The sequence below is a fragment of the Quercus suber genome, unplaced genomic scaffold (genome assembly GCF_002906115.3).
Source record: "Quercus suber isolate HL8 unplaced genomic scaffold, Cork oak 2.0 scaffold_554, whole genome shotgun sequence".
Classification (NCBI taxonomy): domain Eukaryota; kingdom Viridiplantae; phylum Streptophyta; class Magnoliopsida; order Fagales; family Fagaceae; genus Quercus; species Quercus suber.
In genome coordinates, this window is record NW_027070002.1 from 36,600 (window position 1) to 95,402 (window position 58,803).

General features: G+C 37.2%; 4 protein-coding genes across 4 annotated transcripts; 3 read left to right on the plus strand and 1 right to left on the minus strand.

Annotated features, from left to right (window-relative positions):
- The first annotated feature begins 11,505 nt into the window (after positions 1 to 11,505).
- LOC136063662 (uncharacterized) lies at positions 11,506 to 12,042 on the plus strand. The gene has a single exon (XM_065764354.1). The coding sequence runs from the start codon at positions 11,506 to 11,508 to the stop codon at positions 12,040 to 12,042; it is 537 nt and encodes a 178-aa protein (XP_065620426.1).
- A 123-nt stretch (positions 12,043 to 12,165) lies between these two features.
- On the plus strand, positions 12,166 to 12,714 carry LOC111997331 (uncharacterized). Its single transcript, XM_024029409.2, has one exon. It carries the CDS (start codon positions 12,166 to 12,168, stop codon positions 12,712 to 12,714), a length of 549 nt encoding a protein of 182 aa, XP_023885177.2.
- An 11,809-nt stretch (positions 12,715 to 24,523) lies between these two features.
- Positions 24,524 to 31,453, plus strand: LOC136063665 (AMP deaminase-like). The gene is made up of 9 exons (XM_065764363.1): positions 24,524 to 25,169; positions 25,880 to 26,082; positions 29,492 to 29,660; positions 29,959 to 30,149; positions 30,283 to 30,334; positions 30,472 to 30,599; positions 30,688 to 30,867; positions 31,057 to 31,124; positions 31,243 to 31,453. The coding sequence occupies exons 1-9, from the start codon at positions 24,686 to 24,688 to the stop codon at positions 31,436 to 31,438; spliced, it is 1,671 nt and encodes a 556-aa protein (XP_065620435.1). The 5' UTR covers positions 24,524 to 24,685; the 3' UTR covers positions 31,439 to 31,453.
- A 5,934-nt stretch (positions 31,454 to 37,387) lies between these two features.
- LOC112019760 (uncharacterized) lies at positions 37,388 to 54,639 on the minus strand (the record flags this gene model as incomplete). The annotated part of the gene is given in 11 exon segments (XM_065764370.1): positions 37,388 to 38,201; positions 38,308 to 38,484; positions 38,847 to 38,891; positions 39,375 to 39,445; positions 39,559 to 39,616; positions 39,720 to 39,878; positions 40,521 to 40,619; positions 42,993 to 43,073; positions 43,843 to 43,966; positions 45,566 to 45,660; positions 54,513 to 54,639. Coding segments are annotated over 11 exon segments (1,531 nt in total), but the record flags the coding sequence as incomplete, so codon positions are not given.
- Positions 54,640 to 58,803: the final 4,164 nt, after the last annotated feature.

Here is a 58,803-nt window from a genome sequence, read left to right on the forward strand (position 1 = left end):
AGATGATTTGGGTTAGTTAACACTCCTTATCGGTTCTCTAAGTGTTTAAACTTAAATCAAATCATGCCTGTAGTCCTCGGACCAGATGATTTGGGTTAGTTAACACTCCTTATCGGTTCTCTAAGTGTTTAAACTTAAATCAAATCATGCCTGTAGTCCTCGGACCAGATGATTTGGGTTAGTTAACACCCCTCATCGGTTCCCTAAGTGTTTAAACTTAAATCCAATCATGCCTGTAGTCCTCAGACCAGATGATTTGGGTTAGTTAACACTCCTTTTTGGTTCCCTAAGTGTTTAAACTTAAATCAAATCATGTCTGTAGTTCTCGGACCAGATGATTTGGGTTAGTTAACATTCCTTATCGGTTCCCTAAGTGTTTAAACTTAAACCTAATCATGCCTGTAGTCCTCAGACCAGATGATTTGGGTTAGTTAACACTCCTTATCGATTCTCTAAGTGTTTAAACTTAAATCCAATCATGCCTGTAGTTCTCGGACCAAATGATTTAGGTTAGTTAACAACCCTTAGTAATTCTCCCTAAGTGTTTAAACTTAAATCCAATCATGCCTATAGTCCTCGGACCAGATGATTTGGGTTAGTTAACACCCCTTGGTGATTCTCCCTAAGTATTTAAACTTAAACCCAGTCATGCCTATGACCCTCGGACCAGGTGATTTTTAGTTAATTAATACTCTTATGTTGCTATTAATACTGAAGGTTAACTTTGGAATGAATCTTGCCTGATATTCTTAACTGTGTTTAATATCAACTCTAACCTATTCTAATATTCTTGGTGTACGTGCAAAAAGATCTATCCAACTTTTATAATACTTGTTATGTTCATTACTTAAACAGCAACTTTTATGTACTGTCCTCTTCGGAATCAATTTTAGTTATATATATTATTAGCTAGATCTGATAACTATGTTTGCCTACATTACCATAATTACAAAGTGAAGTTACTTGTAGCAAAAGTAAGTCATATGGTATGCAACAAATACACCAAAAGTAAAAGAGAAACTGTTTCATTGACCAAAAGAGGATAGTTTACAATCCCTTACATAAAAGGAAAACAAGAGTAAGAAAATAGTTTAAAAAAAAAAAAAAAAAAAACCGACAACTAAAATCTAAGTATCTAAGCTTCTGCTAGGGCCTGGTCCTTGGGCTTTGAGGATGTTTTCTTTTTTTCCAAGCCCTCGCCCATATCCTTGGGTGGCTCAGCTGGGGTGCTCTGATCACCTGGCTGGCCAGAATCCTTGGAAGGCTTAAGGGTGGTTGGGGGAGCTTGGCTAACCAAGGGTTGCTCTAAGGCCTCTGGGAGTTGTGTTGGAGGATGGGGATCAGACTCTGGGAGCTCTCGGATGTCTGGGTTGTAATAAATGCTCCTAGGCAGCCTCAGTTTCGAGTCAACAAACACCCCAGCAGCATCCAGTGCCTTACCCCATGTTATATTGCAGTAGTCCCGGCTGACCAAGGCAAACTGCTCAGTAAGACCTTTTTCGTTCACCTCCACTCCCAGTTGGTAAGCAGCTTTCTTTTCGGCCTCGTCGCCTCCTTGGCCAACTGAGCGTCCCTCTGAGCCTGCTTAGTAGCCTCCTTGGCCTTCTGAAGTTCAGCGCGAAGTTCCTTCACAAGAGCTTTCTCAAAGGCCAGATTGTTCTACGTGTCATTTAGCAGCTTGCGTTGGGCTTCGGGCTGGGTCTCAGCATTTTTTAGACCAGCACTGAGGCTATCCCTTTCCTAGGTCACCTCTTTTAGCTGGTCCGAGATCTGAGAGACCTCTACCTTTAAGCTGCTCAATGCTTTTTCCGCCTCGGACCTAGAGTGGGCCTCCGCTTGGGCTTCAACGTAGGTTTTTCGGTTCCACTCTTCTGCCCCCAAAAACTTATTGGGTAATCTGAACAGTAAAGTAAAAGAGTTAGCATAAAATATAGAAAATTAATATGCCAACCGAAGAGCTGGATAAGCACGCTTACCATGGCCAGGTCCCTCTTCAGGGACATGAAAAGTTCATACTGGCTGAAGCGCCTGTATGACTCCATGTCTCGGGGGAGGAGCATTGGTTGCTCCAAAGCTTCAGCTATCAGCCCCGCTCTACCCCCATCGTAGTTCCTAACAGAGGTCTCCCAAGAAAAAGGAACGCCATCTAGTTCCAATCTAGGAGACCACGTGCGTTGCCCTCGGTGCACATCGGCCACAGAAGGCTCCTCCTTACTTTCCACGGATGAGGCCTTCTTACTCCAGTGGTCCCTTACCACCTTCTGTTGCTTTGTGGTCTTTGGTGGTACCACCACCTCCCACTCCTCAGGCTCGAGAGGCCTCTTTTTCTTTAGGTCTGGTATTGATTTCAAGGCCGGATCAGGATCCTGAGGTGGGGGTGGAGGTGGAGGTAAATTCACCACTGGTCGGGAAGTCCCCGTCCCTTTGGACTCAGCCTTCTTACCCTTTGTCTTCAGCAGAAGCTTTAAGTCAGACATCTCTTCTTCCTCCGAAGAGTCCTCAGGGAGAGTAGTTAGCAGAAGTGGTTGGCGGACACTGGATTGCCTGTCGGCCTCCTCCTCAGAATCTGAGGAAGGTATTACCTGCAATCCCCCTGAAGCTTCCCCTTCAAATCTAAACTTATCTATCTGTTCCTCTAGCGAAGAGGATGAAGAGCCGAACCTTTCTCCTACGACCACCGGCTCGATGGGGACTTGTTGAATTGGTCGGATTAGCAATGGAACACCCTGTGGATTGGGGTGTGGAACGGGCTCAAGGTCGTATGGCGCTAAAAAGTGTCGTCAAGCGACGTCTATTCGCCAAAGCCGGTGATCACCTTGTGTAATGGCATTGCCGGCCGGTTGGATATCTGCTTTCTTGGGTGTATAGCCGAGTATAAGTAGGATGGACTGGAGCTGTCCGTCACGAATATCTCCAAACGTAGTAGATAATTAAGGGCGGCGGTGTTGGTAAGGCTGAGCCGAGGAGTAGTATGTGTCTTATCTGTAAACAAAAAAAAAAAAAAAAAAAAAAAAAAAAAAACAAACAAACAAACAAACCTGGTCAGAAGATTGAAATATGACGGCATAAAAAGCAGGTTATGAAGAATGAAGATCCTAAGACTATTGTTAGAAATCCTAAGTCTAGGAAGTCATACCTGGCTCTCCTGGCTCGGTCGGACAGTGTAGACCGTCATGCCATGCGCCCGAGACGATTAAATAGTCGTCTTTCATCCCTTTATTTGATTTGGGAAGGCAGGAGAAAAATCTAACAATATCGGATCAGGATTTAAGGTAGTATCCCGCCCCTTTTTGGCTATGACACTCATACATATATACCAGGTCAGCCCTAATCCTAATTATTGGTTCAAGGCATCGATAGCTCCTAGTATCCTAAAGGTGTTGGGCGCGCACTGCTCAGGAGAGAGCCTATGGTTGCGAAGGTAGTTCAAGATGATGGAACCCATTGGAAGGGTCATTCCCCTTTCGATGAAGAATATCATTGGGATAACGACCTCTCCCTCTCTTCGGGCCGTTAGTATCCGCTCCGGAGGGCAATATCTCAGATTCACCCCCCGCGATATGCCATAATTTCGCTTAAATTCCTCTATCAACGCCGGACTATCGACGAGATGTTGGAATTTACCCATTTTTAGAGAATGATTGAAGCAGTGGCCAAGAAACGGGCTTCGAAGGTAGAAAATACTAGCCGAGAAGAAAATAAAGGACCAAAAGATGCCGAAACTTACACAGACGAGAGTTGAGAAAAATTCCTGAACTCGAAATGGACTCTTGGTAGATCCTAGAAGGAAAGAAGACAGAAAATCGAAGAGGCTTGAAGGGTTTTGAATGAATGAGCTCACTGGGTATTCTGAGGATGCGTAAAGTAAAGAAAAGTAACCTCCTTTGAGGGTTTATATACGGGGACAGGTGAAAGGGTGTAATTCATCTCGTCCAAATCCCGAAGAAGAACCCTGTCTATTAGATCAACAATCCACCGTTGGATGTAAAAGACAAAACGCCGCCTGGAGTTATTAATACAACGTTTTGGGAATATGGAACTGACAGCGGCAATAATGAAGCGCTTGTCTTTATACCCGCGCACGTGTAAGCGGGGGTATTTACGAGTTCTCTCTTTTAAACTTTTTTATTTTTATTTCTTTTTCCTTACGTGGCAGGTCAAAATCTTATTCTTTCTCCTCGGATGCGAGGAAAAAATTAAAATTTTAAGGGGCTATTATGGGGGGAAAAAAGACCCAATCTAACATAGTGGGCCGAGAGCCCATGTGAGGATTACTGTGCGACCGAAGAGAAGGAGATGGTAAGGGCAAGGCCCATCTGGAAGAGGGACTCCCATAAAGAAAAGTGATTACAATCCGAAGAGGTCGCCTTCTGTCTGAAGAGGTTATACTCCTCTGACGCGAATAGTATGGATCAATTGAACGTATAAAAGGTCAAAATGATCTTCCGAGGACTCCTCCTAATCAAGATAAGCTCTGAGTATACTTGGAGACGATAAGGATGAAGAAATATCTAAAGAGAAAGCTGCTACCACCGTATTTAATGCTCTGCAGCAACTTTTCTGGCCGCATTTATGTGGAGAAGACCCCTGAACAGTATATCCTCACCTACCGCCACTCACACAAAGTTAAAGGAGATGCTTGACATGACATATACTCAAGTAGACTCACGGATGAGGTACAAGTGGACGATGGAGATGAGAAGAAAAGAGGTTATATAAAGGAAAGAAGCTCCTGAGGAAGTGGAGATAGAAAAACAAGAGAGAAGAAAAGAATAAGAGCTTTATTGTAACCCTAAGATCTGTATTCATCACATAATCAATAATATAGCTCTTCGGACACCCATTCTTTATGTGTAAATTCGTGTTGGTTTGTGCTTGAGGGTTGTGATTAGTTGTTGTCGATTTCATAATCAATCTAGTTCTTTCACCCATTCTCTACAAATTCATTGTTTTGGACTTGGGCCACAAATCTTAACCCTACAATTTCAATTATAATTTGTTATGTCAACCATTATATATGAAAAAATATTGTAAAAATTGTTTTGTACCTAGCATTATTTTTTTACTTTTTCCTTTTGTTTACTTTACTTCCATTTCAAATCAATATAATTAGTGGTCACCATCTGTGGGTAAAATGGTGAATTGACCACTATTTATTTTTCTTTTGTTTTTAATTGATTAGGTAATAGAAAAAGTTTACTTCCAACCCATAAACATAAATAAATAAAAATAAATAAATAAATATCATTTAATTCTTTTTTTTTTTTTGAGAGTCACATTTAATTCATATTTAAATATAAGAAAAGTCTTCATTTAAAGTTGTTTCCTTATTTAGACCTTCAAATTCATGGAGCCAACTCTTTATTATGTAGATGGCATCTATAGTTTTCAATGTTATTTGTCAAACATTTGAAACACTAAAGAACCTTGCTGTTAAAACTACTTATCGCAAAAGCTCTCTGGTTTAAACTTTTACTTCCTGCAACAATGTCAACAGACACCAAAGCTCAAAATTTCAACTTTAAAACTTAAAAATATCTATTGGTTTTTTTTTTTTTTTTTTTTTTGAGGAGAAAATATCTATTGTTTTGAACTTTCAAAGTGGAGAAAAAAAGTACAAGTTAGTAAAATTGTCAAATGGATATGATGTTGGACTAAAAAATAAAAATTGCCAAGTGGATGATGTCGGACTTAAAAATAACCATTGGTATAGAGCCATGTCACACATTTGACTCAATATTGCGCATGTGCAGGTGTTACGGTTGGATTGTTGGCCGGAGGCCTAATGGGCAAGTCTAACATCCTGCTAGAAGCGGAGGCAGTTGGACCAAGTTTCAGTTAACCTGTTGGCGCTAAGTTGTTATCCTTTAAGGGAGGCGCTAAGTTGTTATCCTTTAAGGGAATAAAGTTGTGCTCTTACCCTTAGCTATAGCTTTTAGTATAGAGAGTAAGCGCTTGATCCTAACAAATAATAATCTTGCTAAAGAATTTAATGAACCTTATGGCCTGTATGGATAAAAGGGGAAGGAAGGAGAGAAGAGGAAAATAGAGTAGAGTTGATTAAAAATAAGCCAATTTTGTGCTAAATTTACTTTACTCCCTCTTCCTCCCCCTCAATCTAAACAGACTATAAAGTTCTTTATTCTTCTCTAAACCCAATGCCAGATCCAAATAGGGCATATCTGAAACGAAAAGACAAATATCAATTGTATGATTTGTATAAACCCATTCATTGTTGAATTGAAATTATCATCATCCCTATTTCTGAACCTCATCATAACACCAAACTCATGTTTTCTTTTTGTATGTTGTTTTCTGGTTTGCGCACGTTTCTTAAAAGCTAATTCTTCTTTATCCAAAGAAAAAAAAAAAAAAAAAAAAACATGAATGCAGTGATGATGAATGTCTTCTTATTATTCACCTCTATCTGAAGGACAACCACTATATTTCATTCTTCTTTATCATAGAAAAACAAAAAACATGAATGTAATGGTGAATATGAATGTCTTCACATAACTCATCTCTATCTGAAGGACAACCACTAGTGCTAAATCTTCTTTATCTCAAAAAAAAAAAAAAAAAGTAATGGTGATTAATGTCTTCTCAATAATTCATCTCTATCTAAAGCTAATTCTTCTTTATCATCATCATTAAAAATTAAAAATTAAAAAAAATTAAATTTTTTTTAAAAAATTAAAAAAAATAAAAATAAAAAATCTCTAGTGGTGATGCATGTCTTCTCATATTCCTCTCTATCTGAATGACAGTCACTACAACTAATTCTTCTTCAATAGTAATATTTATAAAAAATAAATAATAAAAAAAAAACCCATAAATGTAGTGATGATGCATGTCTTCTCAATGTTCTTCTCTATCTAAATGATAACTACTATTGCATGGCTGTGGACATCAATGTCGATATATGACAGGACGAGGAGGTGTTATTTTTATTTTTCTTAACTTCCATATTAGCTTAATGGCTGGTCTCCATCAAATTCTACCAATATTATTGGATGTCTCTATGACATTAGCATTTAGCACAATTCTTTCAATCACAATGTATTAAGTTTTTCGATTAAACTTAATATATAATTGTATTGAATTTAATTGTTCTTAAAAAAAAATGTAATATTGTTTTTGATTTATTAGTTAATGCAACAATGTGTTTGAATTTAATTAAGAAATCTAATTTACAATACCTAAAATTTTCCCATTACTCATTAGTGTGAAGTTAGAATTTTAGTTCAAATTGTAAAATTTTGCACTATATACCTTTAAATAAAAGTGTACAAGTGGTTTGGGTTAAGTAACAATTGGGCAAATACAACAATTTATATCACTTTAGTTTGTTTGTTTAAGATTAGGGTCCAACTAAGAAAACTAGAGTCAACACCTCAAATTTTTTCAGTAGAGATGACTCAACTAAGATTTTTATTTTATTTGTGTGTGTGAAAAATACAAATTACACCCTTTAAATTTGTTCAAAATACTTTAATTCACACTTTTTGTCAAAGGTTATCACTCCGTCCATCCCATTAAAAATTTGTCCATAATGGCCCAACTAAGCAAATTGGAGTACAACTCCTCCGGGCTTTTTAAAGATATGGGCTCAACTAAGAAAATTTGGAGAACCTTATTGGGCCATCATTTCAACATGGCTTCATGGAAAAGAATTATGGGAGGGGAAACAACAATTTGGTTTGCCCAATTCTCATAACTTATTACTCACTTTTTGTGAGGCGTACATGATTTCTTTTTTTTAGAAGCACCTACATCATTTCTACTTGTTTGACTTGATTTTCTCTCAATTTTTGTCACTTATAACTCAAAGAAATTAGTTAAGAGGGAGTGAAAATGAGAACACAAATTGAGAGTTTCTAGATCATAGATTATGAGTTACAGTGGCAATATTGTAATTCTTTAGAGCCAAGTGGGTCCTACCCGTAAGTCAAGTCACATCAATTGTCAAAGCAATAATGAACTCCAACGAGCAGAATTACTATTCACTACTAATGTTTCAATTATAATTTTTAATCTTTCTGTCGTTAGAGAACATTGTTAGTGGTTGTAGTCTCTCTTTGTTGGTCCCATAGCTTGACATAAAATTGAGTTTTTGGTTTGGAATACTCACTAAGAATTTCCAGGCAAACACAACAAAGAGTAGAGTTATGGGAAATTTTGAGTTAGAGACTTAGAGTTATAAGAATTGGATAATGAGTTTGAGTGAGGAGATTTAAGTGATGAATGTTGAGATATGATCCCAACTAAGAAAATTAGATAATATTGCTGGGCAATTGATTCATTGTGATTTTTTTTTTTTCTCTTTAATTGTAAGTCCAGTATGTATTGTTTGTTTTGTTAGGGCCATACCTTTTATCTCTTTCAATCTTTTATTTTTATTTTTTGGGTTAGGGACCTATGGGGAGTTGGGCAAAGAAAGAAGAATGGCTGACTCAGTTGATTTCTCTTACAAATTGAAGCCATATCCCATATGTGATATAGCCCAATTGGTTTACATCATTTATTTACTACTGGTCCAGTTTTAATCATCGCATCCTATCATCATTGACCCTTAAAAAATAAATGAAAACAAGATATAAATGTAATCCACTAAGGTGGCCTTCATGATCTGGGCCACTGTAGGCCCATCCTATCCTTCTTAATTTTACAAAAAAAAAAAAAATCAAATCAAATTATAAGAGTGGATTGGCATATATTATAAGAGTGGTTTTTTTTACTTTTTACAACTATGATGTGACAGAGTGTTATTAGTGAAGAAAAAATAGTAGATATATGTATAAGTGATGATTAATTATTCACAACCTACCATATCATAATTATGGCTAAATAATTTGTGATTTTAAAATTACTCTTAGCATAATATTAAAAAAATTACTTAATTTATCATTCTGTTACACTTCCATCACTTTTATTGGATGAAAAATGACAATATCGGCATCATGTGAGCCAAAACAAGTGTACAAATACAATGACTGATTCTCAACAAACACATGTTCATGTGGTAAAATCAAAGTACGTTGAAGAACTTGGGGGAGTTGGAGAGGTGTAAGGCTTGTTGATGGGAAAAGTCAAGTAAAGTTAGTAAACTAGTTTTTGAGAGAGCCGACAAGGTTTTGAAAAGGTGGCACTTTAAGTGCCGTATATAACCTATAACGTGATATACTAAAATAGTAGATGGAATCATGGGAATATTCAAAAATCCTAAATTTTTGCACCAAAACTTTAATAGAATTCCGACTTTATCCAAGTAAGCATACATATTTAAAAGCATACACATTTCAAGATAGTCAAAAAAAAAAAAAAAAAATCCCACTAAATACAAACACTTACAACATTACAATTCATGCCCCAAAAAAAAAGCAATTCAACATTTTATTGTGATAATGCATGAAAACCACACCAAGTGGCAAGTGAAAGGAAATTTCAAAACTTTCTAGAGAGAAAAAAAAAATTGTTACAAAATGCTAACACATGAAATTGAAAAAGAAAAAAAAAAGGCGCACACACAAATATTAGAGGGTTAAAAAAAAAGTTTGACTTACTTCCAGTGCTTTTTAAACTAGAATCTCCTTTTGTTTTAATAAAAAACTGTTATATCACCCACTAACTAAATAAAATGTGGAGATTAAAGCCCACTACCTCTTACTATGATAATATTAATAAGTCAATAATGATAGTATTTGATTAATTAGGTAAACACGTGACAAGTATTTATTGATAGAGTATAAAGTGGAGCAAAAAAAGTAGGACAGAAAATTTGAATTCACTATTATGTATTTAAAACAAAAAGAGACTTCCAATTAAAAAAGTACTGAAAAAAAAAATTCATTGAGTAAAATTAATCTTACAAGTTGCATTCCCAATCTCAAAATGCCCTTTTTTGTTCAATGCTACCGCCTATGTGACCTTTCGCACATGCCCAAGTATGACAGCTTCGTCTTGCCAAAACGAGGTTGAATTGGATTATTTGGGTTTGGATCTAAATAAACTTGTGATAGGGAGTAGAGATCAAAAATAGGTAGGACTAAAAAAATTTAGTAAGAACTTTTATAAGAAGCTTAAGAAAATATACTCAATGTTGATAGTAAATTCAACATCATAAAATATTTTGTGATTGATAAGTGTACCTCAAGCTAATGGATAGTGTGGGGGGGTAAAAGCCCAGACATACCTATTGGGCCGGGGGCCGTGTCTTGAGGATTATTGTATGTCCGAAGAGAAATAACGGGTTGGGTAGAGTTCATCTGAATGCAACCAACCCAGAAATGTAGGAAGAGTATCATCCGAAGAGGTCACCTTTTGTCCGAAGAGGTTCTACTCCTCGGATACGGATAGTTTTGATCAAGCCAACAAATGGAAGGTCTGAATGACCTTCCTGGCAATCCCAACAACAAAGATAAGCTCTGGGCATACCTGGGGATGATAAGGACGAGGAAATATCTCAAGGACAAGCTGCTACCACCACATTAAATGCACTGCAGTTGCTTTTCTGGCCGCATTAATGTGGAGAAGACCCCTGAACAGTGTAATCTCAGCTATCACCACTCACGGAGGGTTAAAGAAGATACTTGATGGGACATGCACTCAAGTGGATGCTTAGATGAAGAACAAGTGGACGATGAAGATGATGGGGGAGGGTGCTATATAAGGAGAAGAGGTCTCTGATAATGGGGATTGAGGGAAAAAGGGAGAGAAGTGTAGCTCCAAGAGTTGTAATCACCTTTCATTCAATAACACACCTCTTCGGACATACACTTGTCCAGTTAGTTAAGCATGATCCTGTGCTAATGGATCCTTAAATACCATAATTAATCACTGTTTAATTCGCAACCAGCCCAGCTCTTTCGCCCACTCTCTACAAATTCATTGTCTTGGGTTCATTGGGCTCGTAATCCATCCTTCTTGGGCTTAGGCTACAAAAACAGACCCTACAATTGGCGCCGTCTGTGGGGAGAGCTTGTGCAGGGGTGAAAACAACAGCTGATGATGGCAGAACGAAGTCAACAACAAGCAGAATCTAGGGCATCCCAGCACATGGACCCTTTCCTTAATTTGGAGCGGAGACAGGATCGTGAGGGCAATGCGCACACCGTGCACACTGAGCAAAGCCAGTCACGTGACCGAAGTCATGTGTCCCATGCAGAGAAGAACTGGGATTTGCAGTTGGAGGTTGAAAAGCTAAAAAGAGAGTTGCGTCACGCAAAGCGAAAACGGGTTCCTTCATATTACGATGAGGGGTCTGATGACCAACAGGATTCCTCTTACCAACAAAGATAGCGAAAGCTGGTCAGTGAGTCCTTTTCCTACGAGGAGGAGCGTCGTCATGAGAGGCAACCTCGGAGCCCACCATGTGGAGGTGTGAGGAACGATGCCATGAGCAAGGCCTTGAACCAAATCTCTAGATCACCCTTCACACGCAGGATCGAAGAAGCGAGACTCCCTCGGCGTTTTAACCAGCCTACGTTCACCATCTATAATGGTAAAATGGACCCGGTGGAATATGTTAATCATTTTAATCAACGAATGGCAGTCTGCTCCACGGATGAAGCTTTGATGTGCAAGGTCTTCCCCTCCAGTCTTAGACTGGTTGCAATGAGGTGGTTTGACAGCATGAAGGCAGACTCCATCAGTTCCTTCAAAGAGCTCACTCAAGCCTTTGGTTCACGTTTTGTCACCTGCCGAAAAGTGTCCAGGCCTTTGTCCTCTCTGCTATCCTTGAGCATGCAAGAGGGTGAAACTCTGAAGGCGTATTCGAATAGGTACTGGGAAATGTTTAACGATATGGAGGGCAACTTTGGCGCGATGGCCCTCAACACATTCAAGCTCGGCCTCCCTACCGACCACGGCTTAAGGACATCTTTGTCTGGTAAGCTAGTCACTAGTATGCGTCAACTGATGGACCATATTGAAAAGTATAAAAGAGTTGAAGAAGATCAGCAACAAGAGAAGGGTAAGGAAAAGGTTATCCCCCAAGTGAGGAGGGATTTCAGGCCGGATCGATACAACAACAATAAACCGTAGAGAGATTTTTCTGCGCAAACAGGATCAACAAACCCTCAAGCAGTCAACACTGTATTCAAAGAGCCAGTACACAAAGCTTTGGAAAAGATTAAGAGTGAACCATTCTTCCAATGGCCGAATAAGATGGTGGGGAACCCTGAAAGGCGTAATCATAATCTCTTCTGCCAGTATCATCAGGACCATGGATATACCACGGAGGATTGCAGGAGCCTGTGGGACCACTTGGACCAATTGGTCCGGGATGGTAAATTAAGACACCTCCTGCACCACTCTAGTGGCCGAGGAAGTCAGATGAGCTCAGAATCCCAAGGAAACGACCGGTCCAAACCTCCGTTGGGAACTATTAATGTCGTTTTTGCCGCACTGAGAAGAACAAGATCCTTGCCATCGAAGGTGATGTCAGTTGCCCGTTCACCCGCAATGGATTCCTGCCAAGATCCGAAGAGAGCTAAGGTGGCTGCTCAACTGGTTATAGGGTTCTCGGATGAGGATAAGATGGGGACTATCCAACCCCATGACGATGCCTTAGTAATTACCCTCAGAATTTGGGGATATGATGTGAAGAGGGTGATGGTGGACCAGAGCAGTGCTGTGGAGATAATGTACCCCGATCTCTACAAAGGGCTAGGCCTAAAACCTCAAGACTTAATGCCATACAACTCCCCCTTGTGAGTTTTGAAGGAAGGGTTGTCATCCCGAAAGGCCAGATACGCCTACCTATGCATACCGGCTCTGAAGTGGTGGAGGTGGACTTTGTAGTCGTGGATGTGTATTCACCTTATACGGCAATCGTAGCTAGACCTTGGCTTCATACACTAGGGGCTATTTCCTCTACTTTGCATCAGAAAGTCAAATACCCATCTGAAGGACAAGTTTATGAGATCCAAGGGGATCGGTCTGCAGCCTGACAATGCTTAGTGGCCGTCATCCAATATGAGCCCGAAGCCGAGTCCTCGTCCAGGGCCGAAAGGGGTTTATAGCAATTAAAGTCTCGGGAATTTCCCTCCGAGGACCCAGGAGAGAAAGCTAGATGCGAGGATTTGGCAAAAGTCACATCGGAGACAATCCGGAAAAATTCTTTCAAGTTGGATCCTAGCTACCTCTTCGGGAGAGGGAAGAGTTAGTAGAGTTCCTTAAGAAAAACATTGATGTATTTGCCTGGGACACCTATGAAGCCCTAGGGGTGGACCCAGAATTCATTTGTCACCATCTGAGAGTCAGCCCACTGATAACCCCTAAGAAGCAGCCTCATCGGCGCCCATCCAAGGAACACGCTGAGGCAGTAAGGGAAGAAGTAGCGAAGCTCAAACAAGCTGGAGCTATTAAGGAAGTTTTCTACCCTGAGTGGCTAGCGAATACTGTGGTGGTGAAGAAAAAGAATGGGAAATGGCGAGTATGCGTGGACTTCACCGATTTAAATAAGGCTTGCCCTAAAGATCCATTCCCTATGCCAAAAATCAATCAGCTAGTGGATGCCACTATCGGCCACCCTCGAATGAGCTTTCTGGATGCCTTCCAAAGCTACCACTAGATAACCTTGGCCCTGGACGACCAGGAAAATACCGCTTTTGTCATCCCTATTGGTAACTACCACTATAAGGTGATGCCATTTGGCTTAAAAAATGCGTGGTCTACCTATTAAAGAATGATGATGAGGATGTTTGAGCCACAGCTCGGTAGAAATATCGAGATTTATATAGACGATATGGTGGTGAAAAGCAAGGTTGTTGCTGAGCATGTAAAAGACCTTGAAAGTACTTTTGAAGTCCTTAGGGAGTACAAGCTGTGCCTAAATGCTTCCAAGTGCTCATTCGGTGTGGGATTTGGCAAGTTTTTAGGATACATGGTGACTCACAGGGGAATTGAGGTTAACCTCGACCAGATAAAGGCCATCAACAATTTACAAGCTCCTCGAAATCCCAAGGAAGTCCAGAAACTGACTGGAATGACTGCTGCCCTGAATCAATTTATCTCCCGGTCAACGGACAGGTGTCGGCCTTTCTTCTCTCTGCTCAACAAGTGGAAGGGATTCGAGTGGACTGAAGAATGTGGTGTGGCCTTTCAACAACTTAAAGATTATCTAGCTCGGCCACCAATCATGTCCAGTCCTGAGCCAGATGAAGTCTTGTTTGCCTACATTGCGGTGGCTCCCTGTGCTGTGAGCTTGGTACTGATCCGAGCAGATTGCGGTGTGCAAAGACCAGTCTATTACATAAGTAAGTCACTACATGAAGCCGAGATCCGTTACCTGCCACCGAAGAAGGCCATTCTAGCAATAGTGCTTGGTACACGAAAGCTACCTCACTATTTCCAAGCCTATACGGTCATCGTCCTCACTCAGCTCCCACTTAAGGCTATACTCTGAAGCGCTGACTACACCGGACGGATTGCTAAGTGGGGTACGATCTTAGGGGCTTTCGACATTAAATACATACCCCGCACGTCGGTCAAAGGCCAGATCCTTGCGGATTTAGTGGCCGACTTCACGGAACCCCATGTAGAAGAAGCGATACCAACATCGGACATGGATGAAAAATTGGTTGGCATGATCTCTCAACAAAGACCTTCCCATTGGGAAATGTACATAGATGGCGTAGCAAATTAGAAGGGTTCTGATGTAGGACTGGTATTAATATCTCCAGAGAAGATAGTTATCGAAAAATCAATAAGACTGAACTTTATGGCCACAAATAATGAGGCCGAGTACGAAACCTTACTGATAGGAATGGCCATGATTCGGAGAATGGGAGGAAAGTCATTGGAAGTGTTCTCAGACTCGAGATTGGTAGTCGGTAAAGTGCAAGGTGAATCTGAAGCAAAGGATGAGAGAATGCAGGGATACCTGAGTCGAGTTAAGCGTTTGCGGTCGGGTTTTGACTTTTTTAATTTGCTGCACATCCCCAGAAATGGTAATGCACATGCTGATTCTCTAGCCACGCTTGCTACCTCCTCGGCACAGAATTTGCCAAGAGTCATCCTCGTCGAGGACCTACATGGGCCTATAGAAGCAAGAGCAGAGGCAGTGCAGGTTCCCCAGATCAGGGCCGAACCTAGTTGGATGGATCCTATCGTTAACTTTTTACAAGGTGATATTTTGCCCAAAGAAAGGGGAGAGGCTGATAAAGTCCGAAGGAAAGCGATCAGGTTCTGGCTATCTGAGGACCAGAGACTGTACAAACGCTCCTATTCAGGACCGTACCTGTTATGCATTCATCCTGAAGCGGCTGAGTTGCTACTGGAAGAGCTGCATGAAGGGATTTGTGGGAGTCATACTGAGGGTAGATCTTTGGCTCATCGAGTCATTACTCAAGGTTATTGGTGGCCGAACATGCAAAAAGAAGCCCAGGAGTATATTAAGAAGTGCGATCAATGTCAACAATTTGCGCCAAATATACACCAGCCAGGTGGAACCCCCAACCCACTTGTGGCCATTCGCTCAATGGGGCTTAGATATCATGGGGCCATTCCCTAAGGCCGCAAGGAACAGGAAATACCTACTGGTCGACACTGACTACTTCACCAAATAGGTCGAAGCTGAACCTCTTGCCAACATCCGAGATGTAGATGTACAAAAGTTCGTGTGGAAGAATATCATCACTCGTTTTGGGGTTCCTCATACTCTCATCTCAAACAATGGTCTGCAGTTCGATAGCAAAGCATTCAGGAGTTATTGTAGTGAATTAGGAATCACGAACATATACTCTACCCCAGCTTATCCCCAGGGTAATAGCCAAGCAGAAGCTGTTAGTAGGGTCATTGTAAATGGCCTAAAGAAGAGATTGGATGACGCAAAGGGCAAATGGGTAGAAGAATTGCCGCATGTACTTTGGGCCTACAGAACTACGCCTCATAGATCTACCAGGGAGACCCCTTTCTCAATGACCTACGGGGCTGAAGCTGTAATACCTTTGGAGACTAGGTTCCCGACGTTGAAAACTAGTTCATTCAATCCAATTGACAACAATAAGCAGCTAGAGAAGAGTTTGGACCTGATTGAGGAAAGAAGGGAAAATGCAATGGTTCGTCTGGCACATTATCAACAAAAGCTCAGGCAGGGCTATGACGCCAACATAAGGCCAAGACCTTTGGAACCTGGTGATTTAGTGCTGAGGAAAGTTGTCGGCATTGCAAAGAACCCAGCTTGGGGAAAATTAGGGCCTAATTGGGAGGGGCCATATTGTATTACTTCAGGGGCTAGCATTGGGGCGTATTTCCTTGAAGATCTAGATAGCTATGTGATACCCCACCCTTGGAATGTAAATAACCTCAAAAGGTACTATTATTAATCGAATCTTCCCTTTAATCAGCATGCCAACTCATCATTTGAAGCACATTTCTCTAAGTGTTTAAACTTAAATCCATTCATGCTTGTAGTCCTCGGACCAGATGATTTGGGTTAGTTAACACTCCGCTACATTTCTCTAAGTATTTAAACTTAAATCCATTCATGCCTGTAGTCCTCGGACCAGATGATTTGGGTTAGTTAACACTCTGATACATTTTCCTAAGTGTTTAAACTTAAATCCATTCATGCCTTTAGTCCTCGGACCAGATGATTTTGGTTAGTTAACACTCCGCTACATTTCTCTAAGTGTTTAAACTTAAATCCATTCATGCCTGTAGTTCTCGGACCAGATGATTTGGGTTAGTTAACACTCCGATATATTTTTCTAAGTGTTTAAACTTAAATCCATTCATGCTTGTAGTCCTCGGACCAGATGATTTGGGTTAGTTAACACTCCGCTACATTTCTCTAAGTGTTTAAATTTAAATCTAATAATGCATGTAGTCCTTGGACCAGATGATTTAGGTTAGTTAACACTCTGTTACAATTTCGCTAGGTGTTTAAACTTAAATCCATTCATGCCTGTAGTCCTCGGACTAGATGATTTGGGTTAGTTGACACTCCGCTACATTTTCCTAAGTGTTTAAACTTAAATCCATTTATGCCTGTAGTCTTTGGACCAGATGATTTGGGTTAGTTAACACTCCGCTACATTTCTCTAAGTGTTTAAACTTAAATCTAATCATGCCTGTAGTCCTCAGACCAGATGATTTAGGTTAGTTAACACTTTGTTACAATTTCGCTAAGTGTTGAAACTTAAATACATTCATGCCTGTAGTGCTCGGACCAGATGATTTGGGTTAGTTAACACTCCCTTAGAATTCCTCTAACTGTTCCAACTAAAAACCTTTCTCGCCTCTAGCCTTCGGACCGAATGATATGGGTTAGCCAACACCCCCCATACAGTTATTATTAAAATATGACTGTATAATGAGCCACGCTTGAAATTCTCGAATGTAATTAAGTTAATTCAAATTTATGATAGGATTCCTTAGTCATATTTAATTCAAAAACAAGGGGTAATAATGCTCTCTACACATATTTGAAAAGACCTATGAAGCTCCCATAATCACTTCTGCTTTCGTGGCTTGTTAGTAAGCCTTATACTAATTGTTTCTTTTTAGTGCCAATTTTAACTACTTACGTCATCTACATGATATGGTGGATAAATTTATCTATATTGTCACCATAATTACAAGGGACAGTTGCTTGCTACAATAATAAGTCATAAGATATGCAACGAAGAGACAAGAGTTTCATTGATTAAGAGAAAAAGAGTCTACAAAATCCTTGCATAACAGAAGAAACTATTATAAGTACAAAATGGAAACCCCTAAATTTCTAGGCCTTCTTTTGAGAGACTAAGGGATCAGCAGCCTGGTCCTTGGATTCTGGGAGGGTCTTCTTCTCCCCCAAAACTTTGTCCTTGCCCTTGGGAGCCTCAACAGGCTTGTTCGGATCATCAGGCCGACTAGATTCCTTGGAAACCTCAAGGTTGACTGGTGGGAGTTGGCCGACCAAGGATTGCTCCGAAACCTCAGGGAGCTGCGTAGGAGGAGGGGGATCAGACCCTGGGAGCTCTTGGATTTCAGGATCGTAGTATACACTCCCAGGTAATCTTAAGTCAAATTTCGAGGGGACTCCAGCAGCATCCAATGCCTTTTTCCAAGTTATGTCGCAGTAGTCTCGACTAACTGAGGCAAATTGCTCCGAAAGCTGGGTCCCGGTCTCATCCACCCTCAGCTGGTAGGCTGCTTTTCTCTCAGCCTCAATTGCCTCCTAGGCCAGTCGAGCATTCTGCTTGGCTATTCGGGTGCTCTCCTTGGCCTTTTGAAGTTCGGCCTTGAGACCTTTCACCAGCTCCCTCTCGGTCGCTAGGTTGATCTCTGTCATGTGCAACCTTTTACGCTGATCTTCGGCCTGAGCCTCAACGTTTTTGAGTCCAGCGTCAATGCTATTCCTCTAATTGGTCATCTCTTTTAATTGCTCGGAGAGTAGAGAATAATCCTCCTTCAGGCTGCCTAGAGATTTTTCTACCTCTGATTGAGATTGAGCTACAGCTTGGGCTTCGAGGTTGGATTTCTTGTTCCACTCCTCGGCCACATATATTTGCTGAGTAATCTGCTTGACAAGAATTTTCAACATAGAGTAAGGACAGGAGGTAAAGTAAAAAACAGCACTTGAATTAAGAGGATCAGTTCACTCACCATGGCTATATCCCTCTTGAGGGATAGGAAAAGGTCGTTTTGGTTGAAGTGCCGATACGAGTCCATATCCTTTAGGAGGAGAAGTGGCTGCTCTAGAGCCTCGGCAACAACACCTGCCTTCCCCCCATCGTAGTTTCTGAGGGAGGTGTCCCAGGGGATTGAAGCGCCATCTAGCTCCAGCCTTGGGGACCAGGTGCGGGGCCCTCGGCGCACATCGACTACATGGAAGTCCTCTCGGCTCTCAATAGAAGAGGCCTTCTTGCTTTGGTGGTCTTTCGCCACCTTTTGCTGCTTGGCCCCTTTTGCAGGAGCCACCTCCCTCTCCTCAGTGTCAATGATGGGTCTCTTCTTCTTCGGATCTGGCACTTGCTTGATGCCAGGATCTAGAGGAATCTGAGGAGGTGGCGGTGGAAGGTTCGTAGCTGGTTGGGATGTACCAATCCCTTTGGTCTCTGCCTTTTTGTCCCTATTTTTCATTAAACTTTTTAAGTCCACCATATCTTCGTCCGAAGAGTCTTCGGGAAGGGCAGTTATCAAAACAGGATGGATACTGGACTGCCTCTCGACTTCTTCTTTGGCGTCCGAAACCTCTATCACTCGATCCCCTCCTAAAGCTTCTCCCCTGAACTTAAATTTATCTATCTGCTCCTCTAGCAAGGCGGTAGAAGAGCCAACCCTTTTGCCTACAACCGTCGGTTTAAGGGGAATTTGCTGGATCAGCTGGACGAGCGGGGGTACACCCTAAGGGTTTGGATGTGGAACGGGTGCGAGGTCGTACGGTGCCAAGAAGCCTTTCCGAGCAATGTGTATGCGGTTGAGACGATAATCTCCCTGCATTATCGCGTTGCCGATCGACTGATAATCCTTAGGTTTCGCTGTATACCCAAGGATAAGCGGAACTGACTGGAGTTACCCGTCCTCACTTACAAAGATTCCCGATCTTAACAGGTAATTGAGGGCAGCGGTGTTTGTAAGTCTAGGCCGAGGAGTAACGTGGTCTCTATCTGTCAAAAATTAGAGCAGAATTCAGTCAGAGACTTGAAAATAGTAGTGCAAAGAGAAGTAAAAATTGCTAAAAGGCGAATATCCTAAGCCTACTGTTAGTGAACCTAAGTCTAGCATGTCACACCTGGCTTTCCTGGCATGGTTGGGCAATGATGACTGTCATGCCATGCGCCCGAGACGATCACATAATCATCCTTCATCCCTTTGTTGGATTTAGGAAGACAGGAGACAAGCCTAACAATGTCGGACCTAGATTTTAGATAATATCCCGCCCCTTGTTGGCTGTGACACTCGTACATGTGTACCACGTCCAGCTAGGTGAGCCCTAATCCTAAGTGATGGTTAAGATCCTCAACTGCTCCTAAGATCCTAAACATGTTAGGCGCACACTGTTCGAGACTAAGCTTATGGTTTCGAAGGTAGCTAGTGGTAATGGGGCCCATGGGGATTGTCATCCCCCCTTCTAGGAAAGCGATGACGGGGATTACGACTTCGCCCATTCTTTGATCCGTTAGTATTTTTTCCGGAGGGCAATACCTCACACCCACATTTGGGGGTATGCGATATGTGGTCCTAAATTCCTCCAACTAGGCAGGACTATCCACCAGATACTGGAGTTTGCCCATCACACTTAAACGGAAAGATGGAAACACTGAGCGTAGTAACCAGGGAGTGATTGTTCAAAGGTCGAGAAAACTGGCCGAAGAGAAGACTGAAGGATCGAAAAGATGAGAACTTACAGGAACTAAACTGGAGATTGATCTTCGAACTCACACAAGGATTTTCAAAGATTCTGGAGAAGACTAGGATCGATGACTGAAAGAGCGTGATAGAGTCGTGTGCTTGTTCTTGCGGGGTAGCCTGATAGTTTGTAAAGTAAAGAAGGAGTAACTTCTCCTGAGATTTTATACGAGGTCAAAAGAAGGGGCAGGAGTTACCTCGCCCAAATCTCGGGGAAGAACCATGCCCGTTAGATCAACAACCCACCGTTGGATACAAAGGACAAGGCGTCGCCTGAAGTAATTAATGTAGCGCCTTGGAAATACGAAAACAACAGCGGCAATGATGAAGCGCTTATATCTAGGCCTACACACATGCCAGTTCAGATATTTGTCTGTTTTCAAGCTTCTTACCTCGTGACAAGTCAAAATCCCACTTTTTCTCTTCGGATGTGAGGGAAAAATTAGGATTTTGAGGGGTTATTGTGGGGGGGGGGGTAAAAGCCCAGACATACCTATTGGGTCGGGAGCCCTATCTTGAGGATTATTGTATGTCCGAAGAGAAATAACGAGTTGGGGTAGAGTTCATCTGAACGCAACCAACCCAGAAATGTAGGAAGAGTATCATCCGAAGCGGTCACCTTTTGTCCGAAGAGGTTCTACTCCTCAGATACGAATAGTCTTGATTAAGCCAACAAATGGAAGGTCCGAATGACTTTCCTGGCAATCCCAATGACAAAGATAAGCTTTGGGCATACATGAGAATGATAAGGACGAGGAAATATCTCAAGGAAAAGCTGCCACCATCACATTAAATGCACTGCAGCTGCTTTTCTGGCTGCATTAATGTGGAGAAAACTCATGAACAGTGTAATCTCAGCTACCACCACTCACGGAGGGTTAAAGAGGATACCTGATGGGATATGCACTTAAGTGGATGCTTAGATGAAGGACAAGTGGACGATGAAGATGATGGAGAAGGGTGCTATATAAGGAGAAGGGGTCTCTGGTAATGGGAATCGAGGGAAAAAGGGAGAGAAGTAGGAGATAATTTTACTGTAGCTCCAAGAGTTGTAATCACATTTCATTCAATAACACACCTCTTCGGACATACACTTGTTCAGTTAGTTAAGCATGATCTTATGCTAATGGATCCTTAAATACCATAATTAATCACTGTTTAATTCGCAACCAGCCCAGCTATTTCGCCCACTCTCTACAAATTCATTGTCTTTGGTTCATTGGGCTCGTAATCCATCATTCTTGGGCTTGGGCTACAAAAACAGACCCTACAGATAGTATCGTCCAAAATTTTCATGTAATTAAAAGAAATTTAATTTAACTTTAGTATACAATAAAATTGGGATAATAAAAAAATATAATATTAAATTTATAATAACTATGGTTTAATATAAATAGATAAAATGTTGCCACATATGTAAAAATGAAAGAGATTTTTTTTTTCTATAAATAAGAAGAAGAAGAAGAAAACGAATCAATCAAATTGACTCACAATTCAACTTAACCTGACAAATTATTTAACCTAGTATGTAACCCCGTGCTACCACACGAGACTGGTTAATTGTAATAATGCTATTAGCCAATTTTTTTTTGTTTTTGTTTTGTTTTTGTTTTGTTTTTGGGTTTATCACACGGATGATAAAATTAAATCAAACAATGAAAAATATATATTGCATTTTATTATTTAAGTAATGCTATTGGTCTTTTTTTTTTTTTTTTTGTTTATCATACATAGGATAGTATTAGATAAAACAATAAATAAATAAAAAAGAGAATATTGCATTTTATTATTTAAAATATATAAAGGGACATTAAAAAATAAAAACTGATCATTGAGTTTGGAATCTTCTTGGAAGCGCCAATGAAGTGCTAATGTATGAGAGTGTGAAGTAAGGAAGAGTGAGATTGAATATTGTGTTTGAACTCGGCCTTGCTCTGAGAAATCCGTAAGGAGGAGGAGAGGGTAGTGTGTGGATCTAGTTAGTAGAGGTTGAGAGAGGAGGGGACATGAGATGACGATATGGAATTAGGAGGAGATGATGTTTTAGTTTTATAGTCTTTCTCGTTGGACTATTTGATTTTGGTTGTGGGATTAGAAGAGCTCCAGACTCTATTGAGATTACCCATAAAAGTGTGCAGGTGAGATGTTCTTACTTAGGTCAATGAGTATTATCATTGTGGTTTTCTTGGCTTCCATGTTAAATATTAATGCATCATTTATTTGATCACAAAAATTAAAAAATTTAGGTAAGATACATGACACAAAATTGGAGTCCAATTTATAATCTCCATAAAAGTGTACAGGTAAGATGTTATTGCTTAGGCTAATGAGCATTATCATTGTAGTTTTCTTGGCTTCCGTGTTAAATGTTAATGCATCATTTATTTGGGTACAAAAATTAGAAAATTTAGATAAAATACATGACAAAAAATTGGAGTCAAATTTATAATTTAATTAATTTTTTTTTTTAAGTTTTGGTTAGGACAAGTGGCGCAAAATTGAGAATCCAATTGAAATCTAATTAGATTTTCTCTCTGCTTCACCTATTATTATATATATAGATGAGTATTGTAAGGATGATAGGCCTAGTAGTATATATTGGGCCCGAGGCCCGGTTCGAGGACGCTTGGTAGTTTGAGAACGAGTAAACATTGTTAGAGAGATCAACATTAATAAATAAAGAAAGGGGTCTGGTCATGATGGTCCAAGAAGGTGGATCAAGGAGGGATACTTTCTCGACTGAACAAAGCAGAAGTTAGAAGGTGCGGTCTACCATCCAGAAGCAACGTTTCAGGAGGTTCTATTGATAAAAATATACATCATGAAAGCACAAGATAAAGGAAAGTTATGAAATATTTAAGAGAAATCTGCTACCACTGCATTAAATGTTCTGTAGTTAACTCTCTGACCGCATTAATGAGGAAGTGATATATGAACATTAATTTTCAGCCTAACAGTTACTCCAAAAGACTTTTGGAAGGTACTAATGGGATAAGGATCAACATCAACAATCTAATCTACACGTGGAAAGTATAGATGAAAGAAGCAAAATAATATAAATTAGAAAGAAGACCTTGAGGGAAAGGAATCGGAGAATTAAGAGAAAAATACTGTAGCAACAAGAACTGTGCCTGTAATCCAATTCAAGTGATATATGTATATAAGAATTCATATCCTCAGATTGTGCTGAGGACAATTCTCTTTGAATAAAACCAGTCTATATTTACTTTCTTGTCATCTAGATTCATTATAATTGTTATTCAACTCATTAGAGCCTAGTTTTCTAACACACTCTTTACAAATTTATTGTATTGGGCTCTTTGAGCCTAGATCATTTTACCTTTTAGGCTTAGGAACCAAATTGTGACCTTACAAGTATAATAAATAGTTATCCATAGTAGTTTTTATGAGAAAATTAAGTATAATTGTGCGTGTTTGAATTTATTTAGAATGAATAAGAATACAATTGTATCTAAAAAGAAATTATAAATAAATTATACAAACTTAGAAAAAAGAAAGAAAAATCAATATCAAGTCTCAAGCAATATTGTTAATTCTATTTTAGTGCATGTTCTGACGTGTCTATTGGAACATAAATTTTTGGTATTGATTAATTTCGACCTATCATTTTGAAATTATCGTTAGTATATATGGATAGATAAACATAAATACATTTTTAACATCTATATTTAATTATCGTCAATGAAATAATAAGAATAAAATCAAAACAACATAATTTTTGTTTTTATTTATTTTTAGAATCAAATTGAAATTTGACTCGAATGACCGACCAGAGATTGACAAAATTAACCTGAAATGAATCAGAATTTAATCTAAAGTGAAACGATGTAATTTTTTTTCTCAAATTGTTTACCAATATGAAATGCTAAGATTATAACTTTTGCTATAATTTGCTTATGTGGTAAGTTTTGAATGATAAAATTAAAATAATGGGTTCACAATTTAATTATTTATACCTTATCATATAAATAAATTGTAAAAAAAATTGTGTTTTTAACATTACTCAAAATCCACAAAAGTGAAACAATGGGCTCAAGTCCCAATTGGCTCAATCCAAGTCGAGGCACACTTATTCTATTTTTCATTTAAAAACAAATAAATTTGGACTTTTCCCACGCACAAAGCCATGGCTCGAACCTCGAAGTCCAACCCTGATATAAAAAGGCCCCTGAATCATTTCAATGGACAGAAGAAGTACTACTACAAGCCAGACAATTACAGTGACAGTCCCTCACTCCACTCTTCAACTCTCACACTCGCTCATGACATAGGGTTCCCGTTTTCCGAAAATTCTTCAACAAGGTTCAAGAAGAACCACTTTCTCATGGATTCGTCTTCAGCTTCGTCTCTGCAACTAGCCATGGCGGCCTTGGTGGGAGCCTCGCTCATGGCCATCTCCGCCTTCTACTTCCACAAGCGCAGCGTCGACCAGGTCCTCAACCGCCTCATCGAGATCCGCCGTAACCGCCCTCTCAATGCCGTTAACAACCACGAAGACGAAGAAGAAGGCGAAGAAGCAGAGGAGGAGATAGGCGGCGACGGAGGCTCCGGTTCCGACGAGGAAATGGTGATCGATCGGAAAATGTGGTCCCGGGACCTTTCGAAGTCGCTCGACGACAACTCGCTTCGCGGCTATAGAATCTCGTCGTCGCTGCCCAATGCGGCTCCCGGAAACGATTTGTTGGATGAGAACCACAAGTTCGATCAGCCGATGAGACCTCGAGCCAAAAGTTTTGTTGCTCCATCGCTCGATAAACTCAATTTGATTCCCTCGGGGCTTCCGCCTCTTCGATTGGATCAGAGAGATGGTATGAAACTATGAATTTTCTCCGTCAATTTTAAAATTAATTTGATTTTTCAGTGATATATTCTTTGCAAATAGTTTGAGAAAATTCATTTTTTATAGAAGAGAGATCAAGATAATGCTAACTGTCAAATTTGTAACTAGTAAGCAAGATTAGCTTGTCTAACTCGGAAAAAGAAAGCAATGTTTGTGCAATTAAGTTGAATCAATAGTTGCTTAGGGTGTAAATTAATATTCATTATGAAATTGATTAAAGACGTAACAGAGAATATGATATTGGATAGAATACAATTGCAGAAAAGATTACGTGTGGCCAACCCTGACTAGCTTGAAATTTTGGCTTAGTAACATTTGTAGAAATAGTAAAAAGGGCACGTCAATTAAGGAAGTGACAGAAAGTATGAATTTGGACAAAATAGAATGAAGGAAAGGAATACATGTGGTCGACCTTGGCTAATCTGTTGAGTTTCCGTACCTGACCTCAAAAAACATGGTACTAAGGCTTTGTTGTTGTTGTTTTTAACTACTACCCAAAAAATCTAAAAAAGAATGAAAGAAGAGAAAACAAAAAGAAAAAGAAGCTGAATTCTAATTGCCGTGATTAATATAGTTCTAATGTTGCCAACATAAGCCCCTGATTGCTTGATCTTGATGTGTAAATGCTATTTGAATCCTAAAGAGCAGCGCATTTTGTTATGCTTTGGCTGTTTGCAGGACTGGATCGGTTTGTTAATCATTCTGCAAAGTATACGAGGGTGGCATCTGTTGGTAGGCTAGTGACGCCAAGGTCCCCCGGTGGCAATGCTTTTGATGATGATGGGGATTCTGATGATGATGGAACCGAGCTTACAAATGGAGAAGACATGCTTTTCAACTATGGAAACATAGATTCTCCAATTGATTTCACAAATGCACAAGTATGTGTAGTTATATCTACTTATTCATATTTTAATATGCTTTAGCTTGAATTTTAAAAATGTTGTATTTAGTTTTAGAAAGTAAATCAGTCAGTTTACCAAAGCTAGGTTATGTATGCTACTGAATTTATTAAAATTAGCACAATGGCCTTGAAAATAAACTTTAATCTTGTGTCTGTTTTGTTATTCATTACTATACGAGTAATGTCAATGTTGAGATAGTTCTCAGATAAAGAACACCATCCACCTCAATCCTTTTAATTTGATTAGCATTTCTATGAGAATTTGCTAATCTATGAAAAAACCGAGTATTATTATCGCCCTCCTTCACAAGCAAGGCCTGAGACTTTTGCCTCCAGGAAGTCTCCTCAAGAGAAGCCAACCGTTCTATGTCTCCTTTGAGTTGAAGGCGACGAATCTGTTCCTCATTTGAAAGACTCACTCGATGTAGTCAAAGGCGAGCCGGGCGCTTGCCTAAGCGCCCGGGCGAGGTGAGGTGCCACTAAGGCACCTCAAAGGCTCTAAGGCGAGGCGCCTTTAGTGAGGTGCCTTTAGTGAGGCGCTCGCCTTTAGAGCCTAGGCGAGCAAGGCGACTGCCTTAAGCCATGAAAAAGGCGCTAAGGCGAGAGCCTCAAGTTTTTTTTGTTTTAATTATTATTATTATTATTTTTTTATAGAAGTTTGTTGTGAAACCTATTTTTAGACTATTAATTTCAAAAGGCAAGTTATAAAACCTACTGTTAGTAAAATTAATTTACAAATTTGTTTTGTAAGACATTGTTATATAGAAGCTTTTTGTAAAATGTATTGTTAGAACTAACTAATAGAGCCTAAACCATGTTAATCCCATTTTGAAATAATTTGATAGACCTAATTTCTTCTTGCTACACATTGAAAAACACTTCATTATAATACTATAATACACTAGGTACATATGATTTATGTTCTATATGTATAATAAATATATTAAGAATTTGGCGCATCGCTTTACTCAGGCTAGCGCCTTTTTGTCGCCTCACGCCTCGGGTGATACAAGGCCTTGGCGTTTTAAGGTCGCCTTTCACCTTTGACTACCTTGGACCCACTAACTCCTCTCTCGCATCTAAACCCATCAGCTCAGTCAGCATGTTCTTCTTTCTAAAGGCCAAATCACCAAACTCCTCCCTGTTCCACTTTTTTAAGTCTGCTTTCAGAGCCTTCAATTTTTGAACTAAGATGAAACTTGGAGAGCCTGCAAAATTGTATCCATCCCACCATTGCTTAACTCTATCAACAAAACCCTTAGCTTTGAACTACATATTTTCAAATTTAAAGGCGCTATGACCATGTCGAACAACACCAGCTTCCAACAAAAGAGGGCAGTGGTCTGAAAGAACACCAGGAAGCACCCATTGGGATACATTCTCAAAGTGCTCCTCCCAATGAGAAACTAAAGCCCTGTCAATTCTTGACATAGAGGGAAGACCAGAATCTCTAAACCAAGTGAAGGAGGCCCCCTCTAAAGGTAAATCAACTAAAGAATTATTCTCTATAAAATCCGAGAATGTGAACATAGCAGGGCTAAAAGACTTACAGCCAAGCCTTTCACTTGGGTACCTGATAATATGAAAATCACCTACTAGACACCATGCCATGGACCACCTAGCATGCACCTATGATAACTCCTCCCACAAAGTAGGCCGCTGACCATTGTCATTAGGGCCATACACACATGTACAAGCCCAAACAAAGTCATCCACCACCCCTCTCAATAATACACTGACAGAAAAATGTCCAGCAATAACATCCAACTTCTCAAATACCCTCTTATCCCAAATCAGCAAGATCCCTCCCGAAGTCTGCACAACCTCCAAAACAACCCAATCAATGAAAGGATGCTTGTATCTTTGAGGTTTTGTGGATTCCAAAAGGGGGTACTGTTAGAGTGTGGAATTTAAGGTTTTATAGAGCTTTTGAAGATTAGGAGTTGGCTGCATCTTTTTTTCTACTTCAGCTTATCCAAACTCGTATTCCTTGGAGTGATAGGAGAGACACTCTTTATTGGCGGCTAAAAGGTGATGGTAAGTTTGACACTTGGTCTTACTATCATGTGATTCGGGGTGCTTCGAATTCTTTGTTTCCTTGAAAGGGTGTTTGGAAACCAACGATTCCTAAGCGCGTGGCGTTCTTTTTGTGGACATCTGCACATGGTCGGACTCTCACTTTGGATAATCTAATGCTTAAAGGTCGCCATTTGGCTATTAGGTGTTATATGTGTTGTTGTGATGGGGAGTCAGTAGACCACCTTCTTCTTCATTGTCTTGTTACCCATTCCCCATGGACTTTTATGCTTCAGGCCTTTGGTATTCATTGGGTTATGCCAGGATCGGTGGTGAGTTTGTTATCTTGTTGGCATCAGTGGCTTGGGAAGCATAATTCGGACATTTGGAACTTGGTTCCCAGGTTGCTTTATGTGGATTGTGTGGTTGGAACAAAATTATCGATCCTTTGAGGACAAAGAGAAGATGTTGGATGAGTTAAAGGTTTTATGCCATCGTAGTATTTTGGAGTGGTCTCATTGTTGGGGTTTTACTGATTGTTCTTCTCTCTCTGAGTTTTTGTCCTCCCTTAGCTTAGTTTCTTGACTTCCCTCTGTTTGTTGTGCTGTTTGTTTCTTTTATTTCTTGTTGTTCATCATCATGAACTTCTTGTATTTTTCATTTTTCTCTCATTTATAATAGTTTTCTGATTATCTATCAAAAAAAAAAGAAAAAAAAAAGAGAAAAATACCAAACTGTATATGTGTGTGTGTATATATATATATATATAACAACAACAGCAGCCTTAGATTACTTATAAAAAAAAAGGGCCTTTAGACATATATTGCTAAGTTAATAAGCTTTATGGGTTTTGAGATAATATGGTAAGGCTCTTATCAAAAAAAAGAAAAGAAAAGATAATATGTTAAGGCTCAAGTATGTTTTTTTCCCCCTCTCTGTTTACAACAATGGAAAGGGGGGGGGGGGGGGGGTGTGGAATCAAACTTAGGTTCTCAACTGGGTAGTGTTATTGATCCACAAGGCACTTGGTTCCAATCTTTATTAATACCACTATGGTATCAACTGTGAGGATGTATTTATGATTAATTGAGGAACACTATGACCTTACTTGAACAGGATCTGTTCACTTAAAAAAAGAAAAGAAAAAAAAGAGATTAATTAAGGAACAAAATTCATTGGACCAACAGAAATAAGTGGCCAATCTTATGGACAAAAAGCGTCAACGGATTGTAGCAATATATAAGTTTCTCAGTTTTCTATGTCTTTATAGTCATTGTTTATATACAATCTGTGATAACCAAAAAAGAAAAAAGAAAAAAAAGAAGAGAGTATCCAGAATAAATCTGTTTTGCCGGTTGATGGATTTGCAGGATGTAAATTCAAACAACCAAAAAACTTGCAGCATTCAAAAAATAGATGAAGGTGGGAAGTGTATCCAAGATAAAATGTGTATGGCAACTGCAGCTGAAGCTAAAGCTAGTGTAGATCTGCATGGTGATGGAAACGAAGATACACCTTCAGTGCACGCAACACTCCATGGTATTTTTAAATTCCTTTTTCCACCTATTTTGTTGGAGATCTGTCTCTCTTATTGCCTCAAATTTTGTTGAAAATTGAATTTGTTGGCTATATTATTTGTTGACTTACCCATTGGTGGCATTCAAAAATCTAATTTTTTACCCTACTTAATTGCAATTATATGTGGAAGAAGTAATGTTTTTTTAATAGTTACAGAGAATAGGCTTATTCAACCTCTGTAAATGCACGGTTGTTTTAATATTATTATTTGAAGAAGGGACTAATTACATGATGCCTATTTCTCTATTTCCCTTGTAAGAACATGTGGGGTCGGAGTCAAAAAGCAGAGAAGAGGAAGAAGTACTAAAAATGATTCGTGAATGTTTAGATTTGCGTAAAAATTATGTCTATAGAGAAGTGGTTCCATGGAAGAAGGAAACTGAGGGGAAATCTAGTGCATCCAATATGAACAGTGATCCCTTTCACTTTGAACCTGTTGAAGCAACAGCTGTGAGTCATTTTTTGCTTATTCATGGTGTGAAATTTTTAAAGATTTTTTCCCTGATGCGTATGAAAGCTACGTGAATGTTTACATTCAAGTACAGTCATTCATTTGTTTGATGCTTTCTGATTTTCCAAGCAGCACCGTTTCAAAATGGTAGATGGAGTTGTACATGTTTATGCAAGTGAAAATGGTAAGCACTGCAAAGTAATTCATTGTTCAGTAAAATAAACATTCTTTGTCAAATACTTAATTAAATGTATTTTTGTGTTAGCATTTAGTTTTTGGATTATAAGAATATTAAAGCTCCCTCTCTCTATTATAACACAGATACTGTGGATCTTTTCCCTGTTGCAAGTTCAACAAGATTTTTCACTGATCTGCATCAACTCCTAAAAATAACATCTCTTGGAAATGTTCGCTCTTCATGCCATCATAGACTACGATTTCTTGAGGAGGTAGCATCCTGCAATCTCTGTTTTGAACTTCTATTTTGTGTTCTTCATTTTAGCCAATGTATATCACTTATACCTGAACATCATACAGAAATTCCGCCTTCATCTGTTAGTAAATGGAGATAGTGAGTTTCTATCTCAAAAGAGTGCGCCACACCGGGATTTTTACAATATCAGAAAGGTTGATACACATGTGCATCATTCTGCATGCATGAACCAGAAACATCTCCTACGCTTCATCAAGTCAAAGCTAAGAAAAGAACCTGATGAGGTTGAAACTGTTTTTTTTTCGCCCTTCCAAACTGTTTGTTTTAGTGAATTAGGTCTATCTTTAGTTTCAACCAACATTGGTTGCGTCAACTATGGGCAGTGCTGGTTTAATATGTCTTACAAACTTTCTCTCCCTTTTCAATTTATTTTTGTTGATGCTTCTTAATTACACTATAACTACATTGGACAGGTTGTCATATTCAGAGATGGAAAGTATATGACCCTTAGGGAAGTTTTTGAGAGCTTGGACTTGTCAGGGTATGCATTGTTATAGTTATCTTGATTTTTGCTAGAAGAATTCTCTCTCTCCCTCTCTCTGTGTGTGTTTTTGCATGTGTGTCCTTGTTTATCTAAACTGAAGGCAATTGCAATGCAGTAATGATCTTAATGTTGATTTGTTGGATGTCCATGCTGATAAAAGCACATTCCATCGATTTGACAAATTCAACCTTAAGTATAATCCTTGTGGACAGAGCAGACTCCGAGAGATATTCTTAAAGCAGGACAATCTTATCCAAGGTTTGGTTCACAATAACAGTTTTAAAACTACTTGTTGCCTGCATAATCTTTGATGATTGCAATTTGGAATGAGAGTCAATTGCATTTGGAGAAACATTTGGAATTAGAACCAGCCTTTTGTTTTGTTCATTTTTTCTGTTCCTTTGTAATTGATTTATCTTTTTTATTATAAGTTCCTATTTGGAAAATACAAACATGAATACATCATTTAGAACTCTAGATTTTATTATGCCAGAATCTAACAGATACATTTACGACAATCGGATGTGTCATGTGTGCCTAATCTGGTTTTACAATATCGCTAGGTTAGTTAATTCAAATTGGTGAGGCATTTTGAAACTGAAAATATGGTTTAGTAAATTCAATTGTCCAATTGGAGCTCCAACGTTCTTGTTCTTCCTCTGTTCTTCGTCTATGTTCTTTGTTAGATCATTCATCTATTCTTCATTGTTAGATCGTTGTTCTTTGTCTTCAGATCATTCCTTTGTTCTTCTTCAAGTCTGTTGTTCTTCAAGTACCAAAATCAAGTTTTAGAGACTTGGTTTTGCTTTTTAGAACTCAAGTCTATAAGACACGAGATCTATCTGGCATCATATTTCCAACTCACCAAGTTCGAATCGAGTCTTTAATCCTTGAGTTTTAGACTGAAATCGAGTCTATAAAACTTGAGATGCTAGTTTGCAATTTTCTTCCAACCGCATGTTAACTTATGATATTCTTTCTTCTCACTCTGCTAGTTTGCAAATTCCCTCCTTGGTATGCCACTAGTGTCATATAATCTATGAGTAATGAGAGAACAAAAAACCATAATGACCTTTTTCACAACTTACTAAGACAGTATATTGCAATTGAAGTAATATCATTTTCATATGAGTTCACTATTCAAACAATTTTTATTATGTACTAATCACAACCAATAATTTTTTTTAAAAAATATATACATCAAATAATATTCATAAAAGAAGATTATAACCAATCCACAAAACTCCTACTTTTGCAGGGTCTGAGAGAGATCATGGTAGGTAGTCTTACTCCTAATTTATTGAAGAGGTTGATTCCCAAACTTGAACTTGTGACCTTTCGTTTTTAGTGGAAGACACTTGTTATTGCACTAAGGCTTCCTTTCTATCAAGAACAAGACGACGTGGATTAGATGGGATAAAATCTGCACTCCAAAAATTGAAGGAGGCTTGGGTTTTCGTGATTCAAGGCATTCAACTTAGCTCTCTTGGCTAAACAAGGATGGCGCTTGCAAACCCACACTTCCTCACTAGTGCATAGTCTTCAAAGCCAAATATTTTCCTAAAGGTGACTTCCTTACTACCAATCTTGGCTCTTCACCTTCGTATGCTTGGCAGAGCATTATGGCTGCCCAAAAAATTGTCCAACAAGGATACCGCTAGCAGGTTGGAAATGGAACATCCATCTCAGTTTGGATGGACAAATGGCTGCCCACCAGCTCTACTTTTCGCATCACTTCACACCCACCTGCTCTACCTACAGACTTAAGGGTTAGTTCCTTGATTGACTAGGAAACTAGGCAATGGAGGATCGGTTTTATCAAAGAAAATTTCCCGCCACATGAAGCCCAAACCATACTCAGCATACCACTAAGTCACAAACTTTCACCTGATCGCATAGTATGGGCGTACACTCCGAAAGGCCATTTCTCAGTTAGTAGCACCTACAAGGTTGCACTCTCAATGAATGACAACTCTGCTTCTACCCACAGTGGTCCCTCCAACACTCAAAATGCAAGACTATTTTGGAGAACTATTTGGCAACTACACATCACAAGCAAGATTCGATCCTTCGCATGGCGAGCTTGTAAAAATGTCTTGCCGACAAATGCCAATCTTCGTAGCAGAAAAATTATTGCCGACTAAAGGTGACGCTACGTACAGCTCAGGGTGTTCCCAGGAACACCCTGACCTGAAAAAAACCTGGAAAAAAAATTATATAATAAATTAGGAACACCCTTAATCACAAAATTAGGAACACCCTCAAATTAAAAAAAAAAAAAACAAAAAAACAAAAATTTATTTTCTCAATTGCTCTACTTTCAAGTTTCAAGCCAAAAAAAAAACCAATATAGGTAACCGAGCAAATCACTTCTAAATCTATCCATCACTAAAGGCTTTATCAAAGAAAAAGAAATCACTAAACCTCTAAAGGCCTAACCTAAGGCAAACCTATTACCTAAAGACAGCAACGCCGTTATGCCTTAGTCCCTCAGAGCAAAAGCAACGCCGTCGGAGATCGGATCCAGTCCAGATCGTTGTCGAAGATCGGAAGTCTAGATCATCCTTGCTCGTCGCTCGCCCTCATCACCATCGGAGATCACTCGTCGGTCATCGCGACGTTGCCACTGTCACTGAGTCTACCTCAACGGCACCGACCTCAGCCTTTTTCTCTCTGACTCTCTCTCAGTCTCTCACTCTCTTTATTGAATGAAATGAAAATTATAAAATGAATGAAACTCTCTCTCTCTCTCTCTCTCTCTCTCTCTCTCTTTATTCTTTAATAAGGCTAACTCTCTCTTTTACTTTTAGTCTTTTGAAATTTGAATTGTGTTTGTGTCTCTCATTGGCCGAACAACTTGACCTTTATTAATTTTTTTTGTCTGTTTTTGACTTTTGTCTTTTTGAATGTGTTGCTTTTCATGTGTAGTGTGTTTGTCAGTTTATCTTAATATCTTATCCGTTGGGTTGATGTGTGTAGTGTGTTGGTGTTGGTGTGTGTAGTGTGTTGGTGTTGATATTAATTATCTTTTAGACTAGTGTAAAGTAATGTGTGATTGTAAAATTTTCTGATTGGCAAGAGCATCAAGCATCATTAGTCCTGCTTGTCTGTTGAATGGGGTGGGGTGGGATGGGCACATGGGGCTGAATTGCACACTGCTTTAATTATTGTGCTACATATGAGATGTGTAAATAATGTGCACATCAGTGGCTCTTTAGTGTAATGTGCACATCAGCACATGGGACTAAACAATATAATAAATTAAAGCAGTACAATTAATGACAAACAAATTAAAGCAATATAGTTTATTGTTAGGCTAAACAACAATAATCAAAGCAGTATAAGAAACCAATCTATATATTACTAAAAGCTGAAACGTAGCATTTAATGCTGCTGCTCTCACGTTGCGCCACATCAGCTGCCACGTCATTCTTTTTTTTCTTTTCTTTTTTAAAATATAATTTTCCTACAATTTTAAAAAAAATTTTACAATTTTCAGTCCTATAAATACAGCTCACTACTTATTTATTTACTTCCATTACTTATTTACACTTCTCCAACCTTTCTCTCTCCCTTACCATTTCATCTCCCCACTACTTCTTCAATCTTTCTCCCTCCTTTACCTTTTCATCTCCCCACTACCCTCTACATTAATATCATTCTTCCTCTTTCTCTTCATCTTCCTTTATTTTTGTCTCTTCTTATTCACACATTCTTACTATAAATTTGTCACTATCTCTTCTATTCCATGCATAGTTTTCCCTCACAAAAAAAAGGTTCCTTCTCTCTCTCTCTCTATATTTTTTGGTAGATTTTTTTATTTTTCTTGCATCTCTACTTTAGGTTGATAATTTTTTATATTCTTTAAAACTCTATTTTTGGTTAATGCAATTTAGTTTAGTTTTTTAAATTGTGATTTAGTTTAGTTTTTTAAATTGTCGTTGTTGTTGTTGTTGTTGTTGTTGTTGTTTTTTTTTTTTTTTTTTTTTTTTTTTTTTTTTTTTTTTCTCTTTGAATGTTAAATGTTGTCCTATTGCGTTCTAAAGAATTAAATATAGTATATACAAATATAATATTATTCTATTACATAGCATGATTTAGATAATTTGGTATTTATTCTGTTACATAGCATATTTTTTATAGTGCTTAGTTTAGATGTTAAACTGTGAGACTTTACTAATTTTTGTTTATTTTCTAATCCTTTGTAATAGACAAAGTACTCTTAATAGTTGTACTAGAAGTACTTTATAATGCCATTTATTTAAAGAAAAGCAAAGGTTAGCCAAACAAAAATAATCGGATAGGTGACAAATTTTAACTTTTGTAATTTTATTTTAATTATTATTATTTTATAACAATTCATGTATAGAAATTTAATTCTTAGATTTTGCTAATAATTTTTTATTTGATAATATGTTTTAAGTGGCCGAAATTATAATTTCTACAAAGAAAATAACCTTAATAGATTATCAAAAACAAAATTTTATCCTAATATTGGTTCAATTAATCATTGTTAAGTTTTATTAATTTTTTTTTTAGTGTATGTTTTTTTGGTGTTTTGGATTGATCCTATATTATATTTATAATTGTTCTTATAATAAATAAAAATATAATTACAAAATACATTACTCATTATTAGATTAGTTTAAATTGTAAATTTTTTTTTAATAAAACCACCATAAAAATAATTATCACGCGCAACGCGCGGGTTCGCGGCTAGTACATTATAAAAGACAAACAAATTAAATTATGTTAGGCTAAACAACGCCCTGAAAAAATTAAATTAAATTATGATTGTGTAATTTATGCTCGTTGAAGAACACCGTGAAAAAATTTCCTAGAGTCACCACTGTTGCTTATGCAACATGCGAAGCATGCGGATTTGATGTAGAAACAAGTGGCCATGTATTTTGGGAGTGCGAAATAGCTCAAGCTGTTTGGGTCTCGTCAAGCATCCCTATTTAGCTCCATGGGATTTGGTTTCACTCATTTCTTGACCTTCTCTGGCACTTGATGTTGATTCAACCAGTTGGGGATGATCTTTTGTGACTCATCGTGACTATTACGTGGTGCCTTTGGCATGAAAGAAACATTGCTAGAACAGGTGGGACACGGCAGACAAGCAATCGCATCCTCCAGAAAGCAACATTTCTGCTTGAAGAATTTCGGAGTGCGAATCACAAGTTCCAACCACCCACTGTACCACACACCATCACTTGGTCTCCACCGAATAGCCCTGGTACAAGATAAACACAGATGGTGCCGTCTTCAAACAAACGCTAGCAACAGGTGTTGGGGTGGTGGCTCGTGATCACAAAGGGCAAGTCATCGTAGCCAAGAGCAAGAAGCTTTGGGTGCCACTTGGCCCACTAGAAGCAGAAATCAAGGCTATGGAGGAAGGTATTTTATTTGCATGGGACGTGGGACTTCAGGACGTAATATTTGAGTGTGACTCGGAACTTCGCCTTCATGCACTCACGGGTACAGCAACTCCTACTGCTAACATCTCCAACGTCATCATAGCATGCTTGTCTCGGATTCAAGACTTTAGAGCAGCACAGTTTTCTCATGTGTGTCGTTAAGGAAATAGACCAGCCCACATTCTGGCCCAATAAGCCAAAAATCTTGACTCATTTGTAACTTGGATTGAGAAAAACCCACCCATTATTGAGGCCATCACGGCTCAAGATGTATTACATTCTTAATCTTTCCAGTAAAACTGACGTGTTTCTCATCCAAAAAAAAAAGGCTCCCCTTCTATCAAATTTATGGGGCAAAAATTGTACTGTACTTATTGATATTCCAAAGGTAAAAAATTCAAAATATTAATAGAATAAAAGGTTATTAGCATATTATTTGGCACATCTTTGTCAGAGATCAAAGTCTAAGCAAGCTTAGCGCCTTCCTTGTCAGTTAATTGGATTCCGAGACGCGCCAATGGGCTTCCCAAATGTTCTAGCCCGCTAGTCTCTCTTTACTCTCAAAAAGAGAAAACAAAACCTACATAAGCCCCTTCCAAGGGTAAGTTTAACAACCTCAGGAAGGTTATCCAAAACATTTTTACCATCTGAGTAACAAAGAAGGCTGGCAATGATAGAGAATTTACAAAAATAGTTTTCGATTGGTAGATATCATCACATAGATTATCAAGTGTCAATTGTTTTTCAATTGGTAGATAATTCTTACATTGAAGTAACATGCCATCATTAATTTTCTCTCTCTACAAAGATAACATTCACAAGTCTAGGAAGAAAAAAAAATCAAGCACAAATATCATCCCATAGATTACCAAGTGTCAATTGTTTTTGATTGGTATTGACAGACAATTCTAACATTGAAGTAACAAACAATAATTTCTTTTCTGTTTTTCAGTAGTCAATGTAGAGCCTTGTTATCAAATCAGAAGGAAATATACTAGCCTTCTTACACACATTCACAACTTTTGTTTCCCCTTTCTCTGTCTTTCCTTTTCTCATTTTTCTTTTCTTGGAAACAATTTACAAAATACAATCCCTAATGCTTAGGTACAAGACAATACTACGCCATCAGAATATCCATTAAAATGAGCATCTTTTCATCTCATCGATTATGACTGTTTCGGAAAAAGTTGAGATCCCAACGACGCATCAAACCATCCATAATATGGCTCGCTGGGTTACGTTCAACAGTTAATGTGGCTATTGTATTGGCTGACATGTCAGCATCTGTGGAGCTCTGTATGCTTGCTGAAGTATCACTACGAGCAGAAGTCCCTGTGCTTGCAGTTTCTATGCAAGATGAAGTAGCATCAGATGCAGGTCCCAAACCTATATCAGGTGATGGATGCTCAGATGCCAAATTTTGGGCATTGATCACTGAAGTGTTGTTGGATTCTGCTTTTGAAGGTTCACAAAGCTCAACTGAAGTGGAAGTGGGTTCTGTCTTTAAGGGCTCACAACGCTCTATAGGAGAAGCCTCCTGGTCATCTTTATGTACAGGTTTTACAGAACTAGAGCTAACACTAGGCGGTTCTCCTGCTTGGGGACGTCTCATTTCCAAGTCTTTTAATGATTCAATCACTGCTTCCATGAACATCTGAAAATCGTAGGCAAGTCAAAGGTCAATTCAAAGCAACAAGTTCATTGGACGGAAATGAACATTTTTTTTATGTAGATGATGGAAAGCCAATAATTTGACTTACCCTTTCTTCCTCCTCCACATTGCATGGAAAACCTGTCAAGTCATCAAGCGGATATTCTACATACTGATCATCATCCGAAGTAGTTGGAACATGGGGGCCAATAGGATGGCCATTTGATAATTCAAAGCTAATCATTTTAGATGATGTTGAGCTATGATCGTCATCATTCGTTAAATCCTGCAGCAGAGCATGATCATTGAGTATCTTTTATTTTGATTTGCATTTGTTTTATAATTCTTTTTACATTCCTTTTTCTACTAATTTGTCCTTTCTTTTTTCTTTTACGCCATGCAAGGGTTAGTTAGGTACCATGTAAATTGTAAATTAGCAGCTCATTGACTTGCCAGCATGTAACAAAATTTGAGCTATGCTGACAAACACTTTGTCTGTTAGTTTTATTAAGTAGCAAATTATTGGTTAAGGGTGTCCCATACATGAGTGTGGCTCTATATCCATTATAAATATCATGGGATAAAATCAAAGGAAGAAAACTTAAGACCTATGAGATGGTTGAATAAGAGAAAATGTAAAGAAGTTACCGTATCATCAGATTGATCATCTTTAGATGGGAAACTAGAAGGAACCTGAGCAAAGTAAAAGAAACAATGAATAAACATGCCACAAAGAAATAAAACAAACTTCAAGTCAATAAGGCTGAAGCATCAAAAGTGCCATATATTTTGGGGTTAGGCAAGACAATCTCAAAAATCCGACACCCTATTAAGAGAGAAAAAAGAGAAAGAACTAAACCTCATTCCTAAACTACTACTTGGCCATGTAGTTGGGAGAAATTTTACATGATTTAAACTCTTACCTTACCCCTTTTCCTCTTGATTTCCTCTGTGTGCGCATGTGTGTGTGTGTGTGTGTGGAGAGAGAGAGAGAGAGAGTTGGGTGTCAGGGCTCATGAAAATTGTTCCATGCAAACTAGGGGTCCATCATACACTACTCTTAAAATGTGTGAACTTTGATCAAATTGGTTTGGACAGAGTGGTATGTGGCCAACCTTTTGTGTTGCGTGTAATTTAGACATCTAAGCACCAAAAGAAAATCAACCAATTACTAACCTCTGTCCTACTCATAGGTCTTTTAGGTCGGAGTAGTTTAATGGAATCTGATGTGCTGCTTGTTGCCGGTTCTGCAACTAATAAGCAATCAATGAGAAAGAGCAAAATGAACAGTAGATGAAATAAAGATCCTGAAAGAGATCACAGTTTGGGAAGTAAATAAAATGAGACACTTGAGTCATGCCTTTTGATGCAATCGAAGATTCATGCTTGTAAGCTTCTCGCACATTTCTCCAACTACCCTGAAGGTATCACAGTCAACCATTGCAAAGGGTTGTGAATATGCAAGCTGGCAGTTTGAATAAAATTGAAAGCTTCAACCAGATGTATTGGTGTTCAATTTACCTTACCGAAGTAATCATCCACAGAGTCAAAAAACACTCCCCCCACTTCATCCTCTGGAGGTTGCAAAACATTGTGGAAAAATATATTTATAGAATCAAAGTAGAATTGAGGGCGTGGAGAATTATGATCTCCCTCAAATTTGATAATGTTTTTGTCCCCCTGCAAAAAGCATGCATTAAAAGACAAGCCCTACATAACATTCAATGCATGGAATGGCAGACAGCAGACACCAACATACCGAAAGAATGATCAACAGGCATCTCTTGATTAAGAAAATTATAGAAAATAAAAGTAGAGCATATGCAGTGAATAGAACGATGAAAACCAGGGGTAGGAGATCTAAAGGCACTCTTGCACGAGGAAATTCTTGTATATATGGTAGCAGCAACAATTGATAAAATTTAAATGTGAAATCATTAATCAATGAGCTCTGTCCAACAGTGTACAAGGGTCTTTCTAGTTGATCAAGACAAAAAGTCAGGTATTAATCCATAAAGTTTTCTCTCTCTCTCTCTCTCTCTCTCTCTCTCTCTCTATAGCTCTTTGGGGGGAGGGGGGCTTAAAGCTGTGACCTTCCTATTGACTACAATTTTTTTTTCCTTTTTCTTTTTCTTTTTCCAGAAAAAATGGAAACATCAGATGAGAAGCAGAATCAAGATAATGATGCATGCGTGCATGATTTATACAAATAATTTAAACTTTTGCTTTTAGTGCAAACCATAATTAGCTTAAATATGGTGCATGATTACATAACTTTTTACAAATTATTCAAAATTAGGTGTATATATGAGCAATAATTACCATATAAACTTCAAATATACGATCTGAGTGATGGGGGCGTATGAAATCATCATCAATGGCATGTCCTACTAAAACTGGAACGAAGCTAGACTTTGCCACCTGTGAAAAGAAATAGTGGAACACTTTTGCCAATGAGAGTAAACATCAAGAAATAAACACCAATATGGATATGCTTCTATTTCTTTAGCATCATGAATATATATAAACTTCTTCTTTCATTTGTTTCGTAAATACTTTGCATTCCCTACTAGAATTAATTCCCTCCCCAATGACAACATTCATGCATGCCCATAAAGCCCTGGCAACCTGTTGAAACACTAGCACAGGACCATGAAACAATGGTGACTGTCTCTTAGCACTTAATCAAGTCCCACCAATTGACTCTCAATGCATTATGAAAATAAATTAGTTACACAGCCATGAGAGCAATAGCAGGTAGAGTCCAAGAGTTGGTCTGAGACAAACCAAAGAGACACTAATCCATTCTCATTTTCTGGACTCCCAGTCTCTTAAATTTTTCATCTATTACTCTTGTCAAAGCTCATATGTACAAACTGAAAGATTTGGAAAGTAAACTGAGAACATGCGTGGACAGGCTCTAGAAAGTTATCATGAATAAACAAGTTTCTTGTCATCTGGTAACATTGGTGATACCCATCGGCCAGCACATATACGCACTGCTTATGCCTGATATTACTTGCCTATGTACATCCTATGGCCTCCAAAGGAAAAGGTATACACTTCTCACCGGAATGTAGAACCCTGCCTGGTGGCATTGAAAGCAAACAAATAACCACTCCTTATCTAGTCACTAATTTCTGTATAGTCAGATTTGGCTAAATGAGGATGTTTTAAAAAATTTTGAAACCACCTATTCTTTTTTTTCTTCCCCTTATTGGTAAATTACACACGTGCCCACAAGTTTCTTGTCATCTGGTAACATTGGTGATACCCATCAGCCAGCACATATATGCACTGCTTATGCCTGATATTACTTGCCTATGTACATCCTATGGCCTCCAAAGGAAAAAAGTGTACACTTCTCACCGGAATGTAGACCCCCCTGTCTGGTGGCATTGAAAGCAAGCAAATAACCACTCCTTATCAAGTCACTAATTTCTGTATAGTCAGATTTGGCTAAATGAGGATGTTTTAAAAAATTTTGAAACCACCTATTCTTTTTTTTCTTCCCCTTATTGGTAAATTACACACGTGCCCACGTGTCTTGAACCCACTACCTCATTCCAGAAATTCACTCTTACAAGGGCAGGATATGCTGTTCGAGATAAAGCTATTTAGTCAAGTTGGTCGTATAATAAATACAACACAATTTATTTAGTAACAGACTAAATGAATTAGTTCTAATAATTACCAATTCTCCCAAAAACTTAAGTAATTAGGAAATGATGAATTTAATCACTTAGCCATAATTTTAACACCCCATCATGTGTGAACATAAACTTCCCCTTAATAAGTAAGGCCCAACACATAGAATTTTTTTTTTTTTTTTTAACATTTTAAATGGGAGTAAAGTGGAGACATGAATCAAACTCAGGACCTCCTTCTTTGATACTATGATATATTACCGACTCTCCCAAAAGCTTATGCTGTCATAGTTCTAACAAGTTCTACAATTTGATTCAATCAACTTGGTATGTATCATAAACCTGAATTGAATCATATTGTTTCCATTTTGACAAGTTATATTTTTGTAGAAATGAAAAAAAAAAAATTGTTTTAAGTTGAGAAAAATATTGTAGAGCAATTATAGAGAGAGCAGAAGTGATTGGGGGAAAGAGAGAACACACAAGGGTTACGTGGCTCCGCCTAACAGCTTACGTCCATGGGATAAAGCCCTAGCGGCTACATCTTATTGAATTCTCAATTGTGTTACAGAACCAAAAGTAGGGTTTATATACTAGAGAAACCTAAACTAACCATCGATTAACCTAGGGTTAGTATGCTTGTTCTCCAAGTACATGGGTCTACAAAACCCATATCTTTAACATAAATAAGTTGTTTTACTAAGAATTGAAACTATCAAAATGGGTGGACAACAGCATCTACCCATATATATCAGGAAGAAACTTATTGTACATTATTAGCTAAAAAAAGATATAATGATATGAAAGAATCATAAATCCATATCACTTTGTTCAAAGAAATCAGTAATGAATACAACCCAACGGGGAAAAAAAATCATTGATAACCATCGATTAACGCAGAGTTAGTATGCTTGTTCTCCAAGTACATGGGTCTACAAAACCCATATCTTTTACTAAGAATTGAAACTATCAAAATGGGTGGACAACAGCATCTACCCATATATATCAGGAAGAAACTTATTGTACATTATTAGCTTAAAAAAGATATAATGATATGAAAGAATCATAAATCCATAACACTTTGTTCAAAAAAATCAGTAATGAATACAATCCAACAGGGAAAAAAAATCATTGCTAAGATAAAAACCTTAATGGTGTTCAGTTCCGTTATGTCAAACTTTGCCTTTTTCTGGATAGCTCTTCGCATGTATTGAATTGCGAGTTTCACCTAGAATTGTCAAAGAGGATAAGTAAAAGTTATAAAAGTCCTCAGAAATAGAAAAAAGTAAAGTACAGGTGACAGGAGACCAAAAAAAGATTTATGCAATTGTGCCTCAAGCATTAATAAATATGAATGGTCAAAAGAAATTTTACAATTAAGGGTGAACGCATATGTGGACCTTTTAGAGATAAGGTAAATAGCAAATACAGAAATCTGCCTGACAAGAACAAGACTTAGTCATGGCCCGTGGGTCTTGAACAACCCAATATGTTTTTCAGTGGGTATCTGAGGCAAATTTAGAATTTAAATCCATTTAATAAAACATAATTATAAATGTTGATCTCAGAAACTTTTTTTTTTTTAATGAGTATGTTGATCTCAGAAACTTACGGTTTCATTTAACAAATATGTTAATAGTCAAAGCAGAATTCAATAGGACATTTCAAAAAATCTGAGAGGAAAAGCTGACAAGTTATGAAAAAAATTTATGAAGATCATATTGCAAGGAGTTTAAAGGAAATTATGTTCGCTATATGTTAATAATTTTTCTGAATTTAGTGGTACATTTCCCTATTTCTGACTTGCTAAATTTAACAGTATATTTGCACCTTAATATCCTAACATCCAATTTTTTGACAAACTTTTCTGTCTACATGTTTTTTTTTTATAAGTTACACTTGCCCCAAACCAAGTAGAGAATTGGGTTTCCCACAAAAATAAGTCTGTGCCTCAAAATATGAGTATCTAAGAGTTTCATTTGAATGAATTTACTTACGGTGAACTTGGGTAGACGTATTTTGTAGGTATCCACCAGTTCCATCATCAAGTCAACCAAATCAGAGAAGGGACTATCAAGAACCATTCCAGCAATTGAAGGATCCTCAGATCCATACATTAGGCTGTGGGAGAAAAAATAAACTCCATTGTCAATGGCTTATAAATAACCAGAACCACCTAAGCTACAGAGCAAAAGTACTCAAGCTAAAAACCCATAAATAATACTAGGGAATGCTAGAAACATTACCTTTTTACATTAAAAAAAAAATATATACAAGCTAATGGTGGTACACTACAGCTAACATAAATGACCATCTGCCTGATGAACAATAGATAATATTGATCATGATGGTACACTACAGCAACACACAAGCTAATTCCTCCATGGTTACTCAGTTTCTAAGAACATGTTTGCAAGTGAGTAAATGCATTGTATCCAAGGAAACTTCAACAACTTGGTGGAAATAATATAAACTACTCAAGATACATCATGATTTTTTTTTAAATTTCTGGTTGACAGAGCCATACAGAATATTGATCAATCTAAGAGTTGCAACACCCAGTATCAATGGTTTAATCTAAGCTAGTATCCTCCAAACAATTAGACTGTTGAAATTACTCAAATTGCAACAACAAAATTATTCCTTATGAAAGCCATATGAGCAGCATTAACGATGTCTTTATATTATCATGGTAGCATCATTGCCAACTAATCCATATGCCTGACAAATGATAGAGATTTGTGCCTGAAAGTTTGTTCCTTTACAAAAAAATGGTTACTTTATGGTTGGATAGAGAAGGTCCAATGGTGAAATTTTCTGAACCATAGGCTTCATGGACAACATGGTTCTGCAATTTTGCCTTTTGGCATTTAGGGCAAAGACTATATATAAAAGGGCAAATCATGTTGGAGAATTAGAAGAAGAATGTTACGTCAAGTACAGCTTGTTGGTATTATGTGGAAGAGGTGGAGAAATTAATTGGGAACAGAGGAATAAAGGAGATGATAAAAATAAAGGAGAAAATTTGTCCCACCTTGGACGCTAAATAATAGATTCAACATTTCTTTAGGAAAATGTGAAACCATTGATTATGTTTTCACTTAAGCAAATAAGCAAAAGAAAACCTATCAAGTTAGAATCATCTCAAAATATCATTTTTTTTTTTTACACAATGAAATTTATTGATAAAGAAACTACCTTATTTATACAAGGTGTATACACAAGGTAGTCTAGGGAATTACCCAAAAAAAATGTATATTACAATCAAAATGAGAGAATCTATGAAACCTACAATAACTGAATAAAGTATCACCAGAGCACATGTGTCATTAAAACAATGATCTAGTGAAATACATCTTCAGTTGAACCACCAAGGTTTCCACTTCTTCATATTTATGAAGTAATGATAAAAAATCCCATTCTTGAATGCTTTCTCAAAATCTCACAATCATGCAGACACAGGACTCCAAGGTTCTTTGCAATTCATATCTAAGGCTTCAAATAAAACTTAAGATCTTCAAATTTTCTCAAGGCATTGGAACTTATCAAAAAATAAATAAAAAATATTTTAGCATTGGAAACCATTGATCCTCTTATTTCACAGAGAGATGATCAATTGTCTTACTAATAAAAATAAAAATAAAATAAAAGTAAAGAGATGTTCTATGTTCTAATTTTGTAGGCAAGATTAAAGGAAGACAGAAAGTGAATGGAGGAAACCTAGTAACAGCGCCCATCGAACGTCCCCACAAGCCTATCAAAGAGACATTTCCATCTGCCCTCAAATAATCAACCACAGCCCTTAGATCATCCTTCTGAAAAACAGTCAACAATGTCAGAAGGCAATTTTATGATGAAGAATGGTGATCTAGTGCATACACAAAAATATAGTAAATAATACCACTTATTTTGATATTCAGTGCATCTATAAAGAGAGAAAGTATGAATGAGGACATGCGTTTACGAGTTGGGAGGCACTGATTGAAGAAAAGAGAAAGTCATCCTAGAAATTGGCCATGTGTAATAAAGTCCAAAAGATGCACCAATGTACTTAATCATGGTCAAAGTGGCTAAATAAATAAAAGGTGGCCAAAGATAATGTGGGTAAAAGTAGAAAGAACATGGTCATCAAATATATAACCAAGAATATTAGTTAAGATTAGTATACTCTAGTTAAGATTTTATTTTATTTTATTTATTGCTGAGTTATACACTCAGTAGTACAAATATCAAATTTGACTTATTAATGCTAATTGATTTTGTTGGAGCTGATTGATTGTGATTGATGCTAATTGACACTAACTTATGTTATTAGAGAGATTTGATTGCTATTTAAATTTTATTTTCATAAATGATGTGATCTCATTATGAGTTTATTTTCTTTCCGTGTTTGATGTAATTCGGTGACTCTATCTAAAGGGTCCAAAGTTCATTATTGTAGATGATCATAGATATGAAATTTGCATAGGAATTTTTCTTTTAGTGCTTGATGCTAATGGCAAACAAGCCCAGTTACTGATTCTTGGATTACTATCTTTATCCCATGTGTGGTGTTGATTCCATGTAACTGTTGAAACCTAGGCTCTATTAGTCTAATTTCATCTCTTGGTGTTGATTCAAACCAAACCAAACCAAACACCGAAACAAGCCACCTATGACAACCATAAAGAGCCTCAAGACAAACCCCTGTCACCCTTGCCTTCCTTTTATCCTAGCGCATTGAACACCCAAACAAAAACTAGCCACTGTGAAATCAAATCCAATAATCCCTTCAGCTACAAATGACCTAGAACAACCCCATTGTCCCTGCTGAGTCCCTTAGCAGGTCCCATTGTCAATCTCAAGCTCCACATCAACTGGCGATCCATCGAACTTGGGGCCTTGCGACCATGCTTCCACTCTCAACCACAACCCACAGATTCTGACCTCTATTCACCCAATTAACTCCTACTGCCTAAGTGATAAGTCACCATTCATTGACAGCTTCAAACATCACTTGTGAGCCCTCCATGCACTGAATTGAACTTTCTTGATTCCAATGTGCTGCTGTTGTTTCCTCTGTTCCATGTGCACCATGCTGCTGCCAAAACATCATCGGGCTGCTCCACTTACCACTGCCAAACCCTCAACCAGGTTCCAGATGTCTTTAAAACTTAATTCACCACCACTCGATCTTGAAGAAACCCCACAAAGCCTTAAAAAAACCCAAGCTTCTAACCTAACCGGCCAACATATATATGTGAATATATATATATATAATTTAAAAAAAAAAAATTAAAAACCTTCAACAAATTTGAGATACACTCAAACCCTCTCTAGACCCCACCCAATCCAAGGTCTGTGACCCATCTAGAGCCACCATGAGCTATACTTGACAGGATCAAGTTTCTCTCACCCAGAGAGAGTTGGTGTGGAGACCAAATTTGAACCATTAAAGCTAATTGACTTTGTTTGATCTCATTTATCGTGATTGTTCTGCTTGACACAGATTGATGCTATTAGAAAGATTTGCTTCCTATTTGAATTTTATTTTCATATATGATGTAATCTCATTATTAGTTTATTTTCTTTCCATGTTTGATGTATTAAGGGGACCATTTAAAGGGCCCAAAGTTCATTACAGTAGATACTTGATCATAGGTTAATGAAAATTGTGTGGCTGACTTGGGTCTCATGATGAGTGTCCATTCTTATATGACATTACCCTCAAAATATGTGTGACTAAAACACTGAAAACAAATTGGACTTGATAACAATAAGCACTGTTGAATATTTAAAAGACTCTTTAAGTAAACCTGGAATTAATATTTCTGCATATTATTTATTGGTTGCTGCCATATTCCAAATGCATGAGAGATCATTATGAATATCTTCAGGTGGTGCTTTTTTTTTTTTTTAAATTTATTTAATTGGTGAGTTACACAACCAGCTGGTGGGTTTTGTACCCACGACTCATCATCCACCTCGCTCTTACAGGGAGAGAAGATGTCATTTAAGCTAGAGCTCATTGCCAAGTGTTTCTAAATATTAATTTATCTCCAGTTAAATTGTTATTGACTATGGCCATTATGATATAAATCTAATTGGTTTATAAAATTTTAAAAAGAAAAAAAAAATAATTAAATCTAATTAATGGGGGATTTTTTTGGCCCACCTGGGAAGCCAATTATCCAATTGGAGTTTAGCAACGTGGAGATAACTTTCTCTCTCTAATCCTTGTTAACCTTATTATATTCTTTATTTCATCAAAGTTATTCTTTTATTTTTCCCCATAAAATAATTGGTTTTCATTGATATGGCATAATACATCATAAGAGTATCTACATCAATGGAGGTAAAACTTTGCAAAATACAAAAAATAATAAATTTTATACATTTTGCTCTAAAAGCTTTTACATTAATTTTTTAAAATTATGTATATTTACACATTTGCTATTGTACATATATACACAATTATGGTAGCTCTGTATCCTATTATTTTATTAATTTCACATTTCGCTGCTTTTTTATCTCTCTCTTCTCCATCTGCAAATCCAACTTAGACTTCTTCTCTCCCTCATCATCTTCTTCTTTCTCTAATACACACAAACACACCCACACAAACAAACCAACACAGAGACGCACAAAAACATGCGGACCGTTTGATGCTTATGGATCAGTGTTGCAATGGAAATCGATGCTTGCTGGCGGCAAAGATCCGTTAAAACAAAATGCAGAACCCACCATCTCTCACTGTCTTATAGAACCTGCAAGAGCACCACCACCAAAACACAGATCCCACCATCCACCCAACACCGTCCAACCATCACCACCTAACCACCACCACCATCACCCGTTAAAAGAACCACCACCAACAAAACCCGTTAAACAACAGAAACCCAAAATCAACCCAAAATCTATAAAAAATCAACTCAAAATTAACCATTAACTAAAACCCATAACCCAAACCCAAAATCAAAATCAAATACAAACCCAATGGTGGCAGAACACTTGAAATCAAATGAGAGAGATCCAACAATGCAAGCTTCAGTAACAGAGTGAGAGCAAGCTTAGGTGATAGAGTGAGAGCAAGCTCAAAGAAAATCTGTGAGTGTGTGGGCTTTGGATGAGAGAAAACTAAGAAAAGAAAGAGGTGAGAGAGATAGGGGATTTGAGAATTAAGGAGAGAGATGAGGGATTTGAGTTGCAGAGACTTTGAGGGATGAGAGAGAGGCAGTGTTTTGAGGAATGAGTTTGTGGGTTAGGGAAAAGAGACAGGCGGAGAGTTTGAGGGTTAGGGGAAAGTAGAATAAAAAAATATTATTTATATAAAATAGAATGAATGATAAATAAACTAATGTTGGTGTTTTGTAAAAATGAGTGTGTAAAATAGGAAAAAAAAAGTGTGTTTTTTTCTTGCAAAATAGACTGAAATTATGCACCATCTGATGCGGTAGCTCTAAGATGTATGCTTCTAAAATAGGCTAGATTGCTTTTCTATCCATACCCATGTTCTATAGATGAATTGAGCATGTCTTGCTAAACCAAAAAATTGCAAGTAATCATCACTCAACTCTGCCCTTACAAGTAATCCTTCACGTTACCTTCATTAAGTCTTCTGTTCCTTTGGTTCCATATTTGTCATGCCATGATGAGAGAAACAACTCCAATGCAGTCCTAGAATTTTGATCCTCCATTTTCCAATTCCCATGTCATTGTACCCTGTTAAGAATTTGAATTATTGGAAAAGCAATATTCCACACCTTTGATGCATATTCACATTTGCACTTTCCACCAGAGCATGAGCTATGCTTTCATTTGCTTTCTTGCACATGTCACAAAATTTTTCTATGATTCTTCCCATTCCTTTCTAGCTTTCTGTTTATAGCAAGAATTTCCTTGCATGCTCTCCAAGCAAACAATTTAATTTCATTGGGCACTTTCTTATATATTAAGTGATCTCCAAGCAAAAAGAACAAAAAGAGAGCTTGTTTTATGCATAAATCTCCATCCTTATTTAATTATTTTGTTGACAGGATAAGATTAATTAATTGAAAGCTTGGCTGTCTCAAAGCCATTTATCCATGTAGAGTTTGGATTCACATAACTTAACCCAAACTGTCCAATGGATTCTGTCTTTCATATATTTCTCTTTTGTCCCCACCAAAGTTTACTTATCATGAAATTTAATTCCATGCATCTAGAATCTTAAAACATCCAATGCCATATATATATCATTAACTATCAAAAAAAAAAAATATATCGTTATATTGGAATTGCTTAACCAACTGCTTTGATGGGGATCATTCTCAAAAAAAAAAAAAAAAAAAAAAAAACTGCTTTGATGGGGATTTTTCTTCCCCCATTTGAAAGTATCTTTTCTTTCCATCTTTGAAATTCTTTTCCATACCAATTTTTTTTTTTTGTCTTTGAAAAGTCTTATCTTTTTTAGTTTTTACCTTCCCTACAAGCGAAGCCAACCCTAAATACCTTTTCATTGTTGTTTTGCTGGCTTGCACATCTCAATTATCTTGTATGACTTCTTTCATTTATGTTTTGTGTTTTGTTGAAAAATAGGGTAGTCATGTCATGTCTCGCGGTTTATATATATATATATATATTTTTTTTTTTCCTGAAGCTTCTTCATATGCCTTCTATAATTTTTTTGAATTTTCTGACACTCCTTTGATTGTTGCATGGCATGGCTATGCATAAAAGGCTGCCATATACGAATAATACGTGTGTTAATTTTGGCCCTCCTTTGCATATGGCTTGTTGGCTACCCATTTATTCTATATATAATTATATATATATATATATATCCTCCTCTAATTTTCCCAAAAGTACTATGAGTATGAGACCTTTTACAGACAACCAAACAAAAAAAAAGGAAGAAAGAGAGGGTCACTTGTCATAACCTCTTTATGAAAGAATATATCCTCAAGATTTACCATATATATATATATATATATATGTGCGCGCACGCGCTTGGCAAAATATGTATAGATTTACCACTGTTTGCGAATATTTATGAATCTACTACCTTTTTAAAACTCGAGTTCTATGAAATTTTTTTGATATAACCAAGTTTTAGGAACTCAAGTTCCATAATAAATAACACGGCAGATTTGAAAGCTATATTTTCAAAGAACTTGAGTTTCTAGAACTCAAGTTATACGGGCAAATTCAAGTTTCACAAACTCGAGCTTCAAAAAGATGCTAGATTGCTTTTCACAAATAGTGGTATATTGCTAAATATTTTGCCAAACTGTGATATATGGCCATTTTGGCATATATATATATATATAGCCATATAAAATAGAAAAAAAGAAAAAGAAAAATGAGGAGAAGAAAATGGAACATGATATTGAAGTAACAAATTCCATGATCAAAGAAAGTCATTTATTATGAAATTCAGTTTGTTCAACTAGTAAAGTCTCTGATAGTTGAATAAGAGATTTGAGATTCAATCCCCGCCTACACCAAAAACCAATTAGTATTTTGATCTGATGATAAATAGCTATCATCAGAAGCGGATGCCATATGTTGAAACTCTTAAAAAAAAAAAAAAAAAAAAAAACCTATACAAAGGATAGCGAGATCAATGGAGATAGAGGATGGTGTGATCAGTGGTTGATTTGTGTGAGATGGAGGACAGTGATTGATTTGTGTGATTAGCAATGGGGGATGGTACGATTTGGGTCTTTGATTGTTGGTTTGTTGATATTGGGTTATTAATGTTGGATTAGGGTTGACATGGATCTTTGGTTGAAATTGGGGAATGGATGGGGAGAAAAAATTTATTACCATTTGGAGAGATAAAAAAATAAATATTTATATGAATTAGAGGTATAGTGTTGAGGCTAGTGTATATTTATATTAAACAAGGTAAAGGTTTTGCTATATACTTGTACAAATGCAGCAATTGCTGCATATAGGGGTAGTGGCAGCAAAAACAAAGGGACAAGTGTTTAAGGTCCACTTATTCATGTGCATTGCACATGACCCTTGAACACATATCCCTTTCTTTTTGCTGTCACATACCTTTTTATGTAATTGCTGCATATAAGTATGCAGCAAAATCTTTTCCATTAAAAAATGGGTTGGCCAAAATAGAAAATGTGGAGGTTTTTTTATTAATTAATTTGGCTAAAACACTGTTGAGCCTGGTGTGATTGATCTAAAACTTTTAAAATAAATTTGTAAGTTACATTACACAAACCTATTGCACTTAGTGATTTTCATTGGACTCTTTGTTTTTTTTTTATTAGGCTGTGTGGGTAAAATTTATTTTCTATAGCAAATTACCAGAATTTAACATGAGAGAACTACTTCAATAACACTATTTGGAAAGGAGTGGGAATTGGTGGTTGAAATAATTTTTTAAGAATGATTAAAGTTTTATAAATGTTAACCATATTAGTAGGTATAATTGTCAGTGACATGCTTTAAGGACAAGAGAACGGTTTAGAAGAAATTTGTGGGCTCCAAAATGCATCTCAGTCCCTCACTTTGAATCAGAAGTAGAGCAGATAAAGTAAATAATGTGATAATGACTTCATAGCTTTCTCAAAAATTCATGATGTGAATTGTGAAGTATCACCATCCTCACCAAATGGTTTCTCATCAATATCATGCTGTATCAGCAACTAAGATCACTCATGTTGCCCATATATGATATAATAGGAAGCCCACTCTAATCTTAGAACATCACTAGTTCTATGGTAATTGGTAACCACTTTATTGCCTAGTGCCTTGAGGAATCAATGACTTTACCTCCCACAATGGCCCAAATACAATCATCGATTCTCAATGTGAGTGATTACCAGTTCTCAACTCCTAAAATGATCCAACTTTTCAGGTCTCCATTGTGACACTCAACATGAAAAGGGTATGTCTTCTGTATCATTCTTGAATGGTTACATATTGAATTACGAGTCTTGCTCTGCAGAGTACCTGATCCTGTGATCCATAGCAGTGTGCAACCACAATGGATTATATTATTATAAGACTAATAAGAGCTATGGAGAATGAAAGGATTAGCTACAAGGCTCTTAAATGTTACAGATATATCAAGAGGTGTCAACTAGTTGAGTTACGAGGCTCTTGTCAAATGTCAATGATTACTTAATTAGGCTTGTGGCAACTGCTACCATAGTTATAATGACCCTTTAATCTTGAAGTTGAAGCAAAAAACTGCATAGCCCTCATGATCTGAGAGCTCAAAAGAGAATTCGAACTTGTGCATCTCTAAGATTCCTTAGCTGGTGGTCCTGAAAGTGCAAATAAAAAAAAAACAAAGGTCATGGTCACCAACAGCCATACAATTTGTACAAATCAGTTTAGGCAAAAAGAACAAAATTTTAGAACAGTTGTTTTTGGCATTCCTTATGGTACTGGCGGATTTGCATGTTTTACGCATCATACATTAATAAATAATGTAATTTCCCCCACATCACCAACACTATTTTAATTTGTATTGTTGGGTTGGGACAAAGTAGTGCTGGTTGGAATTAGTTTAATCAATGCTAAACCATCATAGTTTGGTGTAATGGCTCATAGGATACTAGTAACATAAATGGGGTGGGACAGGGTTTAGTGTTTTTATTTATATTTTTTAAAAGTATTTTATAATTCTTAAGGTACTAAACAAATAAAAGAGATTCGAATCGTCAAGGAATACCGACCAATGATATAAAGCTGTAAGTATAAATTTAGTTTCTGATTTTTTTTTTAAACCATGTTCCAGTTTTGTTCTTTGTCGTCTCATTGACAGAATTAAAATACACCTCACATTAGTAGGCCACATAAAGTAACAAACTATTTAATTCAGCTCACTATGGAGATATTCATTGCCTTGAGCGCAATCCTCCAAATGACACTTTGTCCCCTTAACAATATTATTCATCATTTTAAGAGTAATGCTATAATTATAAAATCTAAATAACCCGATCCTTTAAAAATTTTTAAACGAAATAATTTTGCTCTTACTAGTAGTGCATGCTAAAAAAAATAAAATAACATAAAATAAAAAATAAAACTCAGCAGTCAATCAATCACAGTCACCCCATAACTTCAAGTCTTGTCTTCATCCTCATAGCTTAACTGACATTTTTGGTATTATTCATTTTTTTTTCTTTCTTTTCTTTTTTTCTCCACTTTCGTCTTCTTTCTCCACCATCTCTCCTTTCTCAATGCTATTCAGTGTCAACCTCAACGACCTGTCATATATTTTTCTTCATTAGTGACGTGAAAATCCCAACTCAATTACAACACTGTCCAAACTTGTCTAAACCACCATTGACTTATGGTAGAATTTCAATCTATGACTTATGGTATTCGTTTCATGATAATTGTTATTTATCATTAGGCAAAATATCAATTAATTTTTTTATGTATGTGGGATTTGAACTATTGATATCTTGTTTGACGACAAAAAAACTTTATCAGTTGAAATATCTGAAACTAAAAAATAAAATAAAATAAATCCACTAGTAAACCTCCNGCTTCTTAAATTTTAATGAACTGGAGAGAACCGTCCAATTTCCCAAAAGCAACCCCACTTGGTGGGCACCTTTTTTTTTTTTTTTTGTGGTGGTGGGGGGGGGGGTGTTGATTTTTTAGGTTGCTTTGTAGTTTGCCTTATTATCTATTTGATTTCCTTCAAATTAGTTTTCTAGCCACTTACTTCGTTCCACCCCAGGGTGACGTGCTCTCCTCCAGACAGTCCAGATCCAGAGAAATCAAGAGTGAAAACTGTAATGTTTGAAGGCAACAAAATTATAGCAGCCTCACTAGCATCGGCCCTGCACCCACTGTGAAGAAAATATGCTGCGAGTCAATGAAGAGAAATTATTGAAACAGTGTAGAACATCATGTAAATGACTACAGGAAAAGACTTAAAGACCTGCATCCAAAGAGATGAAAACATAGCTATAAAATCCAAATTTGATTGGTCATCCAGTGGTTCCAAGAACAGAACGCACAAAAGCTGCACAGATTTTGTTGAATTAAAGTCCAAACTTTTTCTAGGTTGCAGAAAGAAAGCTTTTAGGCGATAGGTGTTCATCACATACAAAGCATTAATCATATTTCTGTGCCAGTAGTTCTGTACAGATGATTCAAAGGAATGTAAGCTGTCATTCATATGTTGAAACTCTTAAAAAAAAAAAAAAAAAAAAAAACCTATACAAAGGATAGCGAGATCAATGGAGATAGAGGATGGTGTGATCAGTGGTTGATTTGTGTGAGATGGAGGACAGTGATTGATTTGTGTGATTAGCAATGGGGGATGGTACGATTTGGGTCTTTGATTGTTGGTTTGTTGATATTGGGTTATTAATGTTGGATTAGGGTTGACATGGATCTTTGGTTGAAATTGGGGAATGGATGGGGAGAAAAAATTTATTACCATTTGGAGAGATAAAAAAATAAATATTTATATGAATTAGAGGTATAGTGTTGAGGCTAGTGTATATTTATATTAAACAAGGTAAAGGTTTTGCTATATACTTGTACAAATGCAGCAATTGCTGCATATAGGGGTAGTGGCAGCAAAAACAAAGGGACAAGTGTTTAAGGTCCACTTATTCATGTGCATTGCACATGACCCTTGAACACATATCCCTTTCTTTTTGCTGTCACATACCTTTTTATGTAATTGCTGCATATAAGTATGCAGCAAAATCTTTTCCATTAAAAAATGGGTTGGCCAAAATAGAAAATGTGGAGGTTTTTTTATTAATTAATTTGGCTAAAACACTGTTGAGCCTGGTGTGATTGATCTAAAACTTTTAAAATAAATTTGTAAGTTACATTACACAAACCTATTGCACTTAGTGATTTTCATTGGACTCTTTGTTTTTTTTTTATTAGGCTGTGTGGGTAAAATTTATTTTCTATAGCAAATTACCAGAATTTAACATGAGAGAACTACTTCAATAACACTATTTGGAAAGGAGTGGGAATTGGTGGTTGAAATAATTTTTTAAGAATGATTAAAGTTTTATAAATGTTAACCATATTAGTAGGTATAATTGTCAGTGACATGCTTTAAGGACAAGAGAACGGTTTAGAAGAAATTTGTGGGCTCCAAAATGCATCTCAGTCCCTCACTTTGAATCAGAAGTAGAGCAGATAAAGTAAATAATGTGATAATGACTTCATAGCTTTCTCAAAAATTCATGATGTGAATTGTGAAGTATCACCATCCTCACCAAATGGTTTCTCATCAATATCATGCTGTATCAGCAACTAAGATCACTCATGTTGCCCATATATGATATAATAGGAAGCCCACTCTAATCTTAGAACATCACTAGTTCTATGGTAATTGGTAACCACTTTATTGCCTAGTGCCTTGAGGAATCAATGACTTTACCTCCCACAATGGCCCAAATACAATCATCGATTCTCAATGTGAGTGATTACCAGTTCTCAACTCCTAAAATGATCCAACTTTTCAGGTCTCCATTGTGACACTCAACATGAAAAGGGTATGTCTTCTGTATCATTCTTGAATGGTTACATATTGAATTACGAGTCTTGCTCTGCAGAGTACCTGATCCTGTGATCCATAGCAGTGTGCAACCACAATGGATTATATTATTATAAGACTAATAAGAGCTATGGAGAATGAAAGGATTAGCTACAAGGCTCTTAAATGTTACAGATATATCAAGAGGTGTCAACTAGTTGAGTTACGAGGCTCTTGTCAAATGTCAATGATTACTTAATTAGGCTTGTGGCAACTGCTACCATAGTTATAATGACCCTTTAATCTTGAAGTTGAAGCAAAAAACTGCATAGCCCTCATGATCTGAGAGCTCAAAAGAGAATTCGAACTTGTGCATCTCTAAGATTCCTTAGCTGGTGGTCCTGAAAGTGCAAATAAAAAAAAAACAAAGGTCATGGTCACCAACAGCCATACAATTTGTACAAATCAGTTTAGGCAAAAAGAACAAAATTTTAGAACAGTTGTTTTTGGCATTCCTTATGGTACTGGCGGATTTGCATGTTTTACGCATCATACATTAATAAATAATGTAATTTCCCCCACATCACCAACACTATTTTAATTTGTATTGTTGGGTTGGGACAAAGTAGTGCTGGTTGGAATTAGTTTAATCAATGCTAAACCATCATAGTTTGGTGTAATGGCTCATAGGATACTAGTAACATAAATGGGGTGGGACAGGGTTTAGTGTTTTTATTTATATTTTTTAAAAGTATTTTATAATTCTTAAGGTACTAAACAAATAAAAGAGATTCGAATCGTCAAGGAATACCGACCAATGATATAAAGCTGTAAGTATAAATTTAGTTTCTGATTTTTTTTTTAAACCATGTTCCAGTTTTGTTCTTTGTCGTCTCATTGACAGAATTAAAATACACCTCACATTAGTAGGCCACATAAAGTAACAAACTATTTAATTCAGCTCACTATGGAGATATTCATTGCCTTGAGCGCAATCCTCCAAATGACACTTTGTCCCCTTAACAATATTATTCATCATTTTAAGAGTAATGCTATAATTATAAAATCTAAATAACCCGATCCTTTAAAAATTTTTAAACGAAATAATTTTGCTCTTACTAGTAGTGCATGCTAAAAAAAATAAAATAACATAAAATAAAAAATAAAACTCAGCAGTCAATCAATCACAGTCACCCCATAACTTCAAGTCTTGTCTTCATCCTCATAGCTTAACTGACATTTTTGGTATTATTCATTTTTTTTTCTTTCTTTTCTTTTTTTCTCCACTTTCGTCTTCTTTCTCCACCATCTCTCCTTTCTCAATGCTATTCAGTGTCAACCTCAACGACCTGTCATATATTTTTCTTCATTAGTGACGTGAAAATCCCAACTCAATTACAACACTGTCCAAACTTGTCTAAACCACCATTGACTTATGGTAGAATTTCAATCTATGACTTATGGTATTCGTTTCATGATAATTGTTATTTATCATTAGGCAAAATATCAATTAATTTTTTTATGTATGTGGGATTTGAACTATTGATATCTTGTTTGACGACAAAAAAACTTTATCAGTTGAAATATCTGAAACTAAAAAATAAAATAAAATAAATCCACTAGTAAACCTCCTTTGTAGCATCCATTTCCATAACCAACAAATCCAAAAAATAAATAAATAAATAATTAAAAAGAAAAAGAGCAAAAATGACAAGGAAAATGAAAAGAAAAACCCAACTTTGAACCGCGCTTTCATTGCTACCTTTTTAAGTCTTACCATGTGAATGGGCTTGGCCTTTGGACCTGGATTCACTACTTAAACCAACACTAGTCAGTTGTGTTTGTGTGGCTAGTGGTGCCTTAAAAGGATCCACACAAAGACAAATTTTTTTTTTTTTTTTTTGAGAAACAAATACACTTAGGAGTTAGGGGTGTTAGCGGTGTAGTTTTGGGCCATTTTTATTACCGCACTTTGCAATGCGGTTTAACTAAAATCATAACTGTACTGCACCTTGTTTTTGCGATCACATGTGCGATGTGGTGCGATTTATAATTTAGCCAAAATCATAACTGCACCGCTTCTCATTTTTGCAGTCAAATGTGAGATACTATGTATAAGATGCAGTTTAAAGTCAATATATTTTTCAAATTTTGGGCTTTTCTTTTTTCCTTTTTTTGGGCCGAGTTTTAAATTATTGAGCTAATCAACACTTGCTAGAGTTATTAAGAGGCTGTTTGGCCACCTTTTTTTATCACTCAATTTTCGTCACTCAATTTTTATCACTCATCACTCATAACTCAATACTCATCACTCATCACCTATCACTCTAAAATTAATACCCGTTTGACACATCACTCATTTCCTATCACTCAATATTTTTCACACTATTTGTGGGCCCCATTTCTGTCACCACTGCAGCTTTTTTTTTTTTTTTTCAGAGTACCCACAAACTTGAACCCAGAAAAAAAAAAAAAAAAAAAAAAAAAAAAAAAAAAAAAAAAA

Coding starts and splice junctions, on each gene's coding strand:
- LOC111997331 (XM_024029409.2), top strand. CDS start 12,166: ATGGTGGGGAACCCTGAAAGGCGTAATCATAATCTCTTCTGCCAGTAT.
- LOC136063665 (XM_065764363.1), top strand. CDS start 24,686: ATGGATTCGTCTTCAGCTTCGTCTCTGCAACTAGCCATGGCGGCCTTG. Junction 30,600..30,687: donor GACTACGATTTCTTGAGGAG/GTAGCATCCTGC, acceptor AACATCATACAG/AAATTCCGCCTTCATCTGTT. Junction 31,125..31,242: donor GAGAGCTTGGACTTGTCAGG/GTATGCATTGTT, acceptor ATTGCAATGCAG/TAATGATCTTAATGTTGATT.
- LOC136063662 (XM_065764354.1), top strand. CDS start 11,506: ATGGACCCGGTGGAATATGTTAATCATTTTAATCAACGAATGGCAGTC.